The sequence below is a fragment of the Spea bombifrons genome, chromosome 2 (assembly GCF_027358695.1).
Source record: "Spea bombifrons isolate aSpeBom1 chromosome 2, aSpeBom1.2.pri, whole genome shotgun sequence".
Classification (NCBI taxonomy): Eukaryota; Metazoa; Chordata; class Amphibia; order Anura; family Pelobatidae; genus Spea; species Spea bombifrons.
Genome location: NC_071088.1, coordinates 139027879 through 139099967, shown reverse-complemented (window position 1 = coordinate 139099967; position 72089 = coordinate 139027879). Strand labels below are relative to the sequence as shown.

Here is a 72089-nt window from a genome sequence, read left to right as displayed (position 1 = left end):
AAGTGGGAGTTTTTAAAACATTTTGCTTAATGCTATTGATTGTGAGGCTGGATTTACATTAGAAGAAGAGACCTCTGAGGTCTTCAAAGCTTATTGGACCCAGCATAATACTCCCTTATTCATTTTTAGCATATTTCTTTGTTATAAGTGATATTTGTCCCAAAAAGTCATATAAAACCTTTGGGAGATTGGGGGGAAAAGCATGAATCTATAACTAGACCATTAGTCCGTACCACCACTGCAGGGAAGCTCTTCCATGTGTTCACAATCATCTCCAAAAACTGGCATAATGTACCTTTTTTGTTTTTCAGACAGAATTTAGACCCCACATTATCAGAAAACAGTCATACGTTTCATATATTTTTCTAAATGTGTTTAACCGGCGTCAGGGCATCAAATGGCCCAAACGGGTAAAAACATATTATATGTGATATTTTACAGCGAGATTCTGTCCTACAATAATACAAAACACTCAATGTGTACAATGCGAAGAATAAACCCAGCGCCGGGGGTTATATTACTGTATACAGCGCTGGGGGTTATATTACTGTATACAGCACTGGGGGTTATATTACTGTATACAGCGCTGGGGGTTATATTACTGTATACAGCGCTGGGGGGTTATATTACTGTATACAGCGCTGGGGGTATATTACTGTATACAGCGCTGGGGTTATATTACTGTATACAGTGCTGGGGGGTTATATTACTGTATACAGTGCTGGGGGTTATATTACTGTATACAGCGCTGGAGGTTATATTACTGTATACAGTGCTGGGGGGTTATATTACTGTATACAGCGCTGGGGGGTTATATTACTGTATACAGCGCTGGGGGTTATATTACTGTATACAGCGCTGGGGGTTATATTACTGTATACAGCGCTGGAGGTTATATTACTGTATACAGCGCTGGGGGGTTATATTACTGTATACAGTGCTGGGGGTTATATTACTGTATACAGCGCTGGGGGGTTATATTACTGTATACAGCGATGGGGGTTATATTACTGTATACAGCGCTGGGGGTTATATTACTGTATACAGCGCTGGGGGGGGGTTATATTACTGTATACAGCGCTGGAGGTTATATTACTGTATACAGCGCTGGGGGTTATATTACTGTATACAGCGCTGGGGGGTTATATTACTGTATACAGCACTGGGGGTTATATTACTGTATACAGCGCTGGGGGGTTATATTACTGTATACAGCGCTGGGGGTTATATTACTGTATACAGCGCTGGGGGTTATATTACTGTATACAGCGCTTGGGGTTATATTACTGTATACAGCGCTGGGGGGTATATTACTGTATACAGCGCTGGGGGGTTATATTACTGGATACAGCGCTGGGGGTTATTACTGTATACAGTGCTGGGGGTTATATTACTGTATACAGCGCTGGGGGTTATATTACTGTATACAGTGCTGGGGGGTTATATTACTGTATACAGCGCTGGGGGTTATATTACTGTATACAGCGCTGGGGGTTATATTACTGTATACAGCGCTGGGGGTTATATTACTGTATACAGCGCTGGGTTTTTTTCTCTACTAAAAACATGTAGTCCGGAGCAGTCCAAGGAGCCGCCTCCCGTGGGATGGCCGTCTGGTTTATTCCTCTCCTGAATCGCTGAGCAGCCGGCATTTGCTCTCCAGGATTATTATAAGCAGAGGTCGGAGCACCGTCTGCCGCCGTCACCTCCAAGAAGAGGGCATCCCGGTCCCAGGGGCACAGGTGAGAAATGGGGCTTTTCTGTAATGATATTCTAAATGCCAAGTACAGGACATGGTTGCTTATAGATCACAGAGACCTAGAACCCACCTGCAGATCGGCCCCCGGACGGCCCCCGTCTAGTCGCCCGTTTCTCCTGCTGTTAATGACTCAAACCTTAATCAGTCGTTGGTCTCGTCTTAGATTCAGGAGCCGTATGTCTATCCCATGCACGTTTAATACCCTCACTGTATTACCCTCTACCACCTCTGCTGGGAGGCTGTTCCCTGTATCTACCACCCTCTCAGTAAAGTAAAACTTCCTTCCATTCTATCTCAGTCTCTGACCCTCTAGTGTTAGATTCCGGTCTCTTGTTGAATAAACTCCCCTCGTATTGTCATTCTCTGGCGCTTTATACCGTCCTAAATGGGGTTTACTATTTTTAACGCTAATCCCACTTTTTACTCTTTTCAAGTTCTTTTTATGACCCTGTTTCTCAGTTGCACATGGCTCCAGTTCTTAGAGAGTTAATCCCCATACTGATGCTGTGTATATAGGGGCAGTTTAATGTCTCAGGCAGCACTAAAGGGCTTTAGGAGACGTTTAATGTAAAAGAAAATAAGAAAATAATAGAAAGAAAAAAGAAAAGAAATGAAGGAGCCGGTGAAGCAGCCAATCAGGGGCAGGAAAGCTCTCCCGTTGTAATATAAGTATCGCGGTGATCATATCTCGTGCCTCTTTAAGGCCAGCCATGATGCACAAAGGGTTAATGGTTTGGATCTGGAGGAGAATACATATGGGTAGACTCTGCTATTGGGTGCCAAGGGGGCCAACAGTGATTTTTACTGTCCACCCTTCTAGCACCCACAGGGTTAATTGTCCCACAGCCTCCATAAATGGTTAAATGTTATTTTTAACCCCGTAATGGCGCAGTGTACTGGGTGCACACGGTGACGGTTATATGATGGCCGGAGTGTCCCTTTAAATATCCATCATTGAAGGGACAGTTTTATTGCCCCAAGAGCCCTTCCAACTGGAGAGGGGGTAGAACTTCAAACCCCTCCCCCCATTCACTTGTATAGGGACACCATGTGTATTTAAAGGAAGCGCATCCATTGGCCGGAGCAGTCGTGGTGTAGAAGGGACTATAATTGGTCATTTTAAACTTAGTTATTGGCAGAAACTGGAAATTGTTAAAGTCACCATAACATGGATTAGGTTGGACCATTTCCCAATCAAAAATGTTTACCATAATCAAACAACACTATCACACCTGTTCTAAAGCAGGGATTAAAGCTGCCGTTACACATACTCTGTTATATATAACACACTGGGCCAGTTCCAAGGTAGCCAACCAGCCCACCAAGACCTGCGCTTCACTAGCGAGGCCGATTCCACAATAAGGGGCCACTGACCCCTATTAATAAGACTGAGGGGATGATCTGCCCTGATCGGGGTAAGATAATGCCACTCTCAGGGGTTGGGGGTGGGGGTGGGTGGCATTGGCCGTACCCTGTGCCCGGGTTCATATTATTCCCCATATCATTGCTGCATTTTCATATTCACACCATGACTGATAAATTAAAGAGACTTCTTCTACACCAGCTGCTTCACACTATAACCCCCATCACTCCCAGGCAGGTGACAGTAACATCTCCCTGAGTCTGTGCTGTTGTGAGTGGAAGTGCTTTAGGGCCTCTTCAACCAGCAGAGGAGGTTTTGGATCATCTGCTTCACTTTAGTTGGAGTTATATTTCCGCAGCAGCTGGGGGTTACCCACGGGGGGGGTACTGAGCTGGGGGTTACCCACGGGGGGTGCTGAGCTGGGGGTTACCCACGGGGGGGTACTGAGCTGGGGGTTACCCACGGGGGGTACTGAGCTTAGGGTTACCCACGGGGGGTGCTGAGCTGGGGGTTACCCACGGGGGGTACTGAGCTGGGGGTTACCCACGGGGGGGACTGAGCTGGGGGTTACCCACGGGGGGTACTGAGCTGGGGGTTACCCACGGGGGGTACTGAGCTGGGGGTTACCCACGGGGGGTACCGAGCCCGGGCCCTGGACTCTGGAGCAGGACAAAGAGGCTGCTGTGCGGCTCGGTGACGGCAGGTGGCGCTGTGGAGCTCCTGCGGCTGCCGGCTGTCGCCCTGCCTGCCGGCTCTCCGGTGGCATTTCATTCTTGGCATGTGCGGCGTGTAGCTGCGGGGGGGTTTGTTGCCCCGGGCCGGGGCATTTATTCCTTCTTGGAATCGCAGACTGAGCGGTCAGAGCCTCCATGTGTGCGGCGTCCGGCTAGATCCTCATCTACTGCTGCTGGGGGCTCAGATCTGACCCTTTGTTGTTGGGGAAGCCACACAGCCCATTCCTGCCTGTACACAGGTGACCTAGCCTGCCTCATCCTTACATCCCTGCCTGTACACAGGTGACACAACCTGCCTCATCCTCACATCCCTACATATGCACAGGTGACCCAGCCTGCCTCATCCTTACATATCTGCCTGGACACAGGTGACCCCACCTGCCTCATCCTCACTTCCCTGCTTGGACACAGGTGACCCCACCTGCCTCATCCTCACTTCCCTGCCTGGATACAGGTGATACAGCCTGCCTCATCCTCACTTCCCTGCCTGGATACAGGTGATACAGCCTGCCTCATCTTCACTTCTCTGTCTGGATATAGGTGACCCAGCCTGCCTCATCCTCACTTCCCTGCCTGGACACAGGTGACCCAGCCTGCCTCATCCTCACACGCAGGAAGGACCTGTTGGATTCTGCTTGAAGGTTGGTGCTGGCTCGCTGATCACCGGCTGCTGCTCTCTTCCCTGCTGGTAAGCTCCGTGTTCATTTTCATTTCCAATTCATCAGAACATGCTGCATGGCTGCACCATGCCCCTGCTTTAACACAGGAGGCGCAGTGGAGTGGCACAGGAGGGGTTAAAACATTCAGTTGTCTCTGGATCATTTCAGTTGGGAATTCCGGTGTCGGTGTGATTTCCTCCTGTGCCCGGGGTAATAATAACGGGCGATATAAACGATGGGGTGATAATAACGGGCGATATAAACGATGGGGTGATAATAACGGGTGATATAAACGGTGGGGTAATAATAACGGGCGATATAAACGGTGGGGTAATAATAACGGGCGATATAAACGGTGGGGTAATAATAACGGGCGATATAAACGGTGAGGTAATAATAACGGGCAATATAAACGGTGGGGTAATAATACCGGGCGATATAAACGGTGGGGTAATAATAACGGGCGATATAAACGGTGGGGTAATAATAACGGGCGATATAAACGGTGGGGTAATAATAACGGGCGATATAAAGGGTGGGGTAATAATAACGGGCGATATAAACGGTGGGGTAATAATAACGGGCGATATAAACGGTGGGGTAATAATAACGGGCGATATAAACGGTGGGGTAATAATACCGGGTGATATAAACGGTGGGGTAATAATGTTTTATTGGACTAATTAACTCATTTAACGCGGAATAAATTAACTGACATCATTCCTGTGGTGCGTATCAAATGACCGTATATACCGAGTGCAGACACCATGTGCACCGGCTGTATAATAAATGACACAGGAGTGAGTGTGAGTGTGTGTGAGTGTGAGTGTGTGAGGGGACGGTCCCCTAATGAGAACTACACCCCCCCCCCAGGTCCCTGGAAGTGACCCCTGAGCCCAGGGAGGATTTTCTAACTGCGATATTTGGAGAACCCGCGTGCGCCGACTGAGTATAATAATATGAGCTGTGCAGAATACGATCAGGAAAGGCCTGGCATAGGGGTCGGGGCAAAAGGGGCTTGGGGCTCAGGGCTCGGGGGTGCATATGCCCCCTGGGCTGCTCTGTTTTATGCGCACTAGCTTAAGCTATTATGTGTAATTTACTTGCAGTTCCTCACACAGCCGCTAGGTGTCTAGAATATTCGAGACCATTTGGCATGTGACGATTGGATCCTTTCTGTGCTCCTTCCTGTAAATGTGTTTTGCGCTGGATGGTGCCGTCGAGCAGGTCGTCCCCCAAGCTTTGGCCTGTTTTATTACCGTTGGCTTGGCTTTACTCGCCGCCAGGGATGGACGTTTCTAACCCTCCGTCGTTTAAGGCACTCTGGTTATGTATGTGATGTCGCGCATGCTGGCGGTGGCGCAGCGCTCTGGAGAAATGATATTGTGTAGAAAAGCGAGGGTTGTGTTACAATCGGTCGGGTAAAGTCATCAAAATGGGCTTGATTGCTAACAAAGGAGGGAACGTTGTGGCGGCTTCCCCGGCCCGTCATGTCTGCCCATAAAGAGTCAAACCTTAATCAGTCGTTGGTCTCGTCTTAGATTCAGGAGCCGTATGTCTATCCCGTGCATGTTTAATCCCCTCACTGCATTACCCTCTACCACCTCTGCTGGGAGACTGCTCCACTTACCCAACCACCCCCTCAGTAAAATAAAAGCAACCTTCTGGAACCGTAAAGGTTAAAGATGCCGTTTTTCTGCAGCAGCGGTGAGTGGGCCTGAAAGCTCAATTCTTGCATTACCTCCTGCAGACGGAGAAAGAGAGAGTTGGGTTGCCATGACAACTAGACATTGTACTACCTGTCAATCGAGTCCCAGATCGAGTTCCTCCGTTGCCGAGTCTCACGAAGTCCCTTCTGTCTGCAATTTCTGACCGCATTTCATTCATCCGCGATGAGCCTCTTCGTGGAGTCCATCCAGGGGGACAGAAGCTCGAATTTATCCAACTAATTCCTGAACGACCATCGGTGTATTTTCATATAAAACCCTTTTCTGTGTGCTGTGACTTGGCTGGAACAGCCTCCCAGCAGAGGTGGTAGAGGGTGATACAGTGAGGGGATTTAGACGTGGATAGGACTCCTCAGTCTGACAGGAAGGGGCCGGCGTCTCAGGAAAGACTCTTCGATTACATGAAGCCATAACCGGGTCCAATCTGGATCGTGTTACGGAGCGGGAGGCTTAATGGTCTCTTATTAGGGAAATATTAGTCAAATCTACTGTATTTTCCTTCCTGTTTGACCACATGCATCATTAACCCCTGCCTCTCCTCCGCGCCCCTCCCCCCGGCCCGTTTCACACATTGGGGGCCCCGTTCCTGGTAGCGCTAACAGTACCCACAATACATTCTGTCCACGGAATCCCTTACCCCAACCCCCCCTCAAATCATGCGCTGCCCACCTAAAAATCTCCAGCTGTCCCAATGATCAGGATACTGGCCGCAACACGCGTCTGGTTATTGTGCCAGTCCCTGCAAGTACAGGATTGCTGGGCGCTATGGTCTCCTGTTGCGCACACAGATTTATTACTGGGTCGTCTCGCTTGTATTTTCCGGAGCGGCTTTTTTTTCTACGTTGGCCCAATAAAAAGTTTTAAGTTAAATTAACTTTCGGGAGCTCAGAGGTCTCTTCTTCAGATGGAATGGATTATGAAAAATGTAAGGGCAAAGTGTTTTCTCCGGATATTATGCAATTATTTATGGAATTTTATATGAAAAGAAGACCCTGCACCCATTGTTTTATGACTCGTTTCTCCTGACTCCTTATCATACTGCCTGTGAGAAACATTGGAATGCCTTGGTCTTGATCACCGAGTTGGACTCTCTGACTAATGAAAGTCTATGGAGTGAAGGACTTCATTAGCGTTGCCATAAAGCATCAGTGTGGTGTTTGAGGTACAGACGCTGCCGGAAGGGGTCCTCACTACGTCTGTTCTTGCCAAGTCCTTTTGCACCGGCTTTGCTGAAAATGTTGGAAAACGAGCTCATAGACTCTGTGGACAGGAAGTTCCTCTCTTTGCGGACAGGAAGCTCCTCTCTTTGCGGACAGGAAGCTCCTCTCATTGTGGACAGGAAGCTCCTCTCTTTGCAGACAAGGAAGTTCCTCTCTTTGTGGACAGGAAGCTCCTCTCTTTGCGGACAGGAAGCTCCTTTTTTTGTGGACAGGAAGCTCCTCTCTTTGCGGACAGGAAGCGCCTCTCTTTGCGGACAGGAAGCGCCTCTCTTTGCGGACAGGAAGCGCCTCTCTTTGCGGACAGGAAGCGCCTCTCTTTGCGGACAGGAAGTTCCTCTCTTTATGGATAGGAAGTTCCTCTCCTACCGTTCTGTTTTCTATGGACTCTTTCCAGGAACTCACACGGACGGCGCCATGGAAGAAGCCCGGCGTCTCGCCTGTTGTGTTACCGACGCTTTTGTGGTTTGCCGGGAACGTCCGGATCGCGAGGAGGGAGCAGGGGGCGCTGTCCCAGACGGTGGCTTTTGGGGGAAGCTGCTGAGGTTACGGATGGGGGGGTACTTGTTACTGTTAGGGGTACCGCGGCCTACGGGGTACCTACGTCAGCTGTAGGCATTCCAGAGGGCTTTCTAAATCCCCCCCAAAGTCCCGAGCTGTTCTCAAACGTCAAACTCGGCTCATTGTCAGGGAGAGGCTGCTTATCCCAACCAAGTTTCCCTGTTTAGTTAATCCAGTCCCTCTCTATGCCTAAAATCAAATCCCTCTCCCCTGATGCCCTTCTTTCCTTCTCAATGCCCCTCAGAATGTTTACGACGTTAACGCCAAACCCATCGATACAATGTGTCATGTCATCTAATTCCTCGCCATGGCAACTGCTTTTATCTGCCGGGGGCCATGTTGGATCAGTGTCTCCATCCACCTCCTGCTTCTCGTTGCGTGATGGAGTCGGTCCGTCCCCAAAGTCTATTATCACCCACAACAAAAGATCAAGGGCAACGCAACACCAAGGGTCCGACCATCAACACTGGATTTAACTGGGGGGGGGGGGCTGGTACCTTCTGGCCCAGGGGGCAAGAAAGCTGATTACCCCCAGCCCCTGCCCCAGCCCCTGCCTCCTCTGTACATAACACGCATGTACACACGCTAACCTTGTCCGGCGCCTTCCTTCACAGCAGCTCATGCACCGCTGCAAGGTCTTCTACAATACGCCGTATGAAGAGGCATTGCTAGTCTGGAAAGCTTGCAATCTATTACAATTCAATTGGCCAATAAATGGATTGCTTTAGCCGTGGGAAGCTGTGATGTGTATGAGGAATGCAGCTCCCTGGCATTGCATGGAGCGGGGCAGAGACTCGATTCTAATGATTGTCCCAGATAAATGACTTTTACTCAGAACAATCCTAACCTCTGACCCCCTAGATTTGATTGACAAGATTTATTTTATGTTTCTTTCCACGAAAACAAAGGAAATACAACCAAAAGTAGGCTCTTCAGTTGACGTTATTTCCTTTTTTTAAGGGTAACATACAGAAAGACGGACCTCGGATGTCTCTTCTTCAGATAAACAATCCACGAAAGCACAGCAATGACTCTAATACCGGACCTCATAGAAAGCTTGACCATGTCATTATACTCGAGTCACCTGCATTCAAGCAGGGATATCAGCCATAACATAAGAAATTATCAACTGGGAGCATAGGAAAGAGTCCTCTTCAAAATGTGTGACCCTGAAAATCTGCCCCTTCACCCTGGGGCAAAAACCCTGAGAGTTTGCAGAGATGGGCACGTGAGGTTGGTAGCCCACGGCCGCTATTATTAATTCAAAGAACGTCATCGATAATCGCTTGTCCAAAGTAGGTTAATTACGATGATTCCGTTACATGTCCCAGCTTACAGAAAATCAATAACTTTTACACAGAGAAACGGGACGGAAACGGTAAAACGACCACATGGAGCGCAACATGCGCGCCACACACTCCTAAACCCCGTGCACTGTATACAGTAATATAACCCCCCCAGCGCTGTATACAGTAATATAACCCCCAGCGCTGTATACAGTAATATAACCCCCAGCACTGTATACAGTAATATAACCCCCAGCGCTGTATACAGTAATATAACCCCCAGCGCTGTATACAGTAATATAACCCCCCAGCGCTGTATACAGTAATATAACCCCCAGCACTGTATACAGTAATATAACCCCCAGCGCTGTATACAGTAATATAACCCCCAGCGCTGTATACAGTAATAAAAACCCCCAGCGCTGTATACAGTAATATAACCCCCAGCGCTGTATACAGTAATATAACCCCCCAGCGCTGTATACAGTAATATAACCCCCCCAGCGCTGTATACAGTAATATAACCCCCCAGCACTGTATACAGTAATATAACCCCCAGCGCTGTATACAGTAATATAACCCCCAGCGCTGTTTACAGTAATATAACCTCCCCCAGCGCTGTATACAGTAATATAACCCCCCAGCGCTGTATACAGTAATATAACCCCCAGCGCTGTATACAGTAATATAACCCCCCAGCGCTGTATACAGAAATATAACCCCCAGCACTGTATACAGTAATATAACCCCCAGCACTGTATACAGTAATATAGCCCCCCAGCGCAGTATACAGTAATATAACCCCCCAGCGCTGTATACAGTAATATAACCCCCAGCGCTGTATACAGTAATATAACCCCCCAGCGCTGTATACAGTAATATAACCCCAGCGCTGTATACAGTAATATAACCCCCCCAGCACTGTATACAGTAATATAGCCCCCCAGCGCAGTATACAGTAATATAACCCCCAGTGCTGTATACAGTAATATAACCCCTAGCGCTGTATACAATAATATAACCCCCAGCGCTGTATACAGTAATATAACCCCCCAGCGCTGTATACAGTAATATAACCCCAGCGCTGTATACAGTAATATAACCCCCCCAGCACTGTATACAGTAATATAGCCCCCCAGCGCAGTATACAGTAATATAACCCCCAGTGCTGTATACAGTAATATAACCCCTAGCGCTGTATACAGTAATATAACCCCTAGCGCTGTATACAGTAATATAACCTCCAGCACTGTATACAGTAATATAACCCCCAGCGCTGTATACAGTAATATAACCCCCAGCGCTGTATACAGTAATATAACCCCCAGCGCTGTATACAGTAATATAACCCCCCAGCGCTGTATACAGTAAAATAACCCCCAGCGCTGTATACAGTAATATAACCCCCAGCGCTGTATACAGTAATATAACCCCCAGCGCTGTATACAGTAATAAAAACCCCCAGCGCTGTATACAGTAATATAACCCCCAGCGCTGTATACAGTAATATAACCCCCCAGCGCTGTATACAGTAATATAACCCCCCCAGCGCTGTATACAGTAATATAACCCCCCAGCGCTGTATACAGTAATATAACCCCCAGCGCTGTATACAGTAATATAACCCCCAGCGCTGTTTACAGTAATATAACCTCCCCCAGCGCTGTATACAGTAATATAACCCCCCAGCGCTGTATACAGTAATATAACCCCCAGCGCTGTATACAGTAATATAACCCCCCAGCGCTGTATACAGTAATATAACCCCAGCGCTGTATACAGTAATATAACCCCCCCAGCACTGTATACAGTAATATAGCCCCCCAGCGCAGTATACAGTAATATAACCCCCAGTGCTGTATACAGTAATATAACCCCTAGCGCTGTATACAGTAATATAACCCCCAGCGCTGTATACAGTAATATAACCCCCAGCGCTGTATACAGTAATATAACCCCAGCGCTGTATACAGTAATATAACCCCCCAGCACTGTATACAGTAATATAGCCCCCCAGCGCAGTATACAGTAATATAACCCCCAGTGCTGTATACAGTAATATAACCCCTAGCGCTGTATACAGTAATATAACCCCTAGCGCTGTATACAGTAATATAACCTCCAGCACTGTATACAGTAATATAACCCCCAGCGCTGTATACAGTAATATAACCCCCAGCGCTGTATACAGTAATATAACCCCCAGCGCTGTATACAGTAATATAACCCCCCAGCGCTGTATACAGTAATATAACCCCCCAGCGCTGTATACAGTAATATAACCCCCCAGCGCTGTATACAGTAATATAACCCCCAGCGCTGTATACAGTAATATAACCCCCAGCGCTGTATACAGTAATATAACCCCCAGCGCTGTATACAGTAATATAACCCCCCCCCAGCGCTGTATACAGTAATATAACCCCCAGCGCTGTATACAGTAATATAACCCCCAGCGCTGTATACAGTAATATAACCCCCAGCGCTGTATACAGTAATATAACCCCCCCCCAGCGCTGTATACAGTAATATAACCCTTCAGTGCTCAAACACCGCACTGAGCTGATGCTTTATGGCGATGCTGATGAAGTCTCTTCCTTCATAGACTTTCATTAGTCAGAGAGTCCGGCTGGGTGATTAAGACTGAGCCATTCTATACTTCTCCACAGGCAGTATGGAGGGGCGGGCTGGGCTGGGGGGCAATTGCCCCCCAGGCCGCCCTGAATCCGGGCCGGTGGGCCGGACGGATGGCCGGCAGACGAGCATTCATTACAGCCGCTAAGTTAAAAACTAAGCAGCTGCAAGCAGGATTGAATGCGGCCGTCATGCCAGTAGCGTACCTGGTGGGGTGCCACCATGCCGGCACGCCTTCAGAAACGCTGTGCGCCGTGTCAATTCCCGGAATACAACACTGAAGCCACGCCCACCGTCTTCCGCGCTCAGTGCGAGAAGAAGAAGAGGAGGATGAAAAGTGAGAGTGACAGAGGAAAGGTAGGACAAGATTCAGGGAGAGTGGATTAGTGAGTGTGTGAGAGTGATGGGTGTTATGCTGAATGTTTGTGAATGAGGGTTTGAGATAGCATGGATGTGTAAGTGTTGGGGGATAGCTTGGCATAGGGAGGCTGTAATCACATTCCTTTCATGCACAGATTCCAGCATGTAGTGGCTGCCTAGGCATGATAGGAGTGTGATTGCTGTTATCAATTATTTTTTTGGTCCAACTTCGGTGTGTTAACACTTTTATTGCACAGAATAATTCAATAACAGTATTAATATATATATATATATATATATATATATATATATATATAATTGCAAACAGCAATCACACTCCTATCATGCTAAGTCAGCCAGCACATGCTAGAACCTGAGCATGATAGGATTGTGATTGTTGTTATATATATGTATATATATATATATATATATGTTAATATTGTTCTTGATTTTTTGTGTCTAATGTTGGTGTTACTTTTAATAAAGTTTTTGTAAAGTTTTTTTTTTTTCAGTTTTGGCCAAGTGAATGCTGAATTTTCAGTTTCAGTCCAGAATTTTCATTTCGGTGCATCACTACTATATACTATGCCAGTCACTAAAGTGGTAAGCCTACACCACATCAATGTTTGGCTTAGTATATAGTGATAGGGGTTGTCAGTGTCTGGCTCAATGTATAGGCACACATTGACGGTGGTACCGCGTAATCCCTAAGTATATAATGATAACAGTTATGCTGTACCCCTGTCAATGTGTGCCTCAGTCTATAATGAAAACAATTATGCTGTACCCTGTCAATGTTTGCCTAACCATAGAAACTATGCAGTTTTAAAGTGTGTGTGTGTGTGGGGGGGGGGTGCCACAGGTGCCAACTACTCTAGGTACGCCCCAACGGCCGTGCCTCAGCTCCTCTTCCCACGTATTAAAAGGGGTGCGATGAAGAGCTGAGGCATGCAGTGTTTGCACGCCGGCCACTTTAATTTCATTAGGCGCCGGTGGAGTGACTGCCGTCAATGTCGCTCGCAGCCGCTTTGATGGTGCAATGGGCCAGTTGACTAGACTTGTCCCCCAGGCCTTAGGCTGCCAGCCCTCCCCTGGCAGTATGATAAGGAGTCGGGGGGGGGTTAGTAGATCGGGGGTCAGATAACAGAGCGAGAATCATACAAACGGCTGATATGCAGCTGCCTGAAAGCGTTATATAATGGGGCAAAAAACTACAACTGGGGTAAAAAAATAACAGAGCGATATTTCTGAAAACTTATTTTTAATCTGAGACAAAACGGTGAGATTCCCGTGTAAAGCGTTTACACAGAACGTTTGTACTGGAAATTCCAGGGGATGTTTTTTTTGTGTGATGTTCATAAAACAAGAAAAATGTTTCCTGCTTTTCTAAAGCCCTCTTTTCTGTGTAAAGATGTCGCTCGGTCTCTCTGCTGTCCAGGCACAGAACGGGGGGAGAAGCGATGCGGGGTCCCGGTTTGTGATGTAATAAATACAGAACGTCTATAATTAGAGCGTTTTTCGGCTGATACCGGGAACTCTCCCGAGTGTGCAGACCTTGGCCGCTCGTCGGTGTTAGATTAGGATCGCTGGGGGTCCGTGGAGGGTTTATTTATAGGAAACCAGCGTACAAAAAAAAAATCAGGGGTCCCAGCGAATGAGTTAGACGTTCAGGTGTTTGGATTCTTGCGCGGCTACCGACCCGTTCTTATATCTGTTTTAAAACTCCATTTTCTGCCTTATTTTTCCACCCAAAAAACTAAACTGGCTCTAAATTGTAATATTTTTGAAGCCATAAAATTTATTTAATTTTTTTATGCAGTTCCTAGGGAAATAAAAAGCAACCAGCAGTGAAAACAGAATTTTTTTCTTTTTCGGTTAAAATAAAAAAAAAATCTCAAAAAATGCAGCAGTTCTTTTTGTTTTGTCCCCCCAGAATGGGTAAATATGTCCTTTGTTCTATTTTGTGGTCAGTCTGCCCTTGACCTCAAGTCGACCTTCGCTTTACAATGATGGTTTCCGTCAAAAATGTTTTTCGTGCAGGTATGCAGGCAGGTGCAAAAGCATTATTAACCCCTTCATAGCCATTTTAAATAAATAAATAAGTAAATAAATATATTTTTATCTTTTGTGAGTTTTTTTTTTTAAAGAAAAAATAAGCTTTACTTTTGATACTATTTTTCTTAATTATAGTCCAATTTTAATTGTGAAGAAATTAATTATTATGAATAATAATTATTAAAATATAGAAAAATAAAAATGTTAAACAATCGTATTTTTTGACCATGTAAATTGTCACTAAACTGCTTAAGTTGATAAAAGTAGTTGGACATTAAATAGCGCCTTGATTTTGGAAATACTATATTTTTATACATATTTTTCATATTTTTCGGGCAATTATTTTAATTTGTTTCCTCTTTAATTATAATACATAAAGCAAAGGTATTAATTTCATTTTTTTATGTATTTCTAGCAAAAAATAAATAATAAAAAAATAAGAAAAATACAAAATGTTCACAAAATATGGCACGTTCCCGCTACTTTCCATTGGCCCTCCTGGCCCTCCTCTTGGTGGAGGGGTAAGGTTATTATTATTTTTGGATTGGGGAAATATATATTATATGTAAGTTCGTCACTTATGAAAGAAAAAAAAAAAACATGCACTCACACAAATTATATATTTTTTTTTTTTTAACAAAAGATATGGCTTTTTCTTATTTTTATTATAATACCAAATTTGTTATAAAAGAGATATATTTAAAGAAAAATAGCTTAAAATTGGAAGAAAATGTAAAATTGCTTCAAAACTTGTTGATAAAGCCGATAATTTGATAAAAAATAGCCCAACATTTAGTAGCATTTTGATTTTGGAAATATATTTATATACACATTTTCTCATATTTCTAGTAATTATTTGAGGATTTGCATGTTTCTTTGTTTTTTTAATGTATCATTTGTTGCATTTTGCACATTAGTTGGGATTTGCGTTGCTTAATTTTGTCTTATTTTGTTGAACGCGTTACGAGGCGTCACATATGTGGCTTCTGCTGCACTATTAATAAATTAACCCCTTAAGGACAGCGAGTTGTCCTTAAACCCATTAATGGCAATGCATTGTGAACCTGTACATCCGGCGGAGGGCTGAGGGCCAGGGGGGCTGCCTTGGGACAACAATTAAATACAAAAAGGGGGTGGCTGGGGTATAACTACATAACACATAAATCAATATACAAAGTGGGGTGGGTGGCTGGGGGCAATACACATGGGTACATTAACCAGTACAAAAGGTGGCATCAATACACAAGCGAGGGGGGCTGGCTGGGGACATTACATAAATCAATACACAAGGGTGTTGGGGCATAATGTACAAAGAGGGCTGGCTGGGGCATCAATACACAAGGGGAAAAACACACAAACAACAAACCAGCAGAAACATTTTTTATGCTTTGCGTAGCTCAACCTGTCCTGATGTGTGTGTCTGGGTGTCGGTGTGGCAGAGCCTGTCCTGGTGTGTGTGTGTGTGTGTGTCTGGGTGTCGGAGTGGCAGAGCCTGTCCTGGTGTGTGTGTGTCTGGGTGTCGGAGTGGCAGAGCCTGTCCTGGTGTGTGTGTGTTTGGGTGTCGGTGTGGCAGAGCTTGTCGTGGTGTGTTTGTGTTTTGGTGTTGGTGTGGCAGAGCCTGTCCTGGTGTGTGTGTGTTTGGGTGTCGGTGTGGCAGAGCCTGTCCTGGTGTGTGTGTGTTTGGGTGTCGGTGTGGCAGAGCTTGTCGTGGTGTGTTTGTGTTTTGGTGTTGGTGTGGCAGAGCCTGTCCTGGTGTGTGTGTGTTTGGGTGTCGGTGTGGCAGAGCCTGTCCTGGTGTGTGTGTGTTTGGGTGTCGGTGTGGCAGAGCTTGTCGTGGTGTGTTTGTTTTTTGGTGTTGGTGTGGCAGAGCCTGTCCTGGTAGGAGACCACTAAGATCTTGAAAGCCTATGTAACTTCACACGATCACTAAATTAGCTGAATAAAGGATATTAACTTCTACCAAAGACTCGGAAATACAACTGCAACATATATGAAGAGCTGAAATGTGTTTGGATATTGAACCGTGTTTTACTTGGCTTTTCTGGACGTGATGATAAATGTGAACTTCTCCAGATGGGCGGCGCATCCATCAACCTCGAGAGGTTGAGGTTAGGAAAGCTGAAGATCGTGAGAAGAAGACTTCTTCAGAGATATGAGCACCAGCCGTTCATCTCCCTTCTGGCCGGCCTCTACAGCTGCCGATGGAAACGTTATCAGCGCCAGAAGACAGAGCCTGGGCAATGGTGCTGCAAGAAGGTAAGAGATGGTGGACTCCAAGCCCACCACGCGAACACAAGGTCCATAGGATCAGATACGGTACATTGGTTATGGAAGGGCTTGAATGCAGACCTGTAAGTCTGGCAGTAGGTTCTCCTACTTTTTATACGGAACTTTTTATTCAATATTGGTTGAAAAAGACCTAAGCCCACCAAGTTCAACCTTTCTACCAATTTTTCCTGCTTTTGATCCCCCCAATTAAACTCATTTTTGGAAATACTCCTTCTTGACTCCCAAAGCCAATCAGATTTCTCATTGGATCAAGAAGCTCTAAAATATTCATATTTATTCTATCGTTTATGGCCCCCAGATTTCAGATAACTTTTCGCCGGCTCCTGGGATGATCGTAGAATTAGTAGATAAATATGGAGACCCGGTCCAGGGGCAATGTGTTTTTCACCCTTTTTCAGTTTTTTTTTGCACCAAATTCTTCCATTCTCATGTTATAGACGAAAGGTCATCTGCCGAACTACATGTCCCATTATCCTAACGCCGTCTTTAAATTTCCGAAATGTTTAGCACCTAAACTGGTATGATAGGATGATAGGGATTGTAGTTTCTCAGCCGATGTATCTGGGTCACCGTGGGCTACCGTCAGGAGATCTGTACAGACGGATTATTTTTTCATTTTGTATTTATTTTTTATTATGTTTTTTTTTCTTTTCTGAAATGCTTCATTGTTAGTAAATATTTATCAGGGGGGGGGGTCTTAATTGGTTCACGGGTTTCAGCCGAAGGTTTTAGGATAAGAACAGAAGATTGCATTGTGTCACCAAGCAGGGGTTAAATTACAGATTGCATTCTGCGCACAAGCAGAAAATCTAATAAAAACACAAAAATGTGTTAAAAGAATGAAATATTTTATATTTGGGACAAAAAAATAACAGGAAACTGTCAGGGTACGCCTCTAAATCTCAGAATTTTTACCCCAGGCTCAACATCTCAGGGTAGATTCTCAAGGGTTTTACCCCAATCTTGGGGTGAGGGGGCAGATTCTGGGGTCTCACAGTCTGGAACTGACCCCTTCATATTCTCTTCTGATTTAATGACATCTGAGCATCCTGATTGGTGCTTTTCTCCCTGCTATATCACAGCTGGAATCCCTGCTTGAACACAGGTGACTCCATTCAGAATATCTTTACCTCCTGACAAGTCTCCATAAGGGCCGGTGTTAGAGCCATTTGGCCCGTGGGCTATTAATCAGTTGATATTTGGAGATTGATGGCTCACAATGTGTATAAAGCGTCCCTGTATGCTAATGAGTGACATTATTATGCGTTTCAGTCTGTAATCGACAATCTGTCCCACGGGGAGACTTCTGTTCCCTGCCGTAATAACTGCTTTTCGCGTTTACAGGTGGAGAACGTCTTCTTCCTCCTGCTCATCGCGACGTTTTGTCTGTCGCTGGTTTTCCTCTATTTCTGGGGAGAAGCGCAGAACGACTACAATGATTTCGACTGGTGGGTTCCTCGCCTGAGACGGTGGAAAATAACAGGAATGACAAAAAGGCCCATTTTTTATTTATAGCTGATATTGTCCAGGAACCATACCTGGGCTACCAGGAGCCTTCCTTTGCGGGACGCGGCCAGGACTGCCCACTGACGTCAGCGGGCGGTCCCCTGACCTCGGTGGGCGGTCCCGTGATGTCGGTTGGCAGTCCCATGACATCGGTGGGTGGTCCAGTGGTGTTGGTGGGCGGCGGGAGGCCCTTCTGACGTCGGGGGCGTTCCCGCTGATGTCAGCGGGAAAAACCCCCATTTAAAGGGCAAATGGACGGAGAGTGGGCGTGTCAAGACATATGTTAATCTCTTTTCATGCGTCTTTGCCTTTGCAGTAACTCTCTATCCCCTCTTTTTTCAGGTTCATCTATGGAAATGTGGGCTCCTGGATCCTCTGGTCCATATTAATCCTCATAGCCTCGGTGTTCCTGTTTACGTATGTCGCCATTTTAGTGGTAAGTATATTGCAGTCAAACAAAAGCCACAGGGGCAATAAACCACTGCAAGGGCAATTATTTGGTCAACTTCTCTCACAAATGTCCCGGTGCGTTATTCTTTGGTGTTTGGTGCCGTTTGGGGTGTCGAAACGCCTGGGTGAGAGTTCTACCCGCTGATGTCACTCTTACACGACACATTGTGACATCACACAAGCTCACATATTACAAATACATAAAATTATGAGCGCACATTTTGGGATAAAATGCGCTCGTTCGCAGTATAACCCCTTTAAAGATCTATAAAATTGTAATATTGACTAATTTAACCAGTTAGCGTCCGAAGCTGGTATAGTAATATATGACTAAAAATTAGTATTTATTTTTCATGCATCAGAAGCAATTTGCTGGACAAGATATAAAAAAATAAATATATAAAAAAAAAAGTTTTCTCAAATCCCAACCAAACGTAAATTTTGGTTTAAACAACTTAACTTTCATGTATAATACAGAAAGAAAATGAGTTAAAAAATACATACAAATATCAATAAATTCACATAAATATGCAAATATTAATAAATTATTCATCATTATTCATAAATGTTTGTGAAAATATATTTCTATAAATAACTAAATAAAAAAGTTAAAAAAAGTAAAAAGAAAAAATACATAAAAATATCAATACGGTATATTCCTATAAATAAGCTGCTGTAATATTCCAGATATTCATTCTAAAGATTTATTTGTGGCAAAAAAAATATAATTCAGAATATTTGTGAAAATATATTACTATAAGTATATAAATAAGGCTTTGTGAATGAGCAGATCTTTTCATTTAGGTATACCTGTGGAAGCAAAAAAAACTAAAAAACAATTCATCAAAATGTTGTGAAACTATATTTCTATAAATAACAAAATAAAAAAGTAAAAAAAAAAAAAAGTAAAAATAGATTTATCTGTGGCAAAAAAATTCATCAAAATGTTTTAAAAATATATTTCTATAAATACATAAATATTCAGATAATTATTCCAAGATTTATTTGTGGCAAAAAAAAAATATTCATGAAAATGCCTGTGAAAATATATTTAAATAAATATATAAATCAGATGCAGATCTATATTCTTAAATATAACCGTGCAAAAAATAAAAAAAATACATACAAATATCTATCTATATAAATCCATATAAATAAGCCTCTGTAATATTGCAGATATTCATTCCAAGGTTTATTTGTGGCAAAAAAAAAAAAAAAAAAAGTTTGTGAAAATATATATTATAAATTATAAAATAAATTATAAAATTATAAATATATATAAATAAGCCTCCGTGAATATATAGATTCCACGGTGTGCCGATGGCAAAAATAAATATTCTTCAGAATGTTCTCGTAGAATTCGAGGATCCCTCAGAGCTCGATAGATAGAATCGCCGACTCGTGACCTGGATACGGATCCGTTTATCTTCCTCTCGGCCCTGCCTGCAATCAGATAACATTCAACGTTTTGAATTTACCCATTTAACCTGAGTTGACCAATATTCTTAATCCAAAAAGTATCTTTTTTTTTTTTTTCTCTATGGGTTTGAATGGGATATAAAACGGATCATGAAGAAAGACATCTTCAATGGGCAGGACACTGAAGTCCTTGTCTGACGGGCAATTGTGCCGACGCTGGCAGCCGGCTCCCCTTCTCCGCGTTTCTGTAACGGGATTGTGATGTTTCCAATATTTAAAATAATCCACAAGGAGGATAAAGGAGTTTTCAGTCTGCGTACAAAGAACTAAACTCTTTATTTTTTATTGTGAATACTTATTTTTATTTTTTTTTTAATTAGGATCACTAAGAAAGGGGAAAAAAACGCAGTGAAAAAAAATAATAAAAAAAATGGATTTACAAAAAAAAATTAAAATACTTGGAAAAAAATTATTAAAAAGAATGGATTTACCAAAAAAAAATAAAAATACTTGGAAAAAAATTATTAAAAAGAATGGATTTACCAAAAAAAAATAAAAATACTTGGAAAAAAATTATTAAAAAGAATGGATTTACAAAAAAAAAATAAAAATACTTGGAAAAAAATTATTAAAAAGAATGGATTTACCAAAAAAATATAAAAATACTTGGAAAAAAATTATTAAAAAGAATGGATTTACCAAAAAAAAAAAAAAAATACTTGGAAAAAAATTATTAAAAAGAATGGATTTACCAAAAAAAAAAAAAAATACTTGGAAAAAAATTATTAAAAAGAATGGATTTACCAAAAAAAAAAAATACTTGGAAAAAAATTATTAAAAAGAATGGATTTACCAAAAAAAATAAAATTTAGACGTGAGTTATGGATGGTGGCCACTTTGGGCCATAATGTGTATCCAAATTGTTGAGATTAGTCACCTTATTTAATGAATGAGCCCCAGATTGTTTTGGTCCATTTATTTAGTAGTATTTTTTTTTTTTTATTATTATTATTATTTTTTAGGTTTTAGCGGTATGCCTGCTCTCTGAAGGTCAGCAGTTACACCTGCACTGGAGTCACAAGGTAGGAAGTGATTAAAGAGTAACGTCATTAAAAGAGCAACAAAAACAATGTTTTTTTTTAATAGCCCAAGGGCGGCTGACACACTTTGTATCGTAAAAAATGGATGGAAAGAGAGACAGGAGACTTTGAGCTTTAACCAGAAAGACTTCGTAAAAATATCTCCTCGAACACCACAGTGAGCTGACGCTTTATGGCAATGCTAATGAAGTCCGTTCCTCCACAGACTTTCATTAGTCAGAGAGTCCGGCTGGGTGATTAAGACTGAGCTATTCTATTGTTCCCCACAGGCAGTATGATAAGGAGTCGGGGGGTTTAGTAGATCGGGGATCAGATAACAGAGCAAGAATCATACAAACGGCTGATATGCAGCTGCCTGAAAACAGAATATTATGGGGCAAAAAACTACAACTGGGGTAAAAAAAGAAAACCACAATATTTTTAGAAAATTCTTTTTAAGTTGATATGTAGTTTTTTTGTCTATTTTTATCTTGTTATGAAGCTTTTGTTACATTCGGCACCCACTGTTTTTTTTTTTTTTAGCTGAGATCCATTTTTAACTTTGATTTCCATAATGTGAAATATTTTCCACAGATTACAGAACGGACTCTAGCCCGTAATACCATTTGCTGATTTTTACAGCCTTTATGGCAGAAAAACTTTCCTAATGGACGTTTTTTCCTTTGCAGGTGGGAACCCTGGTGGTCCTGGTGGTCTCGATAGCCGCTTTGGTGGCTTTGTCTAAATTATGGAGCCCGGAATGGAACACTATTCTTCTCTCTTTCCAGGTTTGTCCTAAATTTTATTTAACCGTATATAAATTAAAAAAATAAAATACATAATAGTTTATATATAATATATAAATATAATATATACCGCATTTACTCGATTATAACACGACCTCCCAAAATTTGAATATTAATTCAGTAAAAAAAAGAAAAAGCCTGATTATAAGACGATCCTATAAGAAAAAAGTTTTACCAGTAAATGTTATTTCATGTAAACCATTTTTTCATATTTATTAAAATAAACTATGAAAAAATGCATTTTTTGTTTTTATTTCCTTTTATTTGCCAACCTGCCCCCCCAGTTATGCACATCTGCCCCCCAGAAATGCCTTGTACCCCCCTATATGCCACTCTGCCTCCCTGATATTTCTTTTAACCCCCTAAATGCCACTCTGCCTCCCTGATATTCCTTTTAACCCCCTATATGCCACTTTGCCTTCTATGAATGTACACCAGCTGCCGGAGAGGAGGATCCGGGTCTCCTGCAGCGCTGCGGGGTGATCTGGATCTTAGTCTCATAGTCAGACCTCTATTTGAGGCCTGATTATAAGATGACCTCGAATATATTCTGAAAAAAACCCTCATCTTATAATGGAGCAAATACGATATATATTTATTATATTATGAATGCATAAAACAGACTGTAAGCTCACAAGACCAGAGACCCCCCCCCTCTACACCTGTATGTTTTCACATGTGTTAATGTTATTGGGAAATATTTTAATAATATTTAAAGTGAATTTTAATGTTATTAGTAATTTCCGTGGCGTGGAATAGCGCTACGGGATCTGCCGGAGCTCTATTAATAAATGTAATAATAAATGTAATAAAAGCTGCCGCCTCTCTGTTGTTGAGCTGAAAGGGTCCCTGGATCTTGTGACGTTCTGTACAGCGCTGCGGAATGTGATGGCGCTATAGAAACAAATGATTAATAATACTAATGACCCTGTCTATATTTCCCGTAGATCACTGCAGCCTATTTACACATCGGGGCCATTGCCGTGATGGTGGTCTTGTCCTGGCCGGTGGCTCTGTACTTTGTCCGGATGAATAAAACGGGTAAGATCTGGGGGGGTGCCGGGTATTTCCAAGACAGACAGCCCCACCAACAAAGAATCTACATTAAATGCGTAATACCTGCTCTATTAAGCATTCTTCAACCTGTAAGAACAAATCAAAGGAAACAGGGGCATCGGGGAGGAAATAGGGCAATCAGGAGTTTGGAAGAGGGACTGGCCCAATGAAACAGGGACACTTGGCAGATATGTATTTCACTCCCCTTTATCAGAAGTAACTCCTGATAGAATTGATTGTCCTTTTACGCTGTAGTTTGACTGATCAGCCAAAGAGACAAGGAAAGAAATGATGACATAATAAGCCTTTTTATTATATTATATTTACTAAAACATGTTTTTTTTGGAATGAAGGATTATTCAAATGTTCGTCAGTGTGTTCTCCCGTTTGCTCCAAAAACGTGACGTTTCAGGCAGCCGCGGGGACAGGCGGCTCAAACCGTTCATTTTTAAAATCAGAATTAAACAACAGAAATAAATAAAATAATAATAATAATAAAAAAACACCAGTTGTAGATTGTCAGCCTTTGGGACAATAGATAAAGGCACCCCAGGCCTGCATGGAATACATTTTTGTAAATGTAATTTATTTAAAAAAAAACAATTAGCATAATTTTATATTTAACCCTTTACATTAATGCCGCTAATCCACAGGTTCATATAATACTGAACAACAAGCTATAGGTCACTATAAGGTTCTTTCCCATACGTGCCAAGTGTCTCTATTTACATATATATATTTTTTCTCTGGACTCTGTGTCCCTTTTTCCTCCCCGGCTTGTCCCCCATCTATAAATTCAGAGTATTCTTTAATCTTTCTTTAATGTAAGGAAGTTTTACTTTACTGAGAGGGTGGTAGATAAGTGGAACAGCCTCCCAGCAGAAGTGGTAGAGGGTAATGCAGTGAGGGTATTAAAGACGCATGGGATAGACCTACGGCTCCCGAATCTAAGACGAGACCAACGTCTGATTTAGCAGGAGAAACGGGTGACTAGACGGGGGCCGGATGGGGCCGATGAGGGCTGATTGGCGGCTACTGATCTGTTTGTCTGCAGTTTCTCAGGTGCTGATAATTACCCCCTTCCTGATCACTCTGGTGTTTTTGTACCTGATACCCCTGGGCATGTACTCGCCCTGCATCCTGGAGGAGGGGACCCTGCCGCCCAAGCCGTCCCTTATTGCACACAGAGGATCGCCCCAGGTAAGGGCAATTCCGGGTGTATCCCAGTGTACAGCGCTACAGAATATGATGGCGCTATATAAAACAATAAATAATAATAATGTTTCTGATTATCTCCCTATTAGAGAGAAGCCTTAATAACGGACCACGAAAGCATCCGAAAAAGCTGGGGGGGGGGGTGAGGGAGAGAAGAGAGAGAGAGAGAGAGGGATGGGAAAGAGCGAGGGAGAGATGGGGAGAAAAGGGAGAGGGGGATGAGAGAGACAGGGGGGAGACGAGAGAGAGAGGGATGGGAAAGAGCGAGGGAGAGATGGGGAGAAAAGGGAGAGGGGGATGAGAGAGACAGGGGGGAGAAGAGAGAGAGAGGGATGGGAAAGAGCGAGGGAGAGATGGGGAGAAAAGGGAGAGGGGGATGAGAGAGACAGGGGGGAGAAGAGAGGGAGAGGGATGGGATGGGAAAGAGCGAGGGAGAGATGGGGGATGAGAGAGACTGGGGAGAGAAGAGAGAGGGGATGGGAGGGAGAGAGATGGGGGGGAAAGAAGAGAGAGGGATGATGGGAGAGAGACATTTAAATACATAAAGTAATTTAACAAATTAGGTTACAACAAGGGACCGTAATCTAACACTAGAGGGTCAGAGGTTTAGATGTAATGGAAGGAGTGGTAGGTAAGGGAACAGCCTCCCAGCAGAAGTGGTAGAGAGTCCAGCGAGGGAACTTAACGCACCGGATACCGTTTTAGTTCACGTTTCTCTTTTCTCTCGGCTGTAGCTGGCACCGGAAAACACACAGATGTCATTTGAGAAAGCCGTTGAACTCGGCGCCGACGGCTTGGAGACGGACGTCACCATCAGGTGAAAGGAATTTATGATAAATGCCCCCCCCAAAAAAAATAATTAAAACATTTCTGAAAAAAACTGGCATAGATAAACTGTTTTGGGCCCAGCCAAGCTGTTTGGGGTAAAGATGGCACAGGCAAGGTGTTTGGGGTAAAGATGGCACAGGCAAGGTGTTTGGGGTAAAGATGGCACAGGCAAGCTGTTTAGGGTAAAGATGGCACAGGCAAGCTGTTTAGGGTAAAGATGGCACAGGCAAGCTGTTTGGGGTAAAGATGGCACAGGCAAGCTGTTTAGGGTAAAGATGGCACAGGCAAGCTGTTTGGGGTAAAGATGGCACAGGCAAGGTGTTTGGGGTAAAGATGGCACAGGCAAGCTGTTTAGGGTAAAGATGGCACAGGCAAGCTGTTTAGGGTAAAGATGGCACAGGCAAGCTGTTTGGGGTAAAGATGGCACAGGCAAGGTGTTTGGGGTAAAGATGGCACAGGCAAGCTGTTTAGGGTAAAGATGGCACAGGCAAGCTGTTTAGGGTAAAGATGGCACAGGCAAGCTGTTTGGGGTAAAGATGGCACAGGCAAGGTGTTTGGGGTAAAGATGGCACAGGCAAGCTGTTTGGGGGAAAAGATGGCACAGGCAAGCTGTTTGGGGACGAAAGGCAGCACTCACAAGCTGTTTGAGGGCAGAGCTGGCATTGTGGGACGTGCTGCTCGGTGAAGTTGACTGGCCTGGGGCACTATGTGGTTTCTAGTAATGCCGCTGCTTCGAGTCCCGCGCGAGTTGTAAAGTCAGATAGAGCAGTGGCATGAAGTGAGAGTGGAGCGACACTGTATTCACTGAAATGTGTTTAATTCTGGTAAATCCTGTAGATCGCTTTTTTTTCTCGTATGTTTTCTTTAAATGTTTTGTTTCTACAAAAGGAGGTCTTTAAAAAAAAAAAAAAAAACATCCATTACTGACGATCGTGCCCTAAAAATACACGTTTGTGTGGGCGGCTCGCTCTATAACAGCCGCAGCGAGCGAGATCTATATACGAAACCGCGGCTTGGCCGGCTTCTCAGTGTTTCCACGTTGATGTTTTCTCTGCGTGATCCCATTGTACAGCGCTGCGGAATATGGCGGTGCTATATCACTCAATTATTGCAGAATAGCTAATGATTCCTCTTTGCTAGCGTATCTCCTAAACCTGGAAACCAAATTTCATTATATTCTTAAAGGCAAAAATATATACCCCCCCCCAGCACTGTAGACAGTAATACATTTTTTATCTAATTTTACCCCAATAAACCCCCTTTATCTGCAGCCCTGGAGCCGCCGTGGGTGTCAGTCATGTGATATTTTGGGTGACTTTTCCCGGCTCAAACACCACACTGAGCTGACGCTTTATGGCGATGCTAAGTCCGTTCCCCCCACAGACTTTCATTAGTCAGAGAGTCCGGCTGGGTGATTAAGACTGAGCCGTTCTATTGTTTCCCACAGGCAGTATGATAAGGAGTCGGGGGGGTAGTAGATCGGGGATCAGATAACAGAGCGAGAATCATACAAACGGCTGATATGCAGCTGCCTGAAAGCGTTATATTATGGGGTAAAAAGTAACTACAACTGGGGTAAAAAAACAAAACAGAGCGAGATTTCTGAAAATGTGTTTTTTTTTATCTGATACGGGGAATAAAGCTGTGAGGATTCTGATGGATATGGAAATACTCTGCTGTGAGAGGAGTCCGCCGGGTCGGATGTTTCCACCCCGTGTATTTCTGGATAGGCCGCCTTTAATTATCCGCCACCTGTCAAGGATATAAAAAGATTTGGGTTCTATAAATGTTTTTGCCGCCTGCAATTTAGGATAAAAGAGGAAAGTTTGTATATTCTTAGATTAAAAAAACACATTTCTGCTTACGGTGCAAATCTTACTGCAATATAAATCTAAAAATAATAAAAAATATTTAATCAATGGTTCCTTTTGATCATTGTTTGCGTTTAACTCCCCCAGACGCTGCCCCTCCCCCTCGGGGGGGGGGAACCTTTATGGGCTCCTAAAATTCTAAAGCATTTTACTGGTCGAGGTCGCAGGAGTTTAATTAGATTCCCCTGCAGCTGCCCTGTGATTCCTGTCATCGATTGGCTGTTTAAATTCACTCACTGTATTAGCCTCTACCACTTCCCCTGGGAGGCTGTTCCACGCATCTACCATAAAGCTTATACCTCTTATGCGTTACTCGTCAGGAACACAATGTAAGCTTTCTTGCGAATGTTTTCCTCTCCCTTCAGCTTTGATGGAGTGCCGTTTCTGATGCACGACCGCACTTTGAAGAGAACGACCGATGTACAAGACGTCTACCCCGACTTGGCCGAGGTCAACGCCGCCACGTTATCCTGGGACAAGCTTTCGCGGCTCAATGCCGGCAGCTGGTTCCTGAAGGTACTGGGTTTTTGCGTCTGTCTTGTTGCCATCCGGCGGCTTTTATCGCCACTGTAATAATCGGATCTCTCATCATAAGAATGACTGCATAGATCAAGAACTGGCGCTAGAAAATGTTACTGATCGAACAACACGGGTGGCCTCTGGAATCAGCCGTTGGTCGCCATGCAGAGTTTTTCCCCGATCGCCTCTGCTTTCAGACTGGCGTGTCATTGGCCGAGGAGGGTCCAGCCTCCCACCAACCACTGAGTTAAGAGATGGATTCCTTGAGCAAGATGCACAGATCAAATGTCCCATGATCCCTCTGTATCAGAATCCTCCCGTCAACCCAAGCAGGAAGTTTTTAGCCGCTTCCTGTTCTCTCCCTCCAGTCAACCCGAGCAGGAAGTTGTAAGCCGATTCCTGTTCTCTCCCTCCTGTCAGCCCGAGCAGGAAGTTGTAAGCCGCTTCCTGTTCTCTCCCTCCCGTCAGCCCGAGTAGGAAGTTGGAAGCCGCTTCCTGTTCTCTCCCTCCCGTCAGCCCGAGCAGGAAGTTGGAAGCCGCTTCCTGTTCTCTCCCTCCCGTCAGTCCGAGCAGGAAGTTGGAAGCCGCTTCCTGTTCTCTCCCCGCGTTGTTTTAGCGGACGGCGCAGGAGCCTCTAGTGCTAGAGATTGTTTCCAGCCGCGCAGGTCCCTCCGTAACGCTATTATCACAGATATCTCAGGGCGACGGGCGATTTATACCCCGCGACGGGGCAGCAAGATGGCGGCTCCTGCATACAAGAATGAGGAGCATTCCGCCACTTGCTTTTGGGGGACCCAGGCGTCAGACAGATGTGTTAAATTGTTAGCCATGCGCGAGGAACCTCATGGGGACGATATAAGTGACCTCTCCTGTTCCTTCTTACTTTCCAGAACAAGCCTTTTTCCAACGTGGCGTCTCTGACACCGGAAGATCGGAAAAGAGCGTTAAACCAGTCGATTTACAAACTGAGCGATTTCCTGGAGCTGGCTCATTGGAATAATAAGAGTGTTGTGTTCGACCTCTACCGGCCCCCAGACGGCCATCCCTACAGCGATTCCTGGACTGGCCAGATCGTGAAGGTCATCCTCAACGAGACGTCCATTGATCCTCGGCTGGTACAAGAGTTTTTTTTGCTATTATCTGCACTCATTTTAACCCCTTAATCACTGGTCTCGTCTTAGATTCAGGAGCCGTATGTCTATCCCACGCATGTTTAATACCCTCACTGTGTTAACCTCTGCCACTTCTGCTGGGAAGCTGTTCCCCGTATCTACAACACTCTCAATTTCTCCTCCGTCAGGGATGTCATTGGGCTTAAATAATAAGGAAATAACGTAATAAAAAAAGGGGAGCATCGGGGAAACCCTGCGGTCCGACTAATTATCTGTGTATTTCAGGTCTGTTGGTTAACCAATGATGTGACGTTAGATGTCCAATCCATGTCACCCGAGTTTCAGAAGACCCTGGGGGGCAAGGCACCCGTCAAAAAGCTCGTAGCCAATCGCGTTGTGAAACTCAACCTTCCGTACAACGAAATGTCCTCTGACGATATCAGGTAAAAAAAAAAAAAAACACGTTTGGTGGGGGGCTTTTTGCAAAGATTTGGTTAAATTGGAGGAAAATGAATGAATTTTTCATAGAATTATCCGAGCGAGTCGATGAAATGAGTAGGAAGGTCTGATGTCATTTGTAACGTCTCAAGGATGATGGATCCCTAAGACGCTGACTCGACTTCTTCGTTTTGGGAGAGCCCATCTAAAAAACGTTTGAATTTGCAGCTGCTGTAAAACGAATCTCCCAGCATTTTTTTTTTTACTCCTCCTAGAATCAAATTAAAAATATGTTTTCCAAAATATTGCTGTTTTCCTTTAAACCAGTTGTTCTTGCCCCCTAATATGTTCTCAGGCAGCTGACCCCAGATCTACTTGACAAAGACCCCCGACTCCTTATCATACTGCCTGTGGGAAACAGTAGAATGCCTCGGTCTCATTACGTTTCTGGGGATTCTGACGTTTCGTTTTATTTGGAAAAGCTCCAGAATGGCTCCCCTGTTGTGTTGTAGAGACAGCCCTGGCACAGACAATAACATTTTATATTCTTGATTCTGTCCCTTTAAATCTGTTTGGCCAATCAGGGCCTTTCCAGGGTTCCCTTTATTAGTTGGCACAGAATTAACGCTCCGTATTGTGATGCAGGACGTACGCCGCTGCCAATATATCCACCAATCTGTACGTGGTCAGCGAGCCGTGGCTGTTCTCTTTGGCGTGGTGCTCTGGCGCTTACTCCGTGACCACGAATGATGTGCTGGCCCTGAAACGGATGGATCGGCCATTGTTTCTCATGGTGAGCTGTCACAGTATGGAGCGCTAACTGAGATACGTTTTACTTTACTGAGAGGGTGGTAGATACGTGGAACAGCCTCCCAGCAGAAGTGATAGAGGGTAATACAGCGAGGGAATTTTTTAACATGCATGGGGCCGGCACCTGACAGTAAATTCCACGTTTCTATGATGTGTTTGCCGTATTGTTTTTCAGACTCCGGCAGAATACCGCGTAATGTGGATTCTCACAGATTCCGTTTCCGCGCTGCTGATCGCGCTGATCTTTCTTCTGCATTGGTGAGTCCGACGAGCGCCATCTAGAGGAGGCCCCGGGAATGGCGGCGTTTTGGTGGAATATTGACCAGCAGCATTCATTATCCTGACTACAAGTCCCAGTTTAGGGTGATAAATGCTATTTACCTACACTGCCTCTGGAATTGGGGTCCAGGGCCACTAACGGGAATCTTGGGGCTTGATATAAATCCCGCCTCCCATTCTATGCTCCTTCCACCACCTCATATTCCATTCGCTGCCCGGCCCCATGCTCCTCCCACTAGGAGCCACAAGGACTTAATGCCAAATAAAGGGCCATCTGGGCCCTAAAGCCTGCCAGGACCCAGACACCAGTAGCGGGCCACAATGACCAATGAGGGAGGTTGCCCCCCCCCCCCGGCTTGCCAGGGCCCATATAGGGGTAGTCATTGTACCCCTGTGATGGCGGCTGTCTGTGTATATATACTTATATATATACTGATATCCTCGCCGACATGTATGCAGCGTCTATACCCCCTTATCTGCTTCTTCCAGCACCATGGACAGGGGTGAGCCACGGAGGGCGCCCCCTCATGGTCGGGTGAGAAAAAGTAGCCACAACCCTCCCGTAATACACTCCTGCTCGTGGCCGGAAGAGATAGAACGACAGAACAAGAAGATGCCGGGCATTATTCCGTTTCCTTTTTTCCTCCTTAATAATCAGCATAAAGCGTGAGGCTGTTGGGGAGAGCGTTTTCGGCACCAAGATGGAATTTGCTGACACGTCGGAAATATTATCCCATAATCTCATTAGCATTCCTTCCATTAACCATTTCACGCATTACCCAGCGAAAATTACCCAAAACCCGCCAAAATCGCGGCAAATGTCTAAGATTCTCCAAAGGGGTGGATTAAGCGCTGCCGTGACTTTATATTTCTCGCTTTCCAGTTGGTGGACGGATACATTGTCGAAACAAAAGTATAACTCAAAGCTTTGGCCCTAAAGGGGTTAATATCATCCGTACCCTGCACCATCCCCCCTCCGGTAACGTGGCATTCCGTTGCTGGATTCCGTTGTTGCCATAGTTTGGAATTCTCGCAAAATTTACCCAAACTCTTGGGTTTTCGAAAATAACGGGACTGGGTTTTGGGGTAAAAGGGCAGATTCCTGTGCTTTCTAAACATTTTAAATGACCAAAGAGACCCAAAACTTTTGCGTAAGGGGTGTGGGGCTGGAGGCGTGAATTCATTTCATTTATTTTTATTACACATTTTATGCTACTCGCTACCGAGGATTTCTAAGTTTGGTGAATTTATGTATTTATTTATTTATTTTGGTCTGGCCAATTCATAAAATTCATTTTATTACCCTATTTCAGGTGGCGGGAGAGAGGACTCTCATGTTGCCCCGAAAACAACGGCCTGCTTGAAGGTAGATTTTTATATTTCTAAGTAAAGTTGTAACTGCTGATTATCGCCCCCTGCTGGAATGATTACAGAATGCAAATGGCATGGACCGACTCGCACAACATTGTTTTATAAAATACATTTAAATATTCTATATATGACAGACAGGACTACAGGGGATATATTATTATTATTATTATTATTATTATTATTATTCTTTATCATTATTGTCAGGAAAAGTATAAAATCAATGGTTTTTATGCAGACTTTCAACTTACTTGTAAGGAAAATATTAAAAATCCAAATTCCAAAAATAGAAATAATAATAAATTTCAGGATCACAATTTAGTAAAAATTTATTTTGTTTTGTGTTAAAAAAATATATTTTAGAACCAAAGCTATTTTTGTTTCTTTAAATTTTCTGCCTTTTAACCCCTTAAGGACAATAGGGGTTTTTACTCGTAGTATATTGCGGGACAATGGCTATTTTAACATTTTTCGGTGTTCCTGTTTAGCTGTGATTTTCTTCTTTCTCATTTCGTGCTCCCACACATATTATATATTGTTTTTTTCAGGACAAACAGGGCTTTCTTTAGATACTATTCATTTTATCATATCATCTAATTTACTATAAAAAAATGATAAAATATGGGGATTTTTTGTTAAAAAATTACCTTTTCTCACTTTATAAACAGAAAACTTTTACTCGTCTGCAAAAACTAATGAAAAAACCTGCTAAATAGATTCTACTATTTGTCCTGAGTTTAGAAATACCCAATGTTTTTATGTTTTTTTGCTTTTTTCTGCACGTTTTGGGGCAATAAGTACAGGTAGCGTTTTGCTATTTCAAAACCTTTTTTTCCAAATCTGGTAATTCTTCCCCCCATGTGCCATTTCGGGTATCTTTGAAGCCGGCCAATGCAATTTACCCCATCAAGTCATATATTTTTAAAAACTAGACACCCCAAGGTATTTCAAATGCTGGTAATTTAACCCTTTCCATGCACTAATTTTACCACCAGCCTTTGTGAAACTTTATGGTAGTAAATTTTTTTGTATTTTTTTCACACATGTTGTACTTCAGGTATAAATTTATCGCTCCTGGTATATGTCCGTGTCACACAACACCCCAATATGTGTTCAGTAACATCTCCTGAGCGCAGTGATACCCCCATGCATGGGTTTGTTGGGTTATTTGGGAGATAAAAGGCCGCCTTTGTGAGGTGTGTATTTTTTTGCCATTTAGACGTCTGATCCCATGTCCCATATTTGGGACATCTTTGAACCCCCCGGCCAATTCAATTTACCCCATCAAATCATATATTTTTTAATACTAGACACCCTATGGGCATTTGTAATGCCAATATTTTAACTCTTTCCATAATGGAATTTTTGTAAAGATACACATTTTTAGGACTTGCTTATTAAAAACTTTTTTTTTTGGTGACAGTGGGGATTTTTACATGTTACCATATTTTTTTAATTTTTTTTAAACATTTTTGACCTTTTTTTTAATTTTTTTTTTTTTTTTTTTTTTTTTACTAGTCACTCTCATTAGTGAGCTGGGCTCCATTGACCTTGCATGGTTGGACAGACCCTCTGTGAACTCATATCTATTGTTAATGCCATCCTGTGAATGACGGCAACGTCATTCACAGGATGGCACTTGTGGTTGCTCCTCGGAGCAATCACAAGGCGATCGGGGGTCGGGGGGGTTGTGTTGCTACACGGCTCGATACTGAGGCATGTCAGCAACACAGTTTATGCTTAGGAAGCGATTCCGATCGCTTCCTAAGCAGTTTTAGCCGGGCGCCATTTTTCTTCCGGGGAGGGCTGCCGAGGGCTGCCCTCCCCGGATCCACGGTCAGCCTCACTTGTGAGGCTTCCGTGGATGCTGCAAAGCCGCCGATCGCGGCGAAAACGCCGCGTTCGCGGCGATGCAGCTATTTAACGGCAGCCCGTACATGTACGGGCATTGTCGTTAAAACGTTGCACGGCAACCCCGTACATGTACGGGGTTTGTCGTTAAGGGGTTAATAAACATTTTTGTTTGGCTTTAAGTGGTTTTATTTAACGATGCTTGGAAGTTTGGCTTAAACCTTAACCTACTACCTGTAACCTATGACATCACTTTCATTGGTTCCCCTTTGCAGACATCCAGATGTCTGATGTCACCGCAACGTCATGATGTCATGTTCTTGTTTTGCAGAGCTTGACATGTCGCTGTCAGAAGAAGGATATGGCAGAAGTCAACCCACATCTCCAGCGGTGCAATGCGACACGAAAAGCCTCGGTTGTGCCGAGACTAAATGAGGCTACCGACTGGCGACGTCATAATGGATCTCATATCGGTGTGGTTGGATCACAGATCGCTTGAGGTCATTTTACACCTTTTGGAAGCATGGACGCATTGAGAAGACGTCATGGAAGGGTGGGACAGTTGGGTGCGGTGGTTCTGGAGTTGTACTTGTTCTCATCTGTTGGGTTCTCCTACATCTACACTCCTCCTACTACTACACTTTTTGCTGCTATCGTAAAGTGATGATCACGCTGGGGTGGGATTTATTTTCTCCCCGTGAAGCTCATCCGGCCTGACACATTTTATATGCATTAGTAAGGAACTGTTAAGCAGTCATTAAATGTCACAGTCTCACCTAGAACGTCCCTTCGCTGCTTCCCGATGGCAGAGTAATGCTGACGTTCTGCACAATGCGACAAAGCCCTTTCTAGACACGAGCTAGAACGGGGGATTTGGGTTGTTTTACGATCCTACGAAGAACCCAATTTTAAGGTAATGTCATTTTAATGTCATTTTAATGTAATTTTGGGTGGTCACAGGGCGGCATGGCCATCGACCAGAACTTGAGGAAACCACCAGAGAAGCTTCTAAAGGCAGCGGCCAAAGAATGTCATTGTAAGAAACCTCCGCTCACTCACTCTGGAGCGGCTCACTTTCCGCGTGTCTCTCGTTCTGGTGCGCCCCCGACATCCACACCACGCAGTCCGACGAGGAAAGGGACGCTGTTGGGTGGACGTTGAACGTTGGACTTTATCCCCCATTAATGAATCCCTAATAGAAACGACGGAGACCACTGGGAAGCATTGGGACAGCGCAACCAAAGGGTGAATTAGGGGGTGAATTATGACATCATAGGGGAGTACTTACATAACCCCGACAAAGAGGAAGTGGCTTTTTATCACCTGGTGTATTAAACGGAGCATTTTATTATAGTTTTTGGATGTTTTGTCTAAGGGTAATCAGACTTTCAGGTCGACTTAACCCATAGTTTGTGGACTCCAACGATCGAACCCCAAGTTCCAAGTTTGCGAATTTACATAAACATAAAACCCAACGTTAAAAGGCGCAGATCTGGGAAACGTTACTGTTTTACTTCCCTTTCAAATATATTTATTTATTTTTACTTCTGCTTCCCATCACGGAATGAATGATTGTTTTTAGCGTTTAATGTTCTGTTTTAATATTTGCCTGTCATTTAATAGACGGTAATTTCTATCCGCTGGTATTTTTATTTTTTAAACGTACTGAATTATTGGATCAGAAATATCGAGTTGTCCAAAAAATTCCTAATTTTTTTTGTAAAAAAAATTCTATTTTGTACTCCAAGTAGTAACGTTGCTTGCGTCAATGTGCCGCAGTCTGCCGCCTCTGTCTTCCTGGTAAACGATCCGAGGATTGTGTGTAGTTTTAAGCAATTTTAGAACTCGCTGGCGCTTTAACCCTTTAGTTTTTTACCGTAATCATGAATTTCTGAATTCCGTTAATGCTGCATCCAATCAGATTCCGTGCACGGGGGACGAACATGATTTTTTTTTTTTGAATAAAATATTTTTATGGATATTATAACTTTTCAGTCAGTGGAAACCTCTTCTCACCTCTGGCACAGATGGATAATGGGTGTTGTAGTCTCCAGCACTTTCCTTTCCGAAGTATGACTATGAATGTATTTCGTACCCCGTGTATTTTATATAATAAGCCGCTGTTTTCTTTTTTATGATTATCGAGACGCTATTTATGTGCAAAGTTCTTGCGGCTTTAGAAATTCGCATACGGATGTACGTGGCAATAACGGTTTCATTATATATTGTAATTTAAGGTCACCATTGGCCTTTCTGGCTTATGACATCATGACTTGCAGGAAAAATAAAAGTTGATTTTGAAATTGTAACTTCACATTTGTGTATAATTCTTTGTAGAAAATGCATCGCATTAGAGTCCGGCACAAGGAAGAGGGGTATATACCCATATATTTACCCTGGGCAGATATTAGGAATTCACCAATAAGAGCTGAGAGTGAGGTGTGGGGGGGGGGATTCATTCTTAGCTTTTAAACTAAGTCTGTGCCTTAAAAAAGTTCAATAAAAACTTATTTTTTTTAAAAAAAAAAGCAAAGCAAATCAGCGACATCAGCAGTTAAATACCCTCCACTGGCAGTGGGGCAACTGCAGGCCTCTGTGTGCCAGCGTGCCAGGGCAATGACGGCACAGGCAGTCTGTTTGGGGGGGTGGGCAATGACGGCACAGGCAGTCTGTTTGGGGGGGGTGGGCAATGACGGCACAGGCAGTCTGGGGGGGTGGGCAATGACGGCACAGGCAGTCTGTTTGGGGGGGTGGCCAATGACGGCACAGGCAGTCTGTTTGGGGGGGGGCAATGACGACACAGACAATCTTTTTACACCCCCTGGGGCCGATGAAGGAATATTACATTTATATAGCGGGCTGCATTACTGTATTACTTACAGGGTGTTAGAGGGGGTGTTGCAGGTAGCCTGTCGAGATACCTGTATGGATAAGGCCGCGGCAGTCATTTAGTGGATAGTGCCCGGATACTCCGGGGCACAGGCTGTAGCACATGAGACTGATGTGTGAAAACATGGCTGTCGCCCCGGTGTGTTTGTGAAGTCTGCGTTGAAACATTGTGACGCGTTCGTATCTGTGTGCATTGCGTGCAGGTATTGCGTTTGCCGCCTACTGTGAAGTTGTGTAACGTATACACATACGATGCTTCCATTGGCCTAAGCACCATAATATCCACAGAGGGGGCGTTAGGTGGGAAGCTATTTTTCCTTGGAATAAGATCGGGCTATTCACTTACTCCAAAATGTATCCTAGTATCATATGCTAACAAATGTAAAAAAAAGGTGGAAAAGTGGGACCTTTTGAGATGCCACCCGTTACCAGTGTGAGCATTACGGATGATGGGCACTTTAGTCTCCGTGGTGTGAATACACGCGGATCTTTGCTCCTCCTAGGCAGTCGTATCTGCTGTTTCTGGGACCTGTCGAGGAATATTAGCTCCTTGGCACGCAGTAGTTATCTGTAAAGGTGGCAGAATGCCAATAATCACTCAGCCAAACACATACGGAGGGGTTGAGTGTGCAGAACTTATACATGAGTTTTTCTGGTGGGGTTTGTGGCCACGTCTTATCTGTGGTTTTTTTTTGCGCTGCATTATTAATCACCTCCATAATTGCCCTATGAATCCACTGTAGTTCTTGCTATCAGCTTATGGATTGCGCTTAATAACTTTATTTGCACCCAGATATTCGTTGCACACAATAAGACAAAAAAGGCCCCAAATAGCACATGAGACAGAATGACCAGATTTGGGAAAAAATGGCTTCAACATAGCAATATGGTGCTTGTACTTGCCATATAACTTGAAAAAAAAAACATAAAAACATTGGGTATTTCTAAACTCAAGACAAATAGAATCTATTGAGCAGGTTTTTTAATTAGCTTTTATAGATGAGTAAAATATTTTTCAAATAAAATGTGCTCATATTTAGATCAAAAAAATTCTTCTTGTCCTGAAAAAACAAAAAACAATATATAAAACTTGCGTGGGTTCACTAAGTGGCAGAGGAGAAAATCCCAGCTAAACACGAGCTCCGCCAAAGTGTCAAAACATCCTCGGTCACGAAAGGTACAAAAAACAGTCTGGTTCTTAAGGGGTTAATTGTCTTTTATTACGTGTAAACAGTGTTTATTCTTCTGTCCAAGTATCCTCAACATTGTCATCTATTAACAAGTCACAAATATTTCTATGAAGCATGCGCAACGTCAAAAGAAGCCCTTACTTCTTAACACTGCAGAAAGGCTCTTTGGAAGAAACCACTTCGTGTTAGGAGGGGGGGTTGTGGAATAAAACACTGTCATTTGTGAAAGCGGCAGCTGTTTTGGTATTTGGAAGCAGGACAGAACACCCCCATGGCCTGTGCACTGTGATACAGCCTGCCCTGACTGTGATGTCATAGTGCTGTGACATCACAATGCTGTGATGTTCTGTAAAAGCGCATCCAGACACTCTGGTTGTTTCAGATTGTGAGCAGTAGCAGTACTGAGCATAACAGTTACCTGTCCACGACAGGCAGCGAAATCGCCATTTCTAGTGACTTTAAAAAGACAAAATAGGCAGAGATTAAAAGGCCTTCATTCGTGTGACGCAATAGCCGGCACATAGGCGCGAGTCTCTGCACCTGAACATCTTTGACTGACACCCGACAGGTACACGTTTCAGCCGTCATGGAGCGCACTTGCTTCGGCACTCCTGGCCCTGGCACAAGCAGCAGAATAACATTCACGCTGTTTGTGTTTGGCTGGGCGCTCTTATGCGGCGGATCTCTACTTTCTGTCTATGGGTTCGGGACATGCCAGTCCGACAGCTGTATCACCTACAAGGCGACGGGCCCGGTACTTGCCGGGTTAGGGCTGGCATATTTAATGATGGCAGAGTTTACTGCCAAACGAGAGAGGAGAAGGAGGGAATTAGAAGGAGACCCGACGAATCCAGATAGCAGCTTCCTCTGCAGGAAAAGCCGGCAGTTTGTGCAGTTCGTAATACTCGGGATGCTGTTACTGGTTTGCGGGGTACTGATTAGTATCCCAGGACTTGTGTTTCCAGCCTGCAAGCCGGTATCCAACACAGACAAACCCCCTAAAGTCTGTGAAACTCCCTTACTGCAGACAATCGTAATCATACTAATCGTCTTGTGTTACTGCCTGGCTATCTGTCTGAGTAAAAACCGTCGGGACGGCGACTCTGAGGAGGACCCAGAAGCCTGCAGATATCAGCCGCTTCCTGTAAGTGTGGGTGACGAAGTCTTCACGGTCCCGTCAGCCCCACCTCTACCTTTTGCAGGAGGAGATGATTGGCCAATGAGCAGGGACCCTCCTTCCTACGACAGCATCCTGTTTGAAAGGGGCGACCGTGATTCCGGCGGAAGCGTCGGGGAAGACATACACACCGTTCCATGGCGATGGGGGCCGAGAGTAGAATACATCAACGAGCCTATCCCTTCGGAGCCACCTCCAAGATACGAGGACATATACCCTTCTCAGCCGGATCCTGAAGAGAGTTCATCATCATCATCATCATCGTATTACTTGTTTTCCCAATCATCGGAGTCGAGTGACTATGAGCTCGCACCAGGACCCTAAACGTGGAAAGTCTGAACTATTGGGGGGTTTTTTTTCTAACATTTCGACTCAGTACAGAGTTTGAGCCGGAAGCGTCACCCAAAACATCACATCTGACAATATCCAGGTCTGCAGATAAAGGACTGAAATCAGACCGGGTTTTCTGTCAGTGCCGGCACCGTACATGACGCCTGTTGAAATGTTTTTTTCCCCCCCGTGAGACTTCCACCTTAAATAACGGATAAATAAAATGACATCTTTTCATGGTTGCCCCTCAAACAGTATCTGTGTGTGTTTGTGTGCGTGTTGGATATACCGCGTGTACGAGGTCACATTATCCTGTGGAATCTATAAGATAAATCTCTTACGTGTGAAATCAATGTGTTATCTACGGCTTGGAGCCACCTCCAACGTATCAGACAGTTTCGGGTTGATACGAATGATCCTTGGGACGGCTATGAATTGCCCTTGAGAAGTTGACCCCTCTTCCCCTCCCCCCTATGTAATTATTATGCTGCGGGGATCGTTCTTCTTGATTGTGTTCCCAAAAGCAGAAAAAGTGTTTTTTTTTCTCATTTCTTTCTTAAACTGTAATTCTTTAAAAACAAAAATAAAAGAAACAGAAACAGAATTGTAAGAAATGTAACAGCCCCTTGAATGTAAATCTTCAATCTTCTCCGTAACCAGAGCGATCCCCCCGCCCCCCGAAGAACTCCACAGCGGAGCCGGATGGAAAGCCGTCTTGTTATTTCTAACCAGACAGAAAAATCCTCGCCAATGTCTCATATTATTATTCATAATTATTATTTCTATTAGATTATTTGATACAGTGCCATCATATACCGCAGCGCTGTACAATACACGTGAAGTAGAATCAGCTCTTTAGGCATCCCGATTCCTTGTGCAGAGATTAGTTACCGTAATGTTAGTAATATTATAACTAATATATTATTATTATTATTTATAATAATACTATAACTAATAGTAATATAGTATTATTGTTATTAAATTATAAATAATAATAACACTAATACTATATCAGGTATAATATTATTATAAATAATAACAATAATACTACAGTATATTACTATTAGCTGTTTTATTATTATTATAATACTATTTTAACCAATAGTAATATAGTATTATTATTATTTATAATAATATTATAACTAATAGTAATATAGTATTATTGTTATAGTATTATAAATAATAATAATAACAATAATACAATATTAGGTATAATATTATTATAAATAATAACAATAATACTATATTACTATTAGTTATATTATTATTTATATTTATAATACTTTTTTAACTAAGAGTAATATAGTATTAGTGTTATATCATAAACAATAAGAAGAAGAAGAAGAAGAAGAAGAAGAAGAAGAAGAATAAAAATACCATATTACTATTGGTTATAAAAGTATTATAAATAAAAATAAGAATAATGAGAATAATAACAATAATAATATAACTAATAGTTATATAATATTATTGTTATTATTTATAATATTATACCTTATATAGTATTAGTGTTATTATTATTATTATTATAAATAATAATAATAATAATAAACACTAATACTATATTATACCTAATATAGTATTAGTGTTATTATTATTATTATTTATAATATGATAAATAGTAATATAGTATTATTGTTATAATAATAGAAATAATATTAATAACAATAATACCATATCACTATTGGTTATAAAAGTATTATAAATACAAATAATAATATAACTAATAGTAATATAGTATAATAATATAATATTATTGTTATTATTTATAAAAATAATCTAACTAATAGTACGGTAATATAGTCGTATTACTATTAGAAATAGTATTATTATAAATAGGTCAACATTATACCAAATATACTGTTAGTGTTATCATTATTATTATTTATAATATGATAAATAATAGTCAGATAGTATTATTGTTATTATTTATAATAATATTATACCTAATATAGTATTATTAGCATTATTATTATTAATAATATGATAACTGATAGTAATATAGTATTATTGTTATTATTCATAATAATATGATACCTAATAAAAGTGTTAGTTGTGAACATAGTTCATAAGGTTGAAAAAAGACCAAAGTCCATCAAGTTGAACCTATATACATATCGTGTCCAGTGGCGGAACTACCGGGGTCGCAGGGGTCGCGACTGCGACCGGGCCCTGGACTTCTGCCAGTCAGGGGGGCCCAAGGGGTGCCGAGCAAAAATGCAAGTATTAAAAAAAAAAAAAGAAATAGTTGGGGTAATAGGCAGAAGGGGAGCCATATTCAAAGGGGGGGCTGCATTGGGACACCAATTAAATGCAAAATGGGGGTGGCTAGGGGGTATAAGTACATAACAGGGTGGCTGGGGCACCACATAAATCAATACACAAAGGTGGGGGGTGGGTGGCTGGGTTCAATATACATTATTGACATTAACAATGCAAAGGGGGGCATCAATACACAAAGGAGGGGGGCTGGCTGGGGACATCACATAAATCAATGTATATATGATATTTATACTGTATATCGCAGGTAGTGTGTAATAAAATATCACATGTCGCTGTGGCCGGTGGTATTAGAATCAGTCGCTGAACTCGTGGGCAGCCTTAAAAGTCTCGCCCGCTTACTACTAACCTCCTGAAATGCGTATTCCCTCCTAGGCAGGTTTTTTCGAGATGCAGTCCCCTATTTCAGGAGAATTATTTGTTTTTTTCTAGCCAAATTCAGCTAAAATTTCCTTTTTTACTATGAAAAAAAACAAAGTGTATATTCCTACCGAACTGCATCCAGAGACGGACGGCTTCTTGCACTAGAGCTGTTACACGGTGTTGATGTTTTATTATTCTCTGCCAGCCAGGAAGGCTCAGCTCAAAAACAACCGCGATGTCGCTGCCGGCCGGCGTCCTCCTTTTATACAAAACAAAAAATGACCCTCAAACAGCTGATGTTGAGCCGGATATCCGGTGCGGACTTTCTATCGGAAAATAAGAATAGAGCTATTAGTATAAGAGTTTACCTGAGCAAGAGACTTCTACATCAATATTAAACCAAATACAGAAAAAATATTTATTAAAGAATAACTGGATTCTAATACAAACGTAATAATTCCCTGAAACCAATATATATATTTATTTATTATACACACATATATACAGGGGCGTCTCCAGCTTTCATATTTAGGGGGCCAGGGACCAAAGTAGGGGGGCAATTATAAAAGGTACATATACACTATATATATATATATATATATATATACATATATATATATAAATATATGCATTAAACGGTATATATATATATGCATTAAACGGTATTTATATATATATGCATTAAACGTGCATTTTTAACTACATAGTATATACTTATCTCTTTGAAGTAAAGACCGTGATTGAAATATGATTTCAAAATTACAGCTGAACTGCCAATATATATAAATATTACACCCTGCTGCCAATATATATAAATATTACACCCTGCTGCCAATATATAGAAATACCAAGGTCCGTAATAATGAAAGAATTGCCCTGTAGATAAGAGGGTCCCTATCTTGACATCACCTGTGGAGCTGGAGCCAGGAGGCTTCTTCCTGTACCTTACTGAGAAGGTAGAGGTGGTAGATCAGTGGAACAACTTTCCAGTGGTAGAGGGTAATACAGTAAGGGGATGGAAACACACATTGGATATGACTATGACCGGGAACTAATCAGGAAAACAGGCAGAGGAGACGCCCGATTGGTTCTCATCTGCGGCCAAATACTACGTTTCCATCTCCATTGCTCCAAAACCACCCGGCCCGCCGCCTGTCGGCTTCTCCTGCCGTAGCTTCACCTTGTGAGCGGCGATCGATATACTGTCACGGCATAAGATGTCCGGATGCTGAAGTCCTTCCAGACACAAGAATTACCCGAAAATGTAAGGGGGGCATTCAGCCGGCTTGGTGCCGATTTACACAAAATCAACTTGGAGGGCAGGAGACGTACTGGACTCCAACCGCCCCTCCCCCCAAAAGATACAAAATAACACTTATAGTAACGCTTATCACGCAATATAACAATGCAACAAAATGACTTCCTACATCTGGATACTTCTGTAAGTAACGTTCCGGTTGCCGTCTCCTGCAGACCGGGAATTCCTTTTGGCCGCGCCGTCTCTATGATGCCTCCTCAGCCGGGAGACGGAACATGTTCTGGTCTCTGAGCCGGACTTCCCTGCGCTCCGGCCACGGAGAATCGGCCATCTCTGCGGGATTCTCTTCGCTTTCAAAACCGACTGCCGGAGGCAAACTGGGAAGAAAAACAGGACTTTTTCCAGCCTCAATTTAAAATTATTATTGGGGTTTTCTAACATTCAAAGTTTCAATACTTTTATTAAAAGAAAATAAAAATGAGTTGTTTCTCGATTTGTCTCACTTTATACTTTTATGTAATTGTTGAATTTATTGCTGTTTACCCCTAATAAAAATAAGCGTGGGGTAAGACGGCATTCTCTGACCTTTTTAATTTCCCGCGTGGCATTATAATTATGTTAATGATTTAGCGCCATCATAGTCAATAAGGTTGTAAAAATGGTAAATGGCGAGGTTGGCGTCCTCTCCCTGCCACAACTACCCACATCACTTATCTGCCCAACCAGCCCATTTATACCATTTCTACACCTCGCCCTGCCAACGGCCTCTATTACACCTGGACTGCAATTAAAGGATATTTACTGGGGCAATAAGACATAAAACGCAGCTTTCTTCAGTCCTGCACCGCTTTGTACAGTTTTGCAGTTAAATTTATGACAAAAGGGTGTTTTACCCCATAAAGACTCAATCATGTTTAACCAATATTCCTCTTTTTGTGTGTTCCTGTACCGGCCAAAGACTCAATTATTTCCAAGTTTAATATTCAGCCATTTCCATGTTATTAAATAGTATTTATTAGCACCAAAATATAAAGAGTAAAACGCGGGCAGAATACGTCACGGGCCGGATATACAATAAGGCTGCTTAGCATTAAAGAAAAGTGGCTTTTATCTCATGTGCTTCTATGGGCTGATTATTTACGGCAGTGGAACTAAAGCCTTAATATCTAAAAGTCCAATTCCTCATTTACTGAAAGTCCCTGTAAGACATCGTCTGGTTCCCCGCAGGCCGTATGATACGGAGTCCGGGGGCTTCTAAAGTACATTGTCTGAAATAACAGAGACAGAACTCAGACAAACGGCGAATCTGCAGCTGCCCTGGCATATAAAGAAACCCCAAAAACAAACTTTTACTGTAATAATAGTGAAGGATTTATAACACCACGACGAACAGGAGATTAAAAGAAGTTAGGGCTGAAAATTGGGACGGCAAGAAAAGAGGCAAATCGGTAAAATAATAGAAAGTAAGAGGATTTATGGGTTTTTCATGCGGGGAAACATTTATTTGCAGCATTTAAATTCACCAAACATTAACACCCCGGTCATTTTATATGATGGATACAAAACCCCCCATCAATAAATTAGAAGAAATCCACCAGAGTATTTATATCCATAAAGCAGAAGCACGGAACCCTCACTATGCGGGTGAGTGAATTGTGACATCATACAAGTCTGTGACATCACAACACTGTAAAGCCGGAGCGCGCTCCTCTACTTGCTCAGTGTAGTTGGGCGCTCGCACTTGTAAGCAGCTATTCATAGCGGACTTGAAGTGTTGTTACCAACGGCATCAGAGATTGAGGAGATTTAAAGGAGAACCTTTTAAAAGGAGAGCTATGGGGGACTGCTGTCTACTCCATGGACTGAGGTGGATTGTAAGGAGATGCTGCCCCAAAAAAGTCAGGACGTTTTTCAAAAGAGTGAAAACAGCTTTCACCAAAACCGCTAAAAAGACTGAGGGCCAGAACAAGGAGCACTTGGCCAGTAGAGACCCGGTCAACAAAACGAAGAAAGAGAGTAGCAGTAACAAGGAAGAAAGAGGAAAAGCGGGGAAGAGGACCAAGCGTACTGCTAACGAGAGGGAGGAGAGCAGCCTGTGTCTGAGGGCAAAGCAGACAACCAGATGCCCAAGAACCGGCACAGGTTTCTCGGAACCGTGTAGATCCAACGAGAAAAACATCCAGACTCTGGGGCAGCAGGAGAAAGAAGGAGCGGAGGAACATCTGGAGGAGCGCAGAAGGGGAAAGGTTCCCATTAAAAGACGCAAAAGTGAGGTAGAAAGTGGTGTTATTGCGAAAAATCATCGGAGCCTCCTCCCCATGACGCCCTCCGGCTTCATCTTCCATTCAGTGCTGGGACAAGGGTCATTCGGAAAAGTCATGTTGGCTTCTGTACCTAGAAGAGACTCTATGGTAGCGGTCAAAATCATCCGCAAGAAAGCCGCTAAGCCCCCGTCCCTACTGAAGGAGAGGAGAATGCTGGAGATGGCTCGGGACAGCCCGTTCCTGTGCCACGGATATGCAGGCTTCCAAACGCAGACCTGCGCCTTATTCACGATGGAGTATATGGCTGGTGGGAGCCTCCGGTCGTATATGAAGAGGGTGGGCCCCCTCCCCGAGACCACAGCTGCATTTTATTCGGCTGAATTAATCTGCGGCATCCAGTTCCTCCACGCTCGGGGAGTTATACATCGGGACCTGAAGCCGGCCAACATCTTGCTTGACGGAGAGGGCCACGCCAAGATCTGCGATTTCGGTATTGTCGCAGAAGGCATTTTTGGAGCAGCAGAGACAACAGGACGCTGCGGAACATTCATGTACATGGCCCCCGAAATACATCTGAACCAAGCATACGGTGTTGCCGTGGACTGGTGGTCCTTCGGGGTGATTCTATTCCACATGCTTAACGGAAAGTTACCGTTCTATCGCGGTAACTGCAAGAAGGCAGTGATGAGTAACATTGTAAATGGAAGCCCTCGGTACGTCAAAGACATCTCGGAAGACGCTGCGGACATCCTAAAGCATCTTCTGATGAAAGATCCTCAGCATCGCCTCTGGATCACGGGGGGTATCAGGCGGCATCCGTTCTTTCAGGACATTAATTGGGAGGATATAGAGAGCCGCCGTTCAACCCCCCCGTACAGGCCGACACCAGCATCAGATCTCCGCTTGCAGACACTTCAGGAGATTCCATCAGTCTTGTTGAGCACAAAGGACTCGTCCTCTTCATCTTCATCGTCCTCTTCCTCGTCATCGAGCAGCCGGAGGCTTTCTGGCTTCTCCTTTGTGACTCCAGACTGGATGGCCTGAAGGATGGACTAAGCCCCGGCCAAAAGCTGGAAACATAATATTCAAGAAGGAATTTTTTCCCTAGTTTGTGGCAAAATTGGAAAAAAGACACAAACTAGGGTTTTTTTTTCCTTCTTTCCAAATAACATCATAACATCATAATAAATTCGAGAAACACCTACATTTTCTGTTCTCGTTTCCTTCGTGTTGTATAACTACAGCTGCCATTGTCCACAGATAATTCTACAGAACTATGACCTCACAAGAGAGATAGTATAGTGTGATTTATGGAGATAAGAATGGCCCAAATAAAAGTGAATTTTAAGTAATCCACTTAATCTGTCCCCAAATCTAATTTCATTCACCTGATATCATGTAATAGTGACCTATTGATCTTTGTACACAGAAAACATTTTAAAAGAGGAGGATGTTTTTCATTTAGATTTTATTGCAACCGGATCTGAAATAGCATTCAAAAGTTTGGGGTCACTGAGCTGTTTTCATGGAAAATAAGGACATTTCTGACTGTAACATAATTGAAGAAAAATATATATACGTTTTAGGTGTATATAGTGTGTGAGAAAATCCCAGTTAAAACCAAAAGTAATAAATGTGAATAATTCCAGATGGAAATAAATATATATATATGCGTATACTCCCTCCTTCTGTTCTCACTGCTGCCACCCAACAACACTCTCCAAATGCTGCGCAGTACCAAAGGAAATCCACTTGGGGGCGCTCATGGAAGACAAAAGGAAAGAAGAAAGACCATAATAGTGCAGACAATTTCAACCTATAATTCAGTGTTAAGGGCAATGGTTGCGCTCACAAAAATAATGTGATTTTCAAGCCTTTTCTCAATATTTCTTGTATTCCCAGGCAGAGACTAGAAAAGAGAAGCAGAAACCCAATGGCGCAGTGTATCAATCTGATGTGAAATAGGTAATATAACAATTGCACTCACATGCAGTTTTGCACACCCAACCATGCGCAAACAAGCCTGATCATCTCCCAGTGGTTTCTTGTCTGTGTTCTTCTTTTCTCCGTAGGTTCCAATAAAGTGCCAGTGAATAAATAATGTATTTAAAATATATTTATTCCGGGACTGGCCCAACTTCAGTAAATAAATAAAATATATCCAATAAAAATACGTATATGAAACAATAAAAGTCCATATTAAGATCCTCAACGCGTTTCGCCACCAAGGCTTCCTCAGGAGATATTCGTAGTAAGTTCTTTTCTTCTAGATGTTCTTCCTTTTATGCAGTTCCGTCCCGTTTTCATCAGCGGCAGGAAAATTCTCCCATTGAAATCAGCGTTTTAGTAAAATCTATATATGTGGAATAATGTGAAGAGCAGCAGCCTCAGAGTTCATGTTTATTATATTAGTTACAGCGCAGAGGTGATTGTAACCTGCGCTATACATGAGTAATAAGCATGGGGGCTTTTAGGGCTGTAGAACCCCGTTATACCCTCATACCCTGCAAACAACCTGAGCTCCTAGAAAAGAGGGACTGGCAAACGTGAGCAGGGGCACTTGAGTGATATGATATATAGCAACTACCATCACAGCCACATCTGCATGTTGGAGCGTCTGGAACAATCTCTCTAAAAGGATGACGTTAAAGAAAGTTTTAGAGTGTTCCAGGGTATTAGTGACCGGCTGCAGAGTTATTTTGCTGACATCATTCCTTCTGCTATGTGGAGATTATTCCATACAAACTGTGCAGCAAATAAAATAGTACCTGACGTCACAGCGCTTAACCACACTTGGTTGCTAGGCCGCCACTCGTCTCCTACGCGGACTCTATGGTGGGGGCGGGCTGTCCACAGACTCTGCTCCCTGTCCTGTGGTGTGAACTAAAGATTTGTGTCTCGTTTGTTTAGAACTCAACATACTGGATTTGGCGTCACGAGCGGCGAGGTGCGGCTAGCACCGCCCACTCGTTCTCAGGAAGGGGACTCTGGTTCCGGAAGTGAGGTGCTGATTGACAGCTGAGTGGGTAAGGTGCTGATGTGAGGAGGTGAGAATGGTGGAGGCAGAGTAACCACAGAGGGACTGTCTCTCTGAGACATGGATAGTTGGGAATTGTGTGGCAGTAACTAAGCACTTATTTATGTGATACTCAGGTGTCAGGACTCCTAAAGTGTTACCTTTTCACCATCTCTCCCTGACGTAATAATAACAAAATAAAACTATAGAATGTTTTTTTTCCCTAAATATGGATATTTACAGCCCAGAATATCAATAGAAGCATTAACTCCCTTTATCTGCAGCCCTGGAGCCGCCGTTGCTGTCAGTCATGTGATATTTTGGGTGACTTTTCCGACCCAAACACCACGCTGAGCTGACGCTTTATGGCAATGCTAATGAAGTCCGTTCCCCCCACAGACTTTCATTAGTCGGAGAGTCAGCTGGGTGATTAAGACTGAGCCATTCTATTGTTTCCCACAGGCAGTATGATAAGGAGTCGGGGGGTTTAGTAGATCATACAAACGATTCATATGCAGCTGCCTGAAAGCGTTATATAATGGAGAAGCCAGCAGACGGAGATCTCTAAGGTGACGGGGCGGAACAAGATGCAGGTTTAGGGTATTAGGAGGATAGATTGTAAGCTTCTGTGAACAGGTGGCGTTTTAGTGAGTGTTTAACACTCTAAGTGCCAGCTATATATGTGGCACGTACATGGCCCAGAAGGGCTAAGAGATAACAATATGTATAGTGGCACCGAGGGGTCCTCTCGGCAATCGCTACAGCCTTTCCTAGACTGTGACAATATACTGCGGACGGGGGTCCGTTAAAAAACAGATGGATCAGCGGTCTCTAGAAATATGAATGGAACCTGGTCAGGCTTTCTATGGCTGCCTGTTACCATGGTAACAGACTTCGTGGGAGGGGTTGTGAGATCAGGTGTCCGCCACGCTGGTAAAGCAAAAAAAAATGCTGATCCCTACTACGATGCAGGGATTATGAGGTCACAAGTGCCCCCCCCCACTCACACACACACTTCCTGAAACCCCCAATAAAAAGACTGGGGGGGGGAATAAAATCACACAAACATTAATTTAGTAAAATGGTTTTTTTATATATATATTTATTTATTTTTAGCAAAGAAATGGGCTGATTATATTTTTGTTGACTTTGACTCTCATCATCCCCAGCCAAATTACTGATGGGTGATGCGATGCTCAAAATCCGGGTGGGCCAGAGATGGCCAAAGATTGGCGTATTTGCGGGGATATGTATTTTCTGCCAGAATTTAACCCTTTCATATATGCCTCCCCTGCCGGTCTGTGCCTACAATCTACATGTATTTAGACCAATACCTACGATAAGAGCTGTTTCAGGGGGTAAGATGGCACAGAGAGGCTGTTTGGGGAAAATTGGCACAGACAAAGTTGACTCTTTGTGGAACGTGTTGCTTGGTGAAGTTTTGGGGGGAGGCTACGTGTTACCGGCAAGCTACATCATACCGATATTGTCATGCTCGGTAAAAGTATATAAGTATGGGGTATGTATGGACACGTACTTCTGTAGGTCCAACGCTCGTTGCTGACTTCACTTCTTATATTCAAAAAAAACCTAATCTCACCCCAATACTGTATACTAAATACTAGCTATAGGCAGAATCTTGTCTTTTGGCATAGGGTGGTAGATAAGTGGAACAGCCTCCCAGCAGAAGTGGTAGAGGTTAATACAGTGACTAATTAAGGTCTGAGAATCTGCCGGAATTATCCGTGTTTCTATATTTTTGTCATTTCCAGCTTTTCCGAAAGCCGCAGCCTAAGCGCTGGATCTTCTCAAAGCCGGGCGGTGAAGCCTCTGCATAACTCCGAGATGACGGCAAAGGACGGGGGTGAGATAACCGAGAAGATCCTGAGGCTCACTTTGGAGATTATCTGCGTGCTGACCGGAGAGGTGAGATACACCAGGGGCCACGATAGCCACGGGCCGCTCAGAGCCAGCTCCAGCGCCGCTGCTGCTCGTATTAACGTTACCGGCATTCTCAAGCAACCGAAGATATCGGATACCTTCCTCATTGCTCATAAAATATTATATTCTACAAATAGTTTTCTTCCATTTATTAACCATTTTCAATGATCTATAGCCCTGATAATTAGGCAATCAATCCTGCTACTGGCAGACCCCAATGCCCATCATCCACAATACTCTTTATTCAAGCCGGACCCTCTGTACCTGATATATCGGGTCGTCTTAGTCTGTCGGTTCTGGTTTTGTCAGACCGTTTGAATGTAGGGACTGTAAAAAGTGCTGCGGGAATTGTTGGCCTTAAATAAATAAAATATAATTATAATATATTTATATAAACATATAGTTTCAATGTTCTTTGAAGGGTAGATGCACCCGATATCCTTCTAATTTTATGCGTCATTTTATGTGTCCCAATCTCTCTTCCAAATATTTTTTTATATATATTTTTTTATTGGTATATTTTATTTGTATGTATTTTTATTTTATATATTTTAAATATTTATATTATTTTAGCATTTTTATTTTAATACATTTTGTTTTGCAGCAGCGTTGTAAAGACAACCTCCTGGAACCTGCAAGCAAAATGCTTCACGTGCTGACCAGGGAGGTGAGTTCAGCTCATGTGTGATGTCATCGTGCCGTCTGACCTGATCCAACGCATTCTTCTTCCTGTTTGTGGATGGCGTGTTTCAGGTGCCTGTGAGGTATGAGGACGTGGCAGTGATTTTATCGATGGAGGAATGGGAATATTTAGAAGGACACAAGGACCTTTATAAGGACGTGATTATGGAAAAGAAATGGCCTCTCAATTCACGGGGTAAGTGTGCTTTTTTTGGGGACGTACTAAAACGAATGACAAAACGGAATGCCCATAGACTATAATGGGGAGGAATGCCCATAGACTATAATGGGGAGGAGCGCCCATAGACCATAATGGGGAGGAACGCCCATAGACTATAATGGGGAGGAACGCCCATAGACTATAATGGGGAGGAATGCCCATAGACTATAATGGGGAGGAATGCCCATAGACTATAATGGGGAGGAACGCCCATAGACTATAATGGGGAGGAACGCCCATAGGCTATAATGGGGAGGAATGCCCATAGGCTATAATGGGGAGGAATGCCCATAGGCTATAATGGGGAGGAATGCCCATAGACTATAATGGGGAGGAATGCCCATAGACTATAATGAGGAGGAACGCCCATAGACTATAATGGGGAGGAATGCCCATAGACTATAATGGGGAGGAACACCCATAGGCTATAATGGGGAGGAACGCCCATAGGCTATAATGGGGAGGAACGCCCATAGGCTATAATGGGGAGGAACGCCCATAGGCTATAATGGAAGGGAAAAGAATAATTGATTTTTAAATAAAAGCTTAAGAAATAGCATTTAGATGTTTGGCACACATACTCCCCTAGTACACACATGTGATCTAAAAACTGGATATTTCAATATGCTGACTTAGACATGTGTTAAGCTGGACCAAACTAGACCCTGAATAATACATAATTAAATTGGTAACATTTATTTAAGGCTGTGATTAACCCGTTAATGACCAGGGTTTTTTTTTAGTTTTTTTTTTTACAATGATATCAGTTTTAGATCCCGTGTGTGTAATAGGGGAGTATATGTGCCAAAGATCTATATGATATGTTTTTCTCTAAAAACAAGAGGGTTTTCTCTAAAAAACAAGTTTAATTTTTCTCCCATTATATCCTATGGGCATTCACTCAATACAGACATTCACCAGTCATTCCATAGAAAACAGCTATAATCCCACATAATCTGAGTTTTAGATTCTGTGTCTGTGCTCGGGGAGAATGTGTGCCAAAGATCTAAATGATATGTCTTAAAGTTTTATTTCAAAATCAATTATTCTTTTCCCTTCCATTATAGCCTATGGGCATTCCTCCCCATTATAGTCTATGGGCATTCCTCCCCATTATAGCCTATGGGCGTTCCTCCCCATTATAGTCTATGGGCGTTCCTCCCCATTATAGCCTATGGGCGTTCCTCCCCATTATAGCCTATGGGCGTTCCTCCCCATTATAGCGTATGGGCATTCCTCCCCATTATAGTCTATGGGCATTCCTCCCCATTATAGTCTATGGGCATTCCTCCCCATTATAGTCTATGGGCATTCCATTTTGTCATTTGTTTTAGTATGTCCCCTCCCTCACCCTCCCTCCTCCAAACTTACCGGTGCTTCTGAGTCCCCGGTGCTTAGTCCGGGCAGCGTTTCGAGCTCTACGCGATGCCCCACTCGGCTCCATTGTCGTGCCGGCCCTGAACATGGCCATTTTCTCCACCGTTTCTCAGCAAAGCTAAACCTGCCAGCGGTCAGCACCCACATTTTTGTTACAATACTATAATTGTCTGCCATGTAATGTGTTATTGCACCTTGAGAAGTTTGTGATTCCGGGGGGTATTTGCTTGGTACATCTTGTTTCTAGAAAAATCTACTCGAGGTCTTGTAACTCTACAATCTGTAAACGACGGTTGGAAAAACGTTATTTCTTAAGGTTCTCTCGTGTAGTTAATGAGGTTTCGTCGATCTGTAATGAGCGATATCTTCACCTCCGTATATAACCCTGGCCTCTCTGCCTTCTCAGGAATCGCTGCCGATGTCAACCCCGTTTTCCACTGCAGCGAGGATCAGCGTCCCACCACATTGCCCATCCAGCCTTTTGTGTTCCAGCATCACTTCAGCAAGCCCAAGACACGGCCTCTGCACAGCCACTTCACCGCCAGCCTGTCCCGGCTCTATGGCCTGTCCGGCAGCCGATCGTCCGGCCAAAACAATGTCTGCCACACACAGTCCTCGGCGCCGATGTCACTTTCTGGACCCAAGGAGGCAGCCATGCCAAGGTGATCAATGTACCAAGGAAGCTGTGCCTGGATGAGGTGACCACCAGCGTCAAAGAAGATCAAAATAGGAAGCCGGCTCCTGATACGACGCGTCCGTCTCCTTTGGGCAGTTACTCTCCCATCAGGAACAATGCCATGTTTTTCCAGAGCATGGTCTCTGGTTCTTCTAGTTCTCCTTCCCCAGAGAAAGTCAAGGAAACACAACCCCCCCCGAAGCCAGTCTTGCCCACTTTCTGCCAACCTCTTGCCCTTCAGAGCATCGCCTGCCAGAGGGACTTCCCTCCCAGGGGCTGCCAAACCAAATACGAAATTTCCCCCAAAAAGGAGGTTCAGAGGCCGTAGCAAAGCGAGAGCCGCTGAATGAACCAAGTATGGACTTTCCCCCATTGCCTCCTCGCCCCCTGAACACGATCCTGCGCGAGAGCAGCCAGAACTTGCCTGCCAAGAGCAAAACTCCAAACTGATCTCTGAGAATATCGCTCTGTTACGGCCGGTTAACGGTATGAGTTACTTCACCATCATTATATAAATATCAATTTGTACCTCGAGAACAAAAAGCCCCAATTTTGCCTCATTTTTGTAAAATACCTTTGGGTGGCTTTTAACATAGCCCCCTAAGCCTCTTACATGGTACATTCTGTGTGATTGCTTTCATTCTGAGTGACATACAGTATGACATCATTTTTATGGAATTGGTTCAGGATTAAAATCTCAAAGTGGACCAAAAAATCTCCCCACACACAGTACTCAAGAACATGTTAAAATAATGGTGATATGCTTTGTTTTACTGTTATATTGATTCACCAAAAAAAAAAACTGCAGTTGCTTGAGCAATTGAATAGTTATTATAATTATTATTATTATCCAATATAGATAACAATAACAATAGTTTATGTAATTAATTGTTATTTAATAACAATAATTATTCCTTTATTATTATTAGTAGTAGTAGTACTAATACTACTGCTTCTACTACTACTATTACTACTATTTATCATCATCCTTAAATTAATTGTAATGTATAATTATTATTATTATTATTATTATTATTATCCAATATAGATAATAATAATAATAGTTTATGTAAATAATTGTTATTTAATAACAATAATTATTCATTCATTATTATTATTAGTAGTAGTACTAATACTACTACTATTACTACTACTAATCATCCTCCTTAAATTAATTGTAATGTATAATTATTATTATTATTATTATCCAATAGTTATGCCACTCTACCTCCAGAAATGCCTTTTAACCCGCTATACGCCACTCTGCCTCCTGAAATGCCTTATACCTCCCTATATGTCACTCTGCCCCATAATATGCCTTTTAACCCCCTAAATACCAGAGTGGCATATAGGAGTATAAGGCAATTCTGGAGACAGAGTGGCACATAGGGGGTCAAAAGGCATACCATGGGGCACAGTGGCATATAGAGGGTTAAAAGGCATATCATGGGGCACAGTGGCATATAGAGGGTTAAAAGGCATATCATGGGGCACAGTGGCATATAGGGGGTATAAGGCATTTCCGGGGGCAGATGTGCATAACTGGGGGGGGGGCAGGTTAAAAAAAAGGAAATAAAAACAAAATATTTTTCTCAATCATAGCTTTTATTAAAAACAAATTGTTCACATAGTTTACATGAATTAACATTTACTGGTAAAACTTTTTTCCTATAGGGTCGTCTTATATTCAGGCTTTTTCTTTTTTTCATAAATTAATATTAAGATTTTGGGGGGTCGTCTTATAATTGAGCAACTACAGTATATAGAGAGAGAGTAAAAGAGTAACAAAGTATATGCATAGTAACAGAGTAACATATATACATAGTAACAGAGTAACATACAGTATATACATAGTGACAGTGTAAGATATATACATAGTAACAGTAATATATAGATATATATATACAGAGTAATAGAGTAACATATATACAAAGTAACAGGGTAACATACAGTATATACATAGTAACAGAGTAACAGAGTAATGTATATACAGAGTATTAGAGTAACATACAGTATATACAGAGTAACGTATATACATAGTAACCAAGTAATGTTTATACAGAGTATTAGAGTAACATACAGTATATATACATAGTAACAGAGTAACATATATACATAGTATCAGAGTAATATATATATATATAGAGAGAGAGAGAGAGTAAAAGAGTAACATACAGTATATACATAGTAACAGAGTAACATATATATAATATCAGCGTAACATATATACATAGTAACAGAGTAACATATATATAATATCAGCGTAACATATATACATAGTAAGAGTAATATATATATATATAGTATCAGCGTAACAGAGTAACATACAGTATATGCATAGTAACAGAGGCAGCTTCAGGGACAGGGGGAGAGGGTTCTTTGGTCTCCACACTCATGTCAACACCCCCCTGCTGCGTTAACCCCTTCAATTCCACAATTGTGTATAACACATTTGTGGCATTGCAGTGGTTAACATTTGTCCCCACAAGCTTGTGGGGACTAAATATCAGTCAATGCTGTGCTCCAATGGAACATCAGCATTGAAAGCGTTATATATATATATATATAAACAACAACAAAAAACAGCACTGATTTGAAAGTCCAGGGTGCTTCCAGGTCAAATGCTGTGAGTTTAGTAAGTGGGCTGATGATGATCAGATCCCTCCTAACCAACTGTTTAAAAAAAAAAGAAACCTGGCTCCTAACTAGCTGGCGCCTAGATTCACAACAAATTTGTCGAGCCCTGGAGTAACATATATACATAGTATCAGAGTAACTTATATATAGAGAGAGAGAGAGTAAAAGAGTAACATACAGTATATACAGATTAACATACAGTATATACATAGTAACAGTAATATATAGATATATAGATATATATATAGATATATATATATATAGATATATATATATATACACAGAGTAACATATATACAAAGTAACAGGGTAACATACAGTATATACATAGTAACAGAGTAACATATTTATATAGAGTAACAGAGTAACATACAGTATATACATAGTAACAGAGTAATATATCATATATATATATATATATGTATAGTATCAGCGTAACATATATACAGAGGAACAGAGTAACATATATATACAGAGGAACAAGGTAACATACAGTATATACAGAGTAACAGAGTAACGTATATACATAGTAACAGAGTAACATATATAGAGAGTAACAGAGTAACATACAGGATATACATAGTAACAGAGTAACATATATACATAGTAACAGAGTAACATATATACATAGTAACAGAGTAACATACAGTATATACATAGTAACAGAGTAACATATATACATAGTAACAGAGCAACGTATATAAATGGTAATAGAGTAACATATATACAGAGTATTAGAGTAACATACAGTATATACAGAGTAACATACAGTATATACAGAATAACATATATACATAGTAACAGTAATGTGTACAGAGTAACAGAGTAACCTATATACATAGTAACAGAGTAACATACAGTAAATACATAGTAACAGAGTAACATATATACATAGTAACAGTAATGTGTACAGAGTAACAGAGTAACCTATATACATAGTAACAGAGTAACATACAGTAAATACTTAGTAACTGAGTAACATATATACATAGTAACAGAGTAATATACATTATATAGCGAGTAACAGAGTAACATATATAGCGAGTAACAGAGTAACATACAGGATATACATAGTATCAGAGTAACATATATACATAGTATCAGAGTAACATATGTACATAGTAACAGAGTAACATACAGTATATACATAGTAAGAGTAACATATATACATAGTAACAGAGCAACGTATACAAATGGTAATAGAGTAACATACAGTATATACAGAATAACATACAGTATATACAGAGTAACATATACATAGTAACAGTAATATGTGTACAGAGTAACCTATATACATAGTAACAGAGTAACATACAGTATATACTTAGTAACAGAGTAACATATATACATAGTAACAGAGTAATATATAGAGAGTAGCATACAGTATATACATAGTAACAGAGTAACATACATTATATACATAGTAACAGAGTAACATATATACATAGTAACAGAGTAACATACATTATATACATAGTAACAGAGTAACATATATACATAGTAACAGAGTAACATACATTATATACATAGTAACAGAGTAACATATATACATAGTATCAGAGTAACATACAGTATATACATAGTAACAGAGTAACATATATACATAGTATCAGAGTAACATACAGTATATACATAGTAACCGAGTAACATATATACATAGTAACAGAGTAACATACAGTATATGAGTCTGTTGTCTATAATTATTCGTAGATCCTTCTCCCTTGTAGTTTTTCCCAGGGAGATACCATTTAAACGATATGTTTTTCCCATAATGCCTAACTTTACGTTTATCTGTATTGAACTTTACTTGCCTTGTGTTTGAAATTTATTTTTTTTAATGTAATTTTCAAATTTTTGTGAGGACCGTTTTTTAGGTTGTTTTTATGTAATTTATTTATAAAACATATTTCTTTTTGTGTCGATGCGCAGGTGCAGAGTAAAATCAGAGAGGCCAAGAAGCGGCCCCCGCTTCCTCCTCCGCACAGGGCCAAGATCCAGCGCACCAGCTCCCGCCGATCCGGCTACGCCTTCTCCCACCAACAGGGATACGGAGACCTCATCATGTCCGGCAGGAATTTCCCACCCAAGATTCCTTCCGCCAAACGGGCAAATTTACCCCGAGCGACAGGAGCCGCAGCACAAACTATTACTGAGACCGAAGAGAACCGCGGGCGATTCCCGGAGCCTTGGTTACTCTGCCGTTTCTGCCTTTACCGCGGGTCCAAGCCACTTCGCGAATAACGCAACGAGGGGACAATCTATATGGCGCCACTGTGTGGAAGTATTTGTCGCTGGCGGCCATCTTGGTTGTGGCATCCTAGACTTCTGAAAACTGGTCCAAAATAGCAATTCCATATTTAAACGGGCAGCCCAGCAGAAATGGTAAACGGTCGTGGAAATTTATATTCTTATAAACCCAGGGGTATATTAAAAAAAAAGTATTAAGCTGCGCTTTTATTGGACGTTTCTAGTGTCCTCTGACACGTCATGTGAGACGCCGCGCCGGAGCAGGGATCATAAAAGCGGAGAGACTGTTGTGACGCACAGAGGCAGTCGGGCTGATTTATTTTATAGTTGCCTTTAATCTAATTTCTTTAATTTCTATTTAAATAAACCAAAAAAACCAAAGCCTGTGGAAATATTTGTATATTTTTTTATTTTATATGAATTGTTGCCGTTGGGTTAAAGCAGGTGGGGGGGGGGGTTAATGGGCTGCGGAGTGGTTTTGGGGGTAACTTGGACACTTTCAGTAAAACCCCCTTCAGTTTGCCTTCAAAAAGTGTGACACGAGTCCTTATACCAGCCGGCTAGGAAAATGCTGGAATTTCCTGAATCCTTTCTTTATTATTTTGTTTGTCTCTGTGATATTCCAGTGTTTAGATTGCAAGTTCTTCGGGGCAAAGAGGGTGCATCACACAGGGTGATTTTTATGTGCAGGTAAAACACCCTAAAGCTTTGACCCCTTAAATAATTTTCCGTTGGTCTCGTCTTAGATTCAGTAGCCGCTGCTACTCACTACCACTTACTCCTTACAATTAAATTCGAAATTTGTACAAATTTTAATTTTAACAAAATTGTACGATTTCATTAATTCGTATGAATGTCCAAAAACGAGGAGGGACCCCCAACGAAACAAACAAAAACGAAGCAGAGGGCTCAGAATTTTTGTTTGCATTTCGTAGTGTTTTTACTTTCACTCACGCTTTCACACACTCACTCTCTTACACTCATTCATGTGCTTTCACCCTCAATCTCACTCTCGCTCACTCATGCTCTCTCGCTCTCACTCATTCATTCATGCTCTCACGCTCATTCATTCTCTCTCTCACACTCTCTCTCTCTCTGTCAGTATCTTCCTACTTTCTCAGCCGATGCTTCTATGTATTGTCTTCTTTCTTTGTCCGCCTCTTCCTGGTCATCAGCTTCATCACCAGGCCTCACCGAGCGCTTCTGCGAACGGAGAAATGGTTGGAGGAACGGGAGAGGTTGTCCCCGTGGTTCCGCCCTCTGGGTGCCGTCCGAACCGAAATTCGTTGCCAGAAAACTAAATGAAAAAATTGTCCAAACTGCTTCCCAGGGAATTATCTGTTCTCCCGATCTGGCCCAACGAGAAATGGTCCCCTGATCGGCTTATAGGGTGATCTGGCCCCAATGTCAGGAACTGGGTCCATACAGACGACTGTAATGACCCAGTGCGCCCAAAGATGGAGTTCAGGATGTATTGCGCAGGAGTGGAGTTGGGCAGGGCGACCGCACTCAGGCCCAGACTGGCCATCGGGCACACAGGGCATTTGCCCGGTGGGCCGGGCTACGGCAGGGCCGCATTGACTTAGGGGCTGATGGAGCTGCAGCTCCAGGCCCCTACCCTACCTACGGCCGCATTAACGCAGGGCACAAGGGGCACCTGCCCCTTAAGGCCGCCGCAACTGCGACCGGGTCCGCCACTCTAAGGGGCCGGGAAGTCCCCACCAAGGCCGGCCTTACAGGTCTGCGGCCGCACAGGGTTTAAATTAAAACATCGGGGGTTTTTTTAAACTTTATTTAACATCCTCCATGTTAAATAAAGTTTTTTTAACTTTATTTAACATAGAGGATGTTAAATAAAGTTGAAAAAAAAACCCTGACGTTTTAATTTAAAATCAGAAATCCACTAGGGGGCGCTCGTGTATCTCAACAAAAAATGAAAACAAAACAAAAAACAAATGATAGTGTAGATGTAGAGATATATATTACAATCAATATATCCCAAATTTTGCACCCACACTCTGTCTGAGTCGATCAAGGCAGTAGCTCAACCATCCACCTGGTGGGTTACGGATGCGGCATATATAAAACAAAACACATAAAAAAGCCAATAGTGTAATATTGCTTTAAAGTGGGAAAACGCACGGATAGAGTTGCACTTCCGCTTAGGTAGAATAATTTGTGCCCGTAGTATCAAGATGTTCCTCCTTGTGGTTGGATTCCAATGGCAGAAAGGTTCTTCACAAATGAGGATCCTGCACACCGAAAATTAAGTAAAATAATATTTTATTATCTAATTTGTTCAGAGTCTTCTCACCATATGTAGTTGGAAAAGACCTCTATGGCAGAAAAAACGGCTTTATAAAAATGTTAAAAACTGCAGTATGAGGCTTTTACAAAAGCCTTCAAGATTGGTTTAAAAGATATATAATTCAAAAAGCTTTTAAAAAAGCTGTTAAAAGATAGTCCAAAGTCCGGGTAAAAGAAAAAGTAGTCCTAGGTTTCAAACTCTACGCGTTTCGCCTGGTTTGGCTTCATCAGGAGTGTTCAGAAGTGTTTTGCCGGTGTCTTTTTAAAGTTTCGCGCCGTCTCCACGTTCCGTCCGTCTGTGCGTCTGACGAAACGGTCCATAGGTGCGTCTGACGGAACGGCGTATCGGCGTCTGACATAACGGCTTCTAATGAAGAGATGCCCTACTTCCGGGTTTCGATCGGCATAATTCTCTCCGATACAGCATAATAAGGTGAACAGAAGAAAAATGTAAGTATACAGGATGATCCATGTACATAAATTGATTGAGAAGGTAATGAAATGATATAATAAACTGTGTGTATATAAAAAAAAATAAAAAAATAAAGGATCGAAAAAAATAAATGAATTTGTAATGAACTGGATATATAAAGAGTGATCTAATACTAAATGAAAAATCATAAGTACAAAATTGTGTAAATACCTGAAATAAAAAAATTCCGTATTTGTGTCTGTGTAGTAGTATGAGTAGAATCTTGTATATGTATATATGTGTGAACCGTACTGTGTGTATATGTGTGTGAGAGTGGATTAGTATATGTGTGTGGATTGGTATATGTGTGTGGATTGGTATGTGTGTGGATTGGTATATGTGTGTGGATTGGTATATATATATGTGTGGATTGGTATATGTGTGTGGATTGGTATATATATATATGTGTGGATTGGTGTATATATATGTGTGGATTGGTGTATATATATATGTGTGGATTGGTATATATATATGTGTGGATTGGTGTATATATATGTGTGGATTGGTGTATATATATGTGTGGATTGGTGTATATATATATATGTGTGGATTGGTGTATATATATGTGTGGATTGGTGTATATATATATGTGTGGATTGGTGTATATATATGTGTGGATTGGTGTATATATATATATGTGTGGATTGGTGTATATATATGTGTGGATTGGTGTATATATGTGTGGATTGGTGTATATATATGTGTGGATTGGTATAAAGATATATATATGTGTGGATTGGTATATATGTGTGAATTGGTATATATATGTGTGGATTGGTATATATACGTGTGGATTGGTATATATACGCAGGCCCGGACTGGGACCAAAAATAGGCCCGGGCATTTAAGACTGAGCAGCCCATTTTTTTAATTTATTTTTTTTGTTAAACCCAATTCTGACAAATTTAATATACATTTTCTTGTTGTCTATTAGTTATATTTCAGCATGCTTTTGTCACTGTAATCAATTAGCATTACATACATATATAATAAATGAATCGTAACATCCTGCAATTTATAAAAGATTCAAAACAGTAACTAATCTTTGACCATTTAGTTGGTACTTAGAAAGAGGTAGAAACTTTGTAAAAAAAATCAAACTTTCACTCAGAAACTAAGCCTCGTTTACTTAAAAGGGTACTCTAAGCACCAAAACAACTTTAAGTTAATGAGGCCGTTTTGGTGTATAGATCATGTCCCGGCAGTCTCACTGCTCAATTCTCTGCCATTTCGGAGATAAATCACTTTTGTTTGTTTATGCAGACTAAGTCTAGAGTTTGGCTGGCCCAACTGAGTGCAACTGAGCGCCGCAATCGTGGATGTGATTGCAGGGCGATCGCATATGTGGCAGGCTCAGTTGGCCTGATCTGAAGCTTCCTCCCTACAGTGCTGTGAGTTACAGCATAGCAGGGAGAAACCTCAGACCAGCCCAATTGAGCCTGCCACATTGCGCTCAGCCAATCCTCTAGGCCGAGCAATATAATGTCAGGTAAGTATGCAGCACCATGACCAGCCTCCCAGGACTGCAATATGCGCAGTAGTGACTCGAGAAACAATATATTGGGGGGCACATAAAATACCACAGTCAAAACTGGGGGGGGGGCATTAATAATTTCCACCATTAAATCATATTACTGAAAAAACACATATATATATATATATATATATATATATATATATATATATATATCTACATACATAATACTTGGTCATTCAACATGGGAAGCCTGAAGCCACAATTTAGTGTGACTAATCCTTGAAATAAATATTATAGAGTAAATAACACAATACCTTATCTTTTGCACTAAATGATTTCAGGGCCTTGAATGTTTTGTCCCCTGAAGTCACTACAAATTCAGGAGGGCATTTTATCTCTGGATAAGTAAAAATGAAATAGTTCCTACTGTAAATTAAGTGCCAGGAAACAGATAACCAAACATACACACCAGGACAGGCTTTTCCACACCGACACCCAGACACACACACCAGGACAGGCTCTGTCACACCAACACCCATACACAAACACACGACAGGCTCTGTCACACCAACACCCACACACACACCAGGACAGGCTCTGCTACACTGACACCCGAACACACACACACTAGGACAGGCTCTACCACACTGACACCCAGACACACACACACCAGAACGTGTTCTTCGACACCGACATCCAAACACACACACACATGACAGGCTCTGTCACACCAACACCCAGACACACACACTCACAGGCTCTGCTACACTGACAACCCACACACACACCAGGACAGGCTCTGCCACACCGACACCCAAACACACACAGGACAGGCTCTGCCACACTGACACCCGCATCCGGAGCGTTTCCACAGAAGGTTTCACTTTGGCATTGATTTATGTGATGGTCGATGCCCCAAAACAGCTTGCCTGTGGCATATTTGCACCCAAAACAGCTTGCCTGTGGCATCTTTGCCACCAAAACAGCCTGCCTGTGGCATCTTTGCCCCCCCTCCCTTACACATCCATGCTATCACACACACACATTCATTCATTCGTTCACAAATATTTATTTACTAATTCACAGATAATCATTCACTCATTCAGATATTCATTCATTAATTCCCTCATTCAGATTAAAACCCTAAATGATTTAGCCACCTGTGTTGATTTGAAGTTCTTACTACCTGTTTGAGCTTCTAATGGACTGTAAGTTATTTCTTCTCTACACTATAGTCCTTGTTCCACATTTTTTTTTTAACAATATTAAAATTCAGTAAATTCATAAGATGCTTCTTTGGCTCATAATTTATTTTTGGAACACTAGATCATTCCATCATGTTATGTTCAGCATTTTGTTCAAAGGAGATAATTTTTGAGCTTTTAGAAACATCACCAAGTTCATAAACAATGACTTCCACATCTCGTGACAACTTGATGTGGTGCAAATTGGTCTTACTACAAAATTCAAATGTTTAGGTTTGCAGAACCGTTGCAAATATTTTGTTGCTTTCACCATCAGACCATGTATTTTAAAGCACCTTTCATTCTTAAGCACAAACATTAGTGCTTGCATGATGCAATATTTTTAAACATGGTTGAAGCAATTTCCTTTTTGTTACAAATAAAAATGAATGTGAGTAAACATCTCTTCATGTCAGCTCACAAACAATCATTCACTCACTCCTTCACAGATACTCATTAATTCACTCACTTACTTACTCACTCACTCGCTCGCTCTCACATACTCCTTCATACAGCCTCCCTTACCTGAACTGAAGATGTACGCGCCACTCGCAGACTTCTACCGCACAGGGTATGCAGACGCGCAGCAGGGTCATGTGACGTACGTGACGTACGTAACGTGACTCCGTTGGATTCCTGCGTCCCCCTGGCGGTAGAAGAGACGCTGCTCACGCACGTCTCCCAGGTAAGTAGCGGGCCCGCTACTAGAGCGGCGGGCCCGGTCGCAGATGCTGCAGGCTTAAGGGGCAGGTGCCCCTTTTGCCCTGCATTAAGGACAGCCGTAGAGGCAGCATAGGTCCAGTCAGTCCGGTCCTGACTGGGCCTATTTTAAGGTAGGGGCCTGGAGCTGCAGCTCCATCAGCCCCTGCATCGATGTGGCCCTGGGCCGCCCAGCCCACCGGGCAAATGCCCGGTGTGCCCGATGGCCAGTCCGGGCCTGTATATACGTGTGGATTGGTGTATATATATTTGTGGATTGGTGTATATATACGTGTGGATTGGTATATATATATATGTGTGGATTGGTGTATATATATGTGTGGATTGGTATATATATATATGTGTGGATTGGTATATATACGTGTGGATTGGTATATATACGTGTGGATTGGTATATATGTGTGGATTGGTATATATATGTGTGGATTGGTATATATACGTGTGGATTGGTATATATACGTGTGGATTGGTATATATGTGTGGATTGGTGTATATATACGTGTGGATTGGTATTTATACGTGTGGATTGGTATATATGTGTGGATTGGTATGTGTGTGGATTGGTATTTATACGTGTGGATTGGTATATGTGTGTGGATTGGTATATATACGTGTGGATTGGTGTATATATACGTGTGGATTGGTATATATACGTGTGGATTGGTATTTATACGTGTGGATTGGTATATATGTGTGGATTGGTATATATATGTGTGGATTGGTGTATATATACGTGTGGATTGGTATATATACGTGTGGATTGGTATATATACGTGTGGATTGGTATATATGTGTGGATTGGTATATATATGTGTGGATTGGTATATATACGTGTGGATTGGTATATATACGTGTGGATTGGTATATATACGTGTGGATTGGTATATATACGTGTGGATTGGTGTATATATACGTGTGGATTGGTATTTATACGTGTGGATTGGTATATATACGTGTGGATTGGTATATGTGTGTGGATTGGTATACGTGTGGATTGGTGTATATATACGTGTGGATTGGTGTATATATACGTGTGGATTGGTATTTATACGTGTGGATTGGTATATAAGTGTGGATTGGTATATATGTGTGGATTGGTATATACGTGTGGATTGGTATACGTGTGGATTGGTATACGTGTGTGGATTGGTATATACGTGTGGATTGGTATATATGTGTGGATTGGTAAGTGTGGGAGAGTGATGGGTGTTATGCTGTACCGTTTCCAATGTCTTTTTCATGATCTAATTATGCTCTAAAAGTACATCATAACTCCCATCACTCTATGCTGTTCCATACAGTGGCAGAGCTGGGAGACAGAGGCCTTGCACCCCCACCGCAGGACTCCTGAAAGGTAAGTGAACTTCAAAGAGGGAGAGGGTAGATAGTTAGGAGGGGGTAGATAGGGAGAAGGGAGTGAGACAGGGGAAAGGGGTAGATAGGGAGAAGGGAGTGAGAAGGGGTAGATAGGGGAGAAGAGAGTGAGAAAGGGTAGATGGGGCAGAAGGGAGCGAGAAGGGGTAGATAGGGCAATCATACTCCTATCATGCCAAGTCTGCGAGTACATTCTGGAATCTGGGTATGTCTGGGCATGATAAGAATGTGATTGCTGTTAACAATCTATATATATATATATATATATATATATATATATATATATATATACATATAATATTGTTTTTTAATTGTTTTGTCCTATTTTGGTGTGTTACTTACTTTAAATAAAAGTGTTAGATTTCTTTTATGGTGTGGGGAGGTCATATTCGGTTTCGGACAGGTAAATGCTGCATTTTCGGTTTCAGTCCAGAATTCATTTCGGTGCATCCCTAGTACTAAGCCAGACAATGAAGTGGTAGGCCTACACCACATCAATGTTTGGCGTAGTATATAGTGATTGGGGTTATGCTGCACTATTGTCAATGTCTGGCTCAATGTATAGTGATAGGGATTACGCTGTACCACCGTCAATGTTTGCCTCAGTATATAGTGATAGGTGTTATGCTGTACCACCGTCATTGTCTGCCTCAGTATATAGTGATAAGTATTATTCTGTACCACCGTCAATGTCTGCCTCAGTATATAATGATAACAGTGAGAAGAGGGGGGTCAGTGAGAAGGGGCAGAGGTGGTAGATAGTCATACAGAGGGATAGATAGTGTGAAAGGGGAGTTTTGTTACAAGTTTTTATTCCTTTCTTTTTTTGGGATGGGGGGGCGCCAGAGGAGTAGTCCGCACAGGGCGCCAGAACACCTAAGGCCGGCTCTGCCTTAGAGTGGCGGACCCGGTTGCAGTTGCGGGGGGCTTAAGGGGCTCTGCGTTAATGCGCCCATATAGGCCCAGTCAGTCCGGTCCTGACTGGGCCTATTTTAAGGTGGGGGCCTGGAGCTGCAGCTCCATCAGCCCCTAAGTCAATCCTGCCCTGCCACAGGCGCGGTCGCAGTTGCTGCTTGCTCCGGCAACAAGGTAAGTAGGGTGAGGGAGGGGGGTGCAGTGAGAAGGGGGAGAGGGGATAGATAGAGACGGTACATATTGAGAAGTGGGGAAGGGGGTTACATAGTGAAAAGGGGGGAACATAGTGAGAAGTAAATAAATATGGGCTGCTCAGGCTTAAATGCCCGGGACTATTTTTTGTCCCAGTCCGGGCCTGACCGCACTCACCCGGGTTTTGAGCACCTAGGGTTGTGCAGCCACATACCAGCGCCCTGACATAGCAGCACGATGTAGTCCAGAACAGAGCAGAACTAAACTTGGCTGGATGTGGAAATCCGAACAGAACTTGGAGATATCCTGCAGGCTCCCTGGAGCAGGCATGAAACATAGCACTGGAATCATGTGCGGGATTCTGCAGGCTGGGAGAGTGGAAGCTAAGCAGAGAATAAACAGAAACATAGCAAGCAAGGACAGAGCAAGGAGCAAGGAGGACAGAGCAAGGAACAGGGAGACCGAGCAAAGAACAGGGAGACCGAGCAAGGAACATAACCATAAATGATACAGGGCACAACAAAGGACAGGGAACAAGGCAAGGAACACAGGGGAAGGAGTGAGGAGCCGGAATCCTCGGACGCGTCTCCTTTAAGCAAGGATAGGACATCTTAACTGGGACAAGGGGAGAGGAGAGAGGAACCAGAATCCTCAGATGATTCAGGGAAGAAGGGCAAAGGTACATATGAGACAGACAAACAAACATGAATACAGGAACTAGCCTAGGACTATATGATAACTATTGGAGATTCCGTCACATCATATGGCCATAGTATGCTTAGCCCACCACTACGCCAAAGTACTCCAATGCAGTTTAGGTAGGGGGGTTGGGGGTTTGAGTGTGTGTGTGTGTATGTGTGATTAATGGAATGAATGAGTATTTAAATGTTTGTGAATGAGTGTGTGTGTGATAGCATGGATGTGTAAGGGGGGTGGGGGTGGTAGCATGGCATAGGGAGGCTGTACTCACACTCCTATCATCCCCAGGTTCCAGCATGTACTGGCTGCCTTGGCTTGATAGGAGTGTGATTGCTGTTAGCAGTTATATATATATACCTCCAGAAATGCCTTTTAACCCCCTATATGCCAATCTGCCCCATGATGTGCCTTTTAACCCTCTAAATGCCACTCTGCCCCATGATTGCTGTTAGCAGTTATATATATATATATATATATATATATATATATATACCTCCAGAAATGCCTTGTAACCCCCTATATGGCACTCTGCCCCATGATATACCTTTTAACCCCCTATATACCACTCTGGCATATAGGGGGTTAAAAGGCATATCACGGGGCAGAGTGGCAAATGGGGGTATAAGGCATTTCTAGGGGCAGAGTGGCAACCCTGGGGGCAGATGTGCATAACTGGGGGGGCAGGTTGGCAAATAAAAGGAAATAAAAAAATATATATTTTTCTCAATCATAGCTTTTATTAAATATGAAAAAATTGTTTACATGAATTAATATTTACTAGTAAAACTTTTTTCCTATAGGGTCGTCTTATATTCAGGCTTTTTGTTTTTTTTCCTAAAATGATATTTAGATTTTGGGGGGTCGTCTTATAATCGAGCAAATACGGTGTATATATATATATCTAAAATATATATAAAATGCTTCATTGTGTTAAGAAAAGAAGTTCCATAAAACATCATCAGTTCCCCTTAATAAAAGTGTACAGAAGAAAAGGGCAACGAGGGGTACGCGTGTTCCAGGGTGCACTCCCCCTGAGGAGCCTACAAAGGACTCGTGACCCTGTGGGCGATCGCAAGCTATTCTATTATTTATATATATATATGTATATTAGGGCTGCAACTAACGATTACTTTCATAATCTATTTGTTGGACGATTATTTGGCCGATTATTTTTTCGATTACTCGGATAAAAAAAAATGCACATTTTTTTCATATTTAATAAAAACTTTTATGGAGAAAAATGCCTCTTGTTTATATTTTCTTTTATTTGCCAACCTGCCCCCAGTTATGCAATCTCACTCCCAGCTTGCCACACTGCCTCATAAATGCCTTATACCCCCCTATATGCCACCGTGCCCCCTAATATGCCTTAAAGCCCTGATATGCCACTGTGCCTTGATATACATTTTACCCCCTATATGCCACTGAGATGCCATTGTGCCCCCTGATATGCCTTATACCCCCGATATGCCTTATACCCCCGATATGTCACTGTGCCCCCTGATATGCCTTATACCCCCCTGACATAAGAAAAACTGACAGCGCTAAAATAGGTATAAAAATATGCTTTCATTAATATAGACAAAAAGAATAGATAATACACAATAAAATATAAATATATATATAAATATATGGTCAATGGAAGGTCACGTGACGCCGGCGTTCAGTAACAGAAGCCCCAGCGGAAGTGGAAGGGAGAAGCGAAGTGGAGGGGAGAAGCGGAGGATGTCTCCGCGCATGGCACGGACCCTCACCGGCTGACAGAAAGAAGAATCCAGGTCTCCAGCAGCGCTGCGGGGGATCTGTATTCTAGAGTTATAACCCGATCTCTATTTGAGGTCGGATCATAGAAGGCGGGGAGTTTCTCAGAGCATTTGCTCTGAAAAAAATAATTTTATAAATCGATTCAACTAATTTTATCGATTCATTGCAGCCCTAATGTATAGATGATATTTATACCGTATATCGCAGGTAGTGTGTAATAAAATATCACGTCGCTGTGGCCGGTGGTATTAGAATCAGTCACTGAACTCGTGGACAGCCTTAAAAGTCTCGCCCGCTTACTACTAACCTCCTGAAATGTCTATTCCCTTCTAGGTATGTTTTTTCGAGATGCAGTCCCCTATTTCAGGAGAGTTATTTGTTGTTTTCTAGCCAAAATCAGCCAAAATTTCCTTTTTACTATGAAAAAAACCCAAAGTGTATATTCCTACCGAACTGCATCCAGAGACGGACGGCTTCTTGCACTAGAGCTGTTACACGGTGTTGATGTTTTATTATTCTCTGCCAGCCAGGAAGGCTCAGCTCAAAAACAACCGCGATGTCGCTGCCGGCCGGCGTCCTCCTTTTATACAAAACAAAAAATGACCCTCAAACAGCTGATGTTGAGCCGGATATCCGGTGCGGACTTTCTATCGGAAAATAAGAATAGAGCTATTAGTATAAGAGTTTACCTGATCAAGGGACTTCTACATCAATATTAAACCAAATATAGAAAAAATATTTATTAAAGAATAACTGGATTCTAATACAAACGTAATAATTCCCTGAAACCAATATATATATTTATTTATTATACACACATATATATATATATAATATATCACACACACACACACACATATATATATATAATATATCACACACACATATATATATAATATATCACACACACACATATATATATATATAGTATATCACACACATATATATATCACACACACACACACATATATATATATCACACACACACACATATATATATATATATAATATATCACACACACACAGACATATATATATATCACACACACACATATATATATATAATATATCACACACACATATATATATATATCACACACACACACATATATATATATATCACACACACATATATATATATATAATATATCACACACACACACACACACACATATATATATATATATATTATATATCACACACACACACATATATATATATTATATATCACACACACACACATATATATATATATATATAATATATCACACACACACACACATATATATATATATATATCACACACTACCGCGTGTCGGGAGGTTGCTTTGGGACGGCGGGTTGAAGTTTAGTAGAAGGAGTTGTTTCCTCCGTATATTAATGGACGTCCTGAACTCCCGCGGCAGCGTCTTTCCTCGCCGGCGCGTTCCTCCGTTGTTTAATGGAAAGCGCAGCGAAGGATGATTTTCCGGTAGAAGTGAAACCCGTCGGTGGATTTCATGCTCTGCGGGGTTCCCTCCGTCTTCCTCGTTGATGTCTCTGTGCGGAGGTTTGAAGTTGGGTCTCATGGAGGAGGAAGGTGTAGGTTGGGTGGGTTTGGGGTATTAGGAAAGGTATAGGGGGATTGGTTGAATGGCGCGTATAGGAACAGGCGGCGTATGGATTCACCTCCCACATCTTATGCTGTTCAGAGCCTTGGGACCTCCGGCGTCTCCTCCTGGGATGTGAACGCTGTATAGTGACTGATAATAAGAACCCTTTCCCTGGAGTCTCGCCGATCCGTTTCATTGTTTAGTCATTTCGTTTATTTTGTTCCAGCGGAATGAAGTCTAAGAAGTCTTCTGCCTGATGGAAGTGAACCCCGGGGAGGAATAACACCAGATCTGCTAGGAATGGCTAGCGATGTCAGTGTCTTCTTTAATTATAAAAATAAGTAGATGCCTGTGCCGCTTATAATAAGTGAAAATAATATATAAAATATTATATAACCTTAAATGGATCCTCCAGTTGGTATTAAAAAGATCCAGGTATAATCATAAAAAATAGTAAATAAATATTGTGTAGAATGTATAACTTAATGGTAGAGCAAAAATACCAAGGACGCCCCTTACAATATTAAGGGCATCGATACGCCCAATAAAAGTGTGTAGAAGGGGCCCTCAGCATCAGCCAAGACCCCCTCTACAGCGTCCCCCACTCAGCTGCAACGAAATCGAGAATGGCTGAGTCGGCGTCTTTGGTCCGTAATAATGAAAGAATTGCCCTGTAGATAAGAGGGTCCCTCGCAGTCAGGCGGACCTGCGGTGCTGGGGGCTTCCAGAGATGGTGGACGTCACCTGTGGAGCTGGAGCCGGGAGGCTTCTTCCTGTACCTTACCGAGAAGGTGGAGGTGGTAGATCAGTGGAACGACTTTCCAGCAGAAGTGGTAGAGGGTAATACAGTAAGGGAATGGAAACATGCATTGGATATGACAATGACCGGGAACTAATCAGGAAAACAGGCAGAGCAGACGCCCGATTGGTTCTTATCTGCGGCCAAATACTACGTTTCCATCTCCATTGCTCCAAAACCACCCGGCCCGCCGCCTGTCGGCTTCTCCTGCCGTAGCTTCACCTTGTGAGCGGCGATCGATATACTGTCACGGCATAAGATGTCCGGACGCTGAAGTCCTTCCAGACACAAGAATTACCCGAAAATGTAAGGGGGGCATTCAGCCGGCTTGGTGCCGATTTACACAAAATCAACTTGGAGGGCAGGAGACGTACTGGACTCCAACCGCCCCTCCCCCCAAAAGATACAAAATAACATTTATAGTAACGCTTATCACGCAATATAACAATGCAACAAAATGACTTCCTACATCTGGATACTTCTGTAAGTAACGTTCTGGTTGCCGTCTCCTGCAGACTGGGAATTCCTTTTGGCCGCGCCGTCTCTATGATACCTCCTCAGCCGGGAGACGGAACATGTTCTGGTCTCTGAGCCGGACTTCCCTGAGCTCCGGCCGCGGAGAATCGGCCATCTCTGCGGGATTCTCTTCGCTTTCAAAACCGACTGCCGGAGGCAAACTGGGAAGAAAAACAGGACTTTTTCCAGCCCCAATTTAAAATTATTATTGGAGTTTTCTA

The 72089-nt window shown here is 42.4% G+C and overlaps 2 protein-coding genes across 2 annotated transcripts; both read left to right on the top strand.

The window, feature by feature from the left end:
- The first annotated feature begins 16428 nt into the window (after positions 1-16428).
- LOC128475416 (glycerophosphodiester phosphodiesterase domain-containing protein 5-like) lies at positions 16429-33896 on the top strand. Its single transcript, XM_053457913.1, has 15 exons — positions 16429-16611; positions 17989-18092; positions 18493-18586; positions 21042-21101; positions 21788-21886; positions 22852-22945; positions 24015-24160; positions 24910-24992; positions 27240-27390; positions 28284-28508; positions 28791-28948; positions 29589-29736; positions 29929-30011; positions 31346-31398; positions 33583-33896. The coding sequence occupies exons 1-15, from the start codon at positions 16429-16431 to the stop codon at positions 33684-33686; spliced, it is 1785 nt and encodes a 594-aa protein (XP_053313888.1). The 3' UTR covers positions 33687-33896.
- Positions 33897-37916: 4020 nt separating this feature from the next.
- LOC128473931 (transmembrane protein 171-like) lies at positions 37917-38831 on the top strand. Its single transcript, XM_053456153.1, has one exon. It carries the CDS (start codon positions 37917-37919, stop codon positions 38829-38831), a length of 915 nt encoding a protein of 304 aa, XP_053312128.1.
- Positions 38832-72089: the final 33258 nt, after the last annotated feature.

What these genes read in the sequence shown, in the direction of transcription:
- LOC128475416 (XM_053457913.1), top strand. Translation starts at nt 16,429, where the DNA reads ATGGGCGGCGCATCCATCAACCTCGAGAGGTTGAGGTTAGGAAAGCTG. An exon ending in CTGATCTTTCTTCTGCATTG is followed by an intron (nt 30,012 to 31,345) that starts GTGAGTCCGACG and finishes ACCCTATTTCAG; the next exon opens with GTGGCGGGAGAGAGGACTCT. An exon ending in AAACAACGGCCTGCTTGAAG is followed by an intron (nt 31,399 to 33,582) that starts GTAGATTTTTAT and finishes CTTGTTTTGCAG; the next exon opens with AGCTTGACATGTCGCTGTCA.
- LOC128473931 (XM_053456153.1), top strand. Translation starts at nt 37,917, where the DNA reads ATGGAGCGCACTTGCTTCGGCACTCCTGGCCCTGGCACAAGCAGCAGA.